At 36.7% G+C, this 72,089-nt stretch overlaps 1 protein-coding gene and 1 pseudogene across 1 annotated transcript; one reads left to right on the top strand and one right to left on the bottom strand.

Moving 5' to 3' along the window:
* Positions 1–13,016: 13,016 nt before the first annotated feature.
* Positions 13,017–14,204, bottom strand: LOC121986863 (proteasome subunit alpha type-5-like). Its single transcript, XM_042540793.1, has 4 exons — positions 14,188–14,204; positions 13,995–14,097; positions 13,767–13,832; positions 13,017–13,393 (listed from the first exon to the last, which is right to left on the bottom strand). Exons 1-4 carry the CDS (start codon positions 14,202–14,204, stop codon positions 13,301–13,303), a joined length of 279 nt encoding a protein of 92 aa, XP_042396727.1. The 3' UTR covers positions 13,017–13,300.
* A 24,362-nt stretch (positions 14,205–38,566) lies between these two features.
* On the top strand, positions 38,567–41,663 carry LOC121985147 (annotated as a pseudogene).
* Positions 41,664–72,089: the final 30,426 nt, after the last annotated feature.

Genomic DNA, 72,089 nt, shown 5'->3' with positions numbered 1-72,089 from the left:
TTTCTCCATTTCCTCAAGCTTTGCCTTCAAGGCTTGATTTTTCAACTCTAAGGTTTTAACCCTAGAGTCAATATGTCCACCTTGGACATCCCTAGACCTACCCACCTTCCTATGCATATGTATCCCTTTCTTGGGATTAATGCTTAGGTTTTCACCTACTTTCCTTCCCTTTGGAAAGGTAGTTTGGGTCTTATTAGGTCTACTCTTACTTGATTTAGCATGAATAGGTCTCATAGAGTTATCTCCTACATTAACCCTATTACTATCATTATATCTAAATCCATGATTATGCTTGGGTAAATAATAAAAATTATTTCTAGAATGCATGAAAGAATTTAAATTTGAACTTAAATTCATGTTAGGGTTTACCTCCCTTACCATTGAAGCTCTCTTCTTCTCCCACTTCTTCAAGTGCGCCAATTTCTTGAGCTCTCCTCTCCTTGAGCACTTCGTATGGTAGTGTCCCCACTCACCACATGTGAAACACCTAATGTGATTCTTCTCCTTGACTCCATCCTTACAATCCACGTTAGTTCTTAAAGCAACTTTACTGGGTTTAGGGATTACCTCCTTTACCTTTTAGAGCGATGGACACCTACTCTTATAGTGCCCCATCTTACCACACTCAAAGCATTTGATGTAATCCTTTGTGCTCTTCTTGGTAGTTGAGGTGGAGGGTTGAGCTTCCAAAATCTCCTCTTCCTTGGATTGCTCTTCTTCCTGTTCACTTGAAGATGTGGATGATTCCACTTCTTCTTCTCTTGAAGATGTGGATGATACCTCTGTTGGAGTGTATACTGAAAGCCTAAGCTTTGTAAACATTCATTATGAATAAAGAATCACATTTGGTCAAATTGTCTACATTTAGTTATAGTTGTTCAATTAATTTATACTGTAGATAACATAGTATGTGGTGCCACATGCAGAAGATGATATTATCAGTACCTTATAAATTATAAACAGTAGCTCACGACCAAAATGGAAAGGAACAAACCATTAGAAGGTCGTAGTGTAATTAGGTATCAGTTTATCTTGACTGTATAATTACACTAGTACACTTAGAGTGTATTGAGTAGGACCATTTGAGGTCGTTTCTTTTATACTGATTTTATAAAGAAACAAAGACCTCGGTTATTATGGAAGTGTGTGCTCTTAATCCTAATATAATAACAAGCACATATATTTGATATTTATTTCTTTAATTTATCAATGGGTGAGATTTAGTTCGATGAATCAATAAGCCCGATAAGTTGGGAAATGGTATCACTTATAGTGTGTGTTGTTGATTATAGAAGGAAACAGTGTCCTAGAGATACTAGGTTGATAATGTCCCCAAGAGGAGCTCATAAGGATTGTCATGTTAAACCCTGCAGGTGGACTTAGTCCGACATGACGATAAGGTTGAGTGGTACTACTCTTGGACTAAGATATTAATTAAATGAGTTGTCAGTAACTCACTTAATTAGTGGACATTCGATATCTTAAACACAGGGAGACTAACACACTCATAATAAGAAGGAGCCCAAAAATGTAATTTGGGATTGGTGCGGTAGTTCAATAATAGTTCTCTAGTGGAATGAATTATTATTGATAAAATTAAGTTGTGTGTTCGGGGCGAACACGGGATGCTTAATTTTATCGGGAGACCAAAACCAATTCCTCCTCTCGGTCCCTATCGTAGCCTCTTAATTATAGAGTACTATACCCACCTTCTTACCCATCCTATAGGGGTCGGCCAAGCTAGCTTGGAGACCAAGCTAAGGCCGGCCATGGGTATGTTCATGGGTGAATTCATGTGGCCGTCCCTATTAAAATAAAAAGGAATTTTAATTTTAAAATTTTTTCTTATGTGGATAATATAATTTAAAAGAGAGTTTAAAATTTTAAATCCTTCCTTTTATAAGATTCTACAAAAGATTAAGAGAAGAGTTAAAATCTCTTTCCTTATTTGTAGATTAAAAGGTTGATTTTAATTTTGGTAAAAACTTTCCTTTTAATTATATTCATGATTTAAAAGAAAGTTTAAAAATTAAAAATTCTCTTTTATTAGTTTCTACAAAAGATTAAGAAAAGATTTAATATCTTTCCTTATTTGTAGATTGAAAGGAGATTTTAATTTTAGAGATAACTTTCCTTTTGAAATTATCCACATGTTTAAAAGAAAGATTTTAATTTATAAAATTTCTTTTTATTAACCAATCATGAAGGGATTAAAATTATTGGAGAAATTTTTATAAATTTCTAGAAACAAATTAGGAAGTTTTAATTTTTGTTTTAATTGAAACTCTCCTTGTTTTGGGGAGAAGAGTGGGCGGCCATTATAATTTGAAAAGAGAAAATTATTTTAATTAAATAAATTTTCCTTTTCAATGGAAAAAGAATTAAGGAAGTTTTTATTAAATTTTCCTTATTTGCCAAGAGCAAGGATTATAAAAGAGGAGGTAGAGGAGGCTTTAAGGCTAACGACTCTATTCTATTTTTCCTCTCTTTTCTCCTTGGGTGTGGCCGGCCCTTTCTTTCCTCTCCTCTCCTTTGTGTGGCCGAAACCTTCTCATGGTGGAGATAGCTTTGGTGGCCGGATCTAAGAAGGAGAAGAAGGAGAAGCCTCTTTTCTAGCATCCCTTGGAGCATGGTGGTGGTGGCCGAACCTCTTCATCCTAGGAGAAGTTTTGATGGCCGAAACTTGTAAGGAAGAAGAAGGTGCTTGGTGGTTCTCATCTCGGAAGATCGTTGCCCACACAACGTCCGAGGTTAGAAGAGGAATACGGTAGAAGATCAAGAGGTCTTTCTAAAAGGTATAACTAGTAATTTTTGTTTCCGCATCATACTAGTTATTTTTGGAAATAATACTAAATACAAGAGGCTTACGATTCTAGAATTTCGAATATGTTTTTCGATGTTGTGTTCTTTTGTTTTATTTTTCCTTGTGATTTGATTGTTCTTTTCGGTTAACCTAAAGTTATTTTAGGAAATTAAATATTAGCTTTCTATAAAAGGTTTTGTCTAGTCGGTGGTGGTTGCTCCCATATCCAAGAAGGCCATGTGCCTCGCCACGTCAGTACTGGGAACCAATTATGGAAATTAATATTTAATGGAATTAATAACTTAAGGTGATTTGGGTCGAACGTGTTAAGTTCCGCAGGAGATCCAAGTCTAAACCTAAAAGAACAAATAGATTAAGTTTTGGATCAAACGTGTTAAGTTCCGCAGGCGATCCAAAATTTAATTTAAAAGAACACATGGTAGCTAGGAAAGGGTTCAGATCTTTGTACAAAATTTTTGTACAGTGGAACCTCTAGGTTTTCCGAGTAACAACCAACAACCTCTTCATCTTCATTATTTTCCTTGGATGTTGAACACATGTCAACATCCGATTGGTTCTTCTCCTCTTGGACCAATGAGTCATTCTCCTTGGGCTCCTCCACTACTTGGAGTTTTGTAGGATCCTCATGAAGCGCAATTACCTTTTTCCAAAGGTCACTTGCGTTCTTGTATTTACCTACATTCAATACCAAATTAAGAGGTAATAAATTAATCAAAATTCTAGTTACCTCCTTGTCCGCCTCTGATTGCTCCCTTTGCTCCTCAGTCCAATACCGAGGCCGGAGGCGCTTTCCCTTCTTGTCCGTTGGAGCTTTAAATGGTTCCTCCAACACAATCCATTGGTTCCAATCCATTTGGAACCAAGTCTCCTACCGCTTCCTCCAATACTCGAAATCATCTCGATCGTATGGAGGTGGGATTAGGATATCCCATCCTAGAGGGCCTTCGGTCTCCATCTTCCTACAGTGCTTTGCTCCCTCGGCGATTAGTCCATAGAAGAGCGACCCGACCTTGCAACCCCAACACAATCAAATTTCCACATTAGAAAGATTTGGTAAAGATCAAGGGGTTAAAAGGATGCATTATATCTCCATTGGCATGAGGCTTTTTGGGAGAGCCCAAGAGCAAAGTCATGAGGGTCTACGCCCAAAGTGGATAATATCATGCCATTGTGGAGATATGCGGATATTCTTTGGGCACAACACATAGAAGGTGCCTTCCGCGAGATACATTTTGGACCTCGTTGCAGATAAGGCATAGTGAAGTCAGGATAGAATTTGTCACATTGAAGGCGCTTTCAATGGCTATGGAAGGTGCCTTCCACACTCTTTATAAGGGGGACTTGACCAAGCTTCAAAATACAATACTCATACGATCATCTTCACTTCCGATTGGACTTTTGAAAGCTTCGGCATCTTGTTACAACTCTGCTGCCACGCTCATTTATTGCTAAGAAGCTGACCAAACACCGAACTCAAGCAGACCCTACTGAAAGAGTGTTTGGTAATCTTTTTCATTTGTGTATAGTACTTAATTACTGCAATGGAATAAGTGCAGTGTGTTGCACTTGTTTCGAATTCTTTTATATTCGACTCCCTCTTTTAGAGGTACCGAAAGAGGTACTTTAGTGGATTACCCATCGATAGGTCCACGGAACCTAGGTCTTAGAGTAAGAGTCACCAAAGGCTCCGAACTAAGTAAAACCGAACACGTGTTCTTTTACTTGCTTTTCTATTTTCGCTTTCTTAGTTTTCCGTTGTGCGCTATGTTCTTAAAAACGAAAAAGACTTGTTTTGTAAAATCACATGATTCACCCTCCCCCTCTCACATGCGTCTCGATCCAACAGTTCATTGTTGTATTTGATATGCATTGTGAGTATATAGAATACAGGTACAACAAGGAAAGTCCAAATGTGATCTTGGCAAAGGTAAAAGTCTAAGTGAGATCTTGGTAAAAGGAAAAGTCTAAGGGTGAGTCTTGGCGGTGTAAGTCCAAGTATATAGTCTTGGCAACGTAAGTCCAAGTGTGACTTGGCAAGGTTGAAATCCAGGAGCGAGGATCTCTTGGCAATGGAAGACCCGACAATAAGGACAAGGCCGATAGAAGCTCCTGATGGCAAAGCGTGAAGGATGGGGAGGCATCTGAGGGACGCGAGGCCAATAGAGGAGGCTAGAAGGCTAGTCTAGGTTGGTCGGGTAAGGACGAGTGCTGAGTGAATGTACTCAAAGGTCAAAACCATAGGGTTAGGATTTGACTAGTCGATTGGTGGTTGTACCAGTTGACTGTTACGAACTCAGTCGACTGGGAAATGAATAGAATGTCTCTGTTCACTCAACCCATATGGAGCAGTCGACTGATACTTGCACTAGTCGACTGGTACTTGCACTAGTAGACTGATATTGAGTCATTAGATTGCAACGATCAAATTCCACAGAGGACAGTCGACTTGTATACTTACAAGTCGACTGGTGGCGGGAAACACAGCTAAGTGTTTCCTCCCAAGTTCTATTATAGAGATCAGGGTGACCGGCCATGGTTGACGAAATAGAGATGGTTAACCCCTATTAGAGTCTTCTAAGCTCTTGTGTGATTAAGCATGCTTGTGCGAGGTTGTGGTGAGGTTTCTCCACCCACAATAAGTTACTTGAGTTAGTTGGAAGTTGTCCGGAGAATCATCCACCAAAGGATTAGGATCGTCCACCTTATGGATAGTCGTGGAGTAGGAGTAAGTGATCTCCGAACCATGTTACATGAACGTGTGAGGTTTGGTGTCTTTCTTGTTTATTGTAGTGCTTAGGGTTAGCTTTCTCTTGTTAGTGTTGTTTGTATTTCCATTGCATCCTAACAAGCGTATGAAGCGATGATTTGGGTAAGAAGCTATTCACCCCCCTCTAGCCAAGTATTAAGGTCCTAACAACAACTCCCTATTTGGACTTCCGATCCGACCATTAAATGTCCGGTCAACCGTGATCATTTAGACTTTTTTCTTGTCAACTATCTATTGGACTTCCGATCATTAAGTATTGTCTTGTCAACCGTGACCCACTTGGATTTTTTTTTTCTCATGTCAACTCCATATTGGACTTTCGATCATCAAGTGTCCGATCAACCGTGACTTACTTGGACTTTTCGTCTTTGTGCCAACTTCCTATTGATCTTCTGATAACCAGGTGTCCGGTAAATTGTGACCCACTTGGATTTCTCTTGCCAACTCCTTGTTGTACTTTTGACATCGTCAAGTTCCTGGTCAACCTTGACCTACTTGACTTCTCGTACCAACTCTCTGTTGGACTTCGAACATTATTAAATATCCGATAAACTTTAACCTACTTAACTTATACCAACTTCATGTTAGACTTCTGACATAGTTAAATATCCGATCAATCTTAACTTATTTAATATTACTCAAATATGATAAATCTTGACCAAAGATTGATTATACCAATATTCGTGTCCTATATGAGATAATGGTGACAAGCATGAAAGCTACAATGTCTAATATTGATCATCGTTATTTCTCACTTCGGTTAGTGTCAGAGGGTCTTACCAAAGTTCATTTTAACATCCCTTCTAATTTATTTTTGCAGTCCTCTCGGTCGTCATCACCAGGAGTCACTTTTGGAGTCCCTGTATAGCTCGTCCGACCAACTCAGTGATCGTCAGATCGGACAAGAGTCGATTTGACAAAAACCGATCAAAAAAAGAAGTTGACTTAATGTGCATTCGATCTTCTAAAAAATTTCGGTCCATCCCCTGATCTAAGATCGAATCAAAATCAATTTACTTTTTAAATGTTTCCTTTTTGAATGACATCGAACAGGGAGTGTGAAGGGATAGTCATGTAAAATTTATGGCAATATAAACACTGCGTCAGCTCTGTTCTGTACAAGCCATGCTTCACGGGTCTAATTCCAGATAAATCAAAGGGAAAAGTGGAAATATATGCCGAATAATTGGCAACTTATTGGCGCGCCACTCATCGTTATTGTCGTATTATGGAAATTCAGGCTCGTCACGGGCCGCGGGCCGCAGTCTGCTTATCTTATCCGACCATATCTGCTGATTGATGGGAGGCACGTCACGTGGTGCGGAGTCAGTCTTCTTACCTTATCCGTCCATATCTAGCGATCGATGAGCATGTGATGCTTTCTGTAGATATTCCCGACACAATCTAATAATTGCCCACGTGATGCGGATCGGGGGAACTCTTCCCGCGCGCGCGCACAATATTTTTTTAGAAAGTATTTCAAATTAATTAATGATTTTTTCCCAGAATATTAGAAGAGCATTTTTTAAAAAACATTAATAGAAGGTTAATTCAAAATAATTTATCATAAATGCTTTTAAGTTAACTGTTTTCGAAATTAGATTGTCTGTCAAAAATAATTACAATATGAGTTTATTTAGATGCACAATTTAGACTGGTTAATTTATTTTTTGATGAATATTTAAGCGTTCAAAGCAATTGAAACGTAATTTGACAGATTATAATATATTTTTGATGATAAATAAAAAAAAATACTTTTTTGATGAAACAATAATATATTTTTTTTTGAATTTTCTAAAATTATATTCATTAGCTTTTTTTTTAATAAAAAGAACGATTTGATGGCTGAAAAATATTATTCTTTAAAACTAAAAATATGAAATACCTTTTTATATATAATATCAAAAAGAAAATTTATTATTTTTTAAAAAAATAAAAGAACATCCTATTCAAAATATGATATTAGATATATTCTCAAATCAACTTATTAAAAACTTATTTTTTAAAAATAATATAACTTATTTAATTATTAATAAATAATTATATATTAATCTAGACAAAATTAAGATAAGCAGTAGTTTTTTTATCACAATTGATACGGAAATCGAAAGCGTTAAATTGATTAGATGGTGAATCTCATATTTTTAATGTTTTAAAAAGAACGCCCTTTGGTTAAAGTAAATTAGTTTGGATCTTCTTCTCCTATTTCTCATTGTTCCTGTGTCTCATTATCAATCAGATGGATCAAATTAAATTTTAAAATATCATGATATCTTTAAAATATGTACAGTATTTTAGTGATGTCTAAAGTATTCTTAAAATTTAATCTGATCCGTCCGATCGATAATGAGACACGAGGATAAAAAAAAATAGGGACGAAGGATCCGAACGGAAAGTAAACGCCATCAGCACTTCAACTTTTACCCAAATAAATCAATAAAAGCACATTTTTAGTCGGTTGGATAGATCATTAGATCTGCAATTAGTCAGTTTAAAAAATTAATAGGTAAATTATCAAAATATATTTTTTAACAAAAGGTGATTTTAAGTTTTAACTTTAAACTAGAGCTGTGAGCCGACCATCATAGGGCCAGCTGAGGGCGGGCTTACCGGCCAGCTTGTAAGGTGAGAAATTTCTAATCCAATCTAATAATTCAACGTACGCAATCCAAGGTGACTTGTATGTTAGGACAATCCAACTCATGATTTATCAAAAAAAAAAAAACTAATAAAAATTTTAAATTTAAGTTACATATTAAGCGGGTCAAGAGCTCATTGAGTTTCCATTTTATTTTTAATTTAAAAGTTTGTTTTTTCTTCTCAACTCATGATCCAACTTGAATCTGCCACGTACGAATCCACCTAGATTTGCAACCTGCATAAGATTTAGGTCCGCTTTTAAATGAATTGATAAATTTTAATTCAACCTACTTAAATTGTTCAGCGGTATGAATCAACCTTATGGATCCAAGAATTATGGAATTAAGAAATATGGAACTAACGTGAAGACGGAGAAACCTTTTACTTATTGTTCATCTCACAACATTAGAAATGTGGAATCAAGAAATGTAAAATTTCTTGAGAATGACTTGACTAGTTAGAGTGATCATTCTCAAAACATAGCTTTTGAGAAATATAGCATTAATGATCAACCACCTTATTCAAGTTATGGATGTGTTGTCATTCACACCTCTCAAGCACAAATGGGTGTTAGGCAACCAATTGAGGATTTTCCATAAAATATTAATGAAAATCTAATTGATCAAATTGTTAATGCGGAACAACAAGTAATTGTTCAACTGAATAAACAACAAGTTCCTCAAGAGGATAACTTAAGAAGATATACTAGAATAAGGAAATCAGCAATACCTAATAAATATGTTGTGTATCTAGAAGAATTGGATTTTAATGTTGGAGTCGAAAATGACCTTGAAACATCTTCACAAGCCATAAGTTGTAGTAAATCAAAATTTTAGCTTGATGTTATTAAATAAGAATTGAATTCTATTGCATCGAATAAAGTCTGGGATCTTGTCGAGTTGTCAAATAATGTAAAAACTATAAGATGTAAATGAGTCTTCAAAACAAAGGACTCATTGGACAACATTGAGAGATATAAAGCAAGACTCATGGCTAAATGATTCACTCAAAGAGAAGGAATCGACTACAAAGAGACATTTGCTCCTGTCTCTAAGAAAGATTTCTTTCATATTATTGTGGCATTGGTTGCATATTTTGACTTAGAATTGCAACAAATGGATATGAAAATTATATATATGTTTTAATGGAGATCTAGAGAAAGAGATTTATATGAAACAACCAGAAGATTTTTTTTCTCTAGTAATGGTGAGCACTTGGTATGCAAGATCAAGAAATCCATATATGAATTGAAATAAGCTTCCCATCAATAGTATTTGAAATTTCATGATGTCATCTTTTCATTTGGTTTCTTAGAGAATGTCATGGATCAATGTATATACCAGAAAGTTAGTAAGAGCAAGATTTGTTTCCTTATTCTCTATGTGGATGATATTTTACTTGCAACCAATGATAAGGGTTTATTATATGAGGTAAAACAATTTCTCTCTAAGAACTTTGATATGAAATATATAAGTGATACATCATATGTTATTGGCATTATGATACACAGAGACAGATTTCAAGGAATCTTAGGTTTATCTCAAGTAACTTATATCAACAAAGTTTTAAAGAGATTTCGTATGAAAAATTGTTCACCGAATATAGCTCTCATTGTGAAAGGTGACAAATTCAATATGGATCAATGTCTAAAAAATAACTTTGAAAGAGAATAAATGAAAAACATTCCTTATGCTTCTGTTGTCGAAAAAGCTTGATGTATGAGGTCTGCACTAGACCTGACATTGCATTTACTTTTGGTATGTTGGGAAGATATCAGAGGAATTCGGGTATAGACCACTAGAAAGCTGTAAAGGAGGTGATGAGATACTTTCAAGGGACTAAAGACTACACGCTTGCATTTAGATGAGCTGAGAATTTAGAAATGATTGACAACTCTGATTCAGACTACGCTAGCTTCATTGATTTATGAAAATCAAACTTCTGGATAAATTTTTATGCTAGCCAGTGGAGCTATGTCTTAGAGAAGTGTAAAGCAGACGGTGACTACCACTTCCACTATGAAGGCTGAGTTCGTGTCTTATTTTGAGGCAACCTCACATAGTGTTTGGATGAAGAGTTTTATTTCGGAACTTACAAATGTGGATTCTATTTCTAAGCCATTGAGGATATATTGTGACAATTCAAATGCTATTTTCATGGCTAAGAACAATAAAAGTGGGAGTCGAACTAAGCATATCGACATTAAATATCTAGCCATAAAAGAACATGTTAGAGATGAGACAGTGGTTATTGAACACATTAGCACTGAATTGATGATTGTTGATCCTTTGACTAAAGACATGCCACCGTTAAAATTTAGGGATCATGTAGAGAGAATGAGACTTGGTTCTCTTATGTAATTTTTGTTGTTAGAACAATTTGGTTATCAATGAAACTCAATTCACTACAAGAAAAAAACTAAACAACAACGCTTTTTTGGCGTTGTCGTATGTACTTAAAAAGTGATGTTGTAGATGGTGTTGTAGAAAGTCATATCAAAGACAACGCTTTAAAAGCGTTGTGGTTGGTCACAAAGACAACGCTTTTTAAGCGTTGTCTTTTCGTTCTTAAAAAGCGTTGTTATAGATGCTGTTGTAAAAATGCACATATCAAAGACAACGCTTTAAAAGCGTTGTGGTTGGTCACAAAGACAATGCTTTTTAAGCGTTGTCTATTCGTTCTTAAAAAGCGTTGTTAAAGATGCTGTTGTAAAAATGCACATATCAAAGACAACGCTTTAAAAGCGTTGTGGTTGGTCTCAAAGACATTGTTTTTTAAGCGTTGTCTTTTATTACTTAAAACGTTGTCTTTTAAAAATAGTGTTTTTTAAGCGTTGTCCAAATAGCAAAAATTATAAAAATACTCAAAATTTACATATAATTGAATATCCACAACCACAATCATTTTTATAATAAGACTATTTAACAAATAAATAAAACTTTATATTATACAAACAAAATGTATACATATTGATCCACAAATTAAATTTGTATCATACAAGTTATCCTTAACTTCATGACAATAATTTTTCAAACACACAAGTTTTACAAAACCTCATCATTGACTAACCACTGTTGTTGGTGTCCATCGCATGGAATTGCTTCTTTAAGTCCAGCAATCTCTTCTTCTGAAAGGCTTTCAGCTATCACTCTTAGAGCCATCTTCTTCAACTTGTCATCAGCACACCTGGGGTTGTAGGCAATCAAGAAATTTTGTATGAAAACTTTCATACATGTAAATCTCGTACTAAATAATATGTCAATGTTATATATACATGTAATTCATACCGTAAGTGTGTTTATATCGTAACTGACAAGTTTTCTTTAGGGCCAACTTCTACTCAAGCTCTTTAAACACTGCATCAAAATAAAAAAATTGGCATTAGTTCTGTGCTAAATGAAAATCATATTTAGAGGAAAAAGCGGGAGTGCTGTAGATGGATATATTAACCAAGCATATTAATGTTTGACCTGTCTTTACAAGTTCTAAGCATATATATTAACCAAGCATATAACCTAAGAGGAATAAGTTACAAAATGCTACTTGATGTTTGACCTGTCTTTATTGGATTTTGCGGCCCCGGTCTTCTTGTAGCCAGGCACAATGTAATACTTGATGTTGTTTTTTTTTATTCATTCTACATTTGTCGTAACCCTTTTGTTTATGCTACGACTAGTAGACTTCGCAGCCGAAGGAACAATGAGTCATTGCGTCTAGTAATTCGCATGAGATTGTAAAGTTGTCCAAATGTTACTTCGTGTGGAAGGCCTATAATGGCAATGACAAATGGGAAGCAAAAGGTTGTATGGCGTACCTCCACTTATCATTATCGATGTGTTGAGCAACACTCCTATTAAGTTGATTGCCCACATCAATGTGCTACTAACCGATCATTTTTTAATCGGTGAAAGAGCGCCTTTCTCCATTCCAATTCTACAAGCAAAATCTTCCTTAATTCTATACTCTGCTCGGTCCATAAGGATCGACAGAAACAGGAGTTTTCCAGATCTTGGGTTCAAAGGCTTCCTATAGGACCCTAGAAGCTGGAAAGCTAAAAGTCCATTTGCCATTCCATAAATATTTGGAACAAAGCCTACGTGATGGAACCCATGAGCAGTTGCTCAAATCTCTAGTATCCCAGCCTCATTTGAAGTATCTTAGATGAAGTACAAATTCAACTTAGCATGAGCTTTTCCGTCTATATCTACCTTCGCCATCACATCCTTGCATCTCATTTCAGTCAGCTGAAGAAGTGCACAGCTCTTAGACCAAGATAATATCATCTTGTATGCAGTATTGCATAGATTAATTATTAATGGGCATAATTTCGGCAATAGTTTCAGGTTGTTCTTTCTGTAGTATAATAATTTAATAGATAGATTCATAGAATATTCGCATAACACAATCAACAACCTAACATAACCCTAAACCCTAATACCCTCAACCTCTTTGAGGTATGAGAACCAAAAAGGGCTAGTTAAACAGTCCACTTCCTCATTCACAATGTTCTCCGCATAAACTGGACTAGCAATTCTCCAACAATATCCAACAATACCGCATTTAAATGTGACATTGACTTGAACACTTGTAGTATTTCTTCTCCAAGTCTCCTGTTACATTGGTTACATTGGTGAAAATTGAAAAACATCCAGTAAATGAGGTAAAATATTAGCAAAGGCCCCCAAGAAAGTTGTCCATATCAAATTTCTTTAAAAAACAATAAAAATGTGAACTACCCTGAGAGCAAAATTCTGGAACCAGTCAAAGTACAAGACACTTGCAAACTAAAATTCAACCTTCAGCTATTTTTTGTGAGCTATTAATTGTTTCACTGCGAATGTGAAAAATGAGAGATGACATATTATAATTTCACAGCATAGACTCCAAGGGAATAAAACTTTTAGAGAAATTGCAGATGACATTACTAAACTTCTTTGAACGGAATATGGTTCAGTGGATAAGCAACCAGAACACAATAAGGTCACAGCATCCAGCACAATTAAACAGCAATCTAGCAAGTAGTATGAAGTACGAAGAAACGCAGATAACAAGATAAATGGCCTTGCCGATCAAAGGCGAGAAATGACATCTTTAACCTCGGCAGGTGTATATAGATGGTAAGTAGGAGCCACCTTTGCAATGTCAACATTATTAGGGGTTACTTGTTAATGCAAATGAGTAATTAGCAATGTAAAAGTTGCAATACTCTGCAATTTATGTAAAACAAAATGAAACCCTAGAACTGGATCCTTAAGCATCAGTCCAATTTACCCGTCTAATACAAAAGTACCCAAAACATACATTCAGGTCAGCTGGTACCAGATTGAATAGTGTATTCTCTCTTTATCATATTTAAATGCCGTGTTTATATGATTTAGAAGTAAACATCTAAGCACACCCGATTAGTTTATCCAAATAGACCAAGTAATAATTCATTAACCAGGAGCCTGAATGAACCTAATCCAGGTTTGATAACAGGGATGCTTTATCTATCTTCTAAAGCAGGTAGATACAGAAAAACCACAAGAAATATACCTTTTCTTCCATGACTTGTTTCAGGATGGAAAGAGCTATAGTTTCAGCTTCCAGAAGGGACAGGTCCTGGATAAACAAGCGCCCTCATGAAATTATTCTCATCACCGCCACCACAATACCACAAACAGAAAATTACTATAGATCTAAGTAGCCACAATAGAGAAGGTTGCCGTCAAAGCAAATTTGCCTTGCACAGCCATGTATATCTAAAATTGCCATAGTAGCTACCTTGTTGTATTGCTCTTGAAGAGAACTATCAGCTCCTTCGGATCCAGATCCTATTGCTTTTGCATTGCATTGCCAGAATGTGCCAGATGGATCGGTATAGTACCTGCAATTTATAGCATGTAACATTTGAAGCAAAACATTGAAATACAGGACTACATAGCAGAGACTGTGTAGGAGAGACTTCAGATTTTACCAGATAACTTCTGACATTTGTAATATCGAGCAGAAACATTAACATACGAAAAGGTCCAGCACAATAATACATATGCACTAGAATATTTGTATCTCCTAAAGAGTGATCTCTGGGAAGAATCGTTTAGGACACAAGAAGATTATGTTAATAGTAGTAAACAACCCACTAGGACAATAAAATCAGTTCCCTAATAGGAGGGTTTAACGTGAAAATTTTATACATTTTAGCACTTCAGACACTGTAGCTTATTGAGGAAATAAAATATTATCAAAAGGATTGTGTCCACCCATCCTTGTTCATCAGCTTGGAACCTTTGAAATGAAAGCTGCATTGGGTACATGGAAAAATCAACAAAAAGGGAGGATAAATGATAGCCACCAACCTAATTGTTCACAAATATCTGTATAAGTTATTAAGGGTGTTCATAGAAGTTGATCCTTTAGCCGTGTCTGTTAGATGGTCAAATCTAGGCGCCAACTCAAAAATGTTGGCGTCCAAGTGTTAGTGTTCAACTACTTCTGATTTTCTTCATCTTTGAATTGTTAAATACATAGGGTATTTATAGGGAATACTCAAGATGTATCTAAATAAATACATGAACCAATATTAAATGACATACATTCATCATCCGAAGAGTCATTCATGAATCCTCCAATATTCATGCTCCAGATGACCATACATTAGATTATAAGTCCAATTAATTTGATTGCAAGGTTGTAAACAGTCCTTGAGGGCTATTGATAGTGATTCCAGTACGTCTTGGAAAATAATGGAACAAACCTATGAAACAACTATCAAGGGATTCACTTCAACTTTCCTAAACCAAAGAAGAAAGCAGATGGATTACAAAAGAAAACAATTTGCACCATCAAACTGAAACTTATAATAAGCCTTAATAAATTAATGAAAAAAGAATTGTTTAGAAGTTCACTGAGAAACATATGAAAATACAACAAATGCAACTGCAAAAAAAAAAATAAAAAACTAGTATCCAATTAACTTTTTTTTATACTTTCAGATCAAAAGGTCAAATTTATATACTTTGGTTCATGTTCAAGCAAGAGGATAACAATCTCATCGACAGTTAGTATTTCCTTTTAATATAGAACACTAAAAAGAAGGAATATCAATGATGAAACAAACCTGAAAATGCGAGCTACTGAGGCAGCGAGCAATCTACTTGAACAAGGTAATCATGCAGCGTTGGAACTCTGTCGTGAGCATCAAAGACCAAATATTACCAAATATTAAGATCATCGACAAACCAAATAATACCTTATTTGTAACACTATCTAGAGGATCTGGCTTTTGACTTGAAGCTGGTTCAAAGAAGACAAATCAAATATACAAATACTAAGATGAAAGCATAATGAAGTAGTTATCTTTTTCTACTTTACCTGATTATAAGATCTACAGCTTCTTGCTCAATATTTTGTTGCACGAGTAATTATTAGAAAAACAAACCCAATAGTGGAACAAAAGCTAGATAAAGAAACTAGATAATTTACATTGACAGAACTTTACATAATAACATATAATACAGTGCTTTGTACTTGCATATTAATCCAAAAAACATCCTTTCACCTAAGTGACAATTTTTCCAAAACATCATCATTCACAAAACATCATCATTCACTAAAAATTTTCACAAGTTTTTAAACTTCAGTGACAACTTTTCTTTGGGGTCAACTGCTCAAGGTCGATCTGGTAACTATGCACTGCATCAAAAAAATTGGCATTAACTATGATTCCACCAAAAACCACCATTCCATGAACTTAAATCTAAATAGAATTATGGCAACTATCATTCCATACCTATTCATAAATATGATCTTGTATGCACTCCGCCAACTCGGACCGAACCTCATCAATTTATTCACGAGAGTACCCTATTTTTGTGAACTGTGAGCATACACAATTTATGTTAATGGAAAAAATAATCAACACTGATCACTTTGCAATTTTAAATAGTTTATGTCAAATAATTTGAGATAAGCTAAATAATGTTACTATTGATTGCAGCGAATCTCTCTCAATAGTCTCAACTTCTTCAATAATTTCTCTCATAAAGCGCATCACAAAAAAACCACATTGTTTCGCATCCGGTTGTTGAGGAGCCTATATATAGTAATTAGAGTCAAATTGTTAATGAAAATTATACACATTACAATATATGTTAAACAAAAGTACACATACCTTAACTACTTCCCACTTAACATTTTTCCTACCTTTCCTTCCCTTGGTTGAATTAAACAATTTTAAGGCCCTTCATACGTTAAGAATATTTGTTAAAAAGATTTTTATTATAATAAATATTTACTAAAAGAAATCTGAACTCACATTTCCATTACGTATTTTGAATCATCATCGCGAATGCGGCAACTTAGGGAATCCAGCAGGTAAATAGCATCCTTGTAAGGTTCAATAACACTAAGATTCCAATGGAAACTAGGCAAATACATAGGATTAGATCATAAAATTGAATAAATTATCGAAAGGAAGCAATTGAAAGTGATGTTTTACTTCTTGCTTACCCGACATTACATGGCACTAACACTAGTTGATCTGTTGATGCACTTGTCAGCTTATCTGCTAAAAGAGTTGCCCTTTGATTCAGGGTTTCAAGCTTAACTGATTTGTCTTGTGCCGTTTTTGCCAGATATGGGAGTTTGTGAGGATTCATAAATCTGAATTTCTTTGTCTTGGTATCTTTCACCATCTTTTTATACAGACACCTATCATTGCAAAGAAAAAAAAATATTTAGATACTAAATAATAAAATTTAGATACAAAACACTCATAATAAGTTGGAAAAAATAATGATCACTCATAACACTAAGTTATGGCTGATGATAGTAACATCCATACATGAGAACTTACTATGAACAGTCTTGCATATTAAACATACCAGAAATGTATACATGCAAATTCTTTTATTTCTTGAGGACAAGCACATTTAAGATACTTAAAAATATACAAGAAAAAAGATATGAGCAAAGTACTTCCTGTCTAGAAGAACAAATGGCAGAAGGCAAACATTAAAGGCCGGTTGAAAATGAATGAGCTATATTTATGTAAAGTGTACCACATCAATTGATATTAGTAAACCTCTCAATAGAAATGATGAACTATTAACTTAATGAGAATAACATGGTATGAGAAAATTACTAGAAGTTGAATTTTCAAGAGTAAACTTGTTCACACAACAATATTAGTAAACTTCTTGCAGTTCAAATCAGGGATTTTCTGTCTTGCTAGATATTAGAATTTCCCAGCAAACATAAAGCAATGCAGTAATTTCCCAGCATAAGTAAAGCAATGCAGTTGCAACTGAGAAAATAATATTTAGATACTAAATAATAAAATTTACTAACAAAACAATCATGTGGATTAAAAAATAATGATCACTCATAATAAGTTGGTGAAATTGTAACAATAAACCATAATAAGTTGCTAAAATTGGGAAGCAAACATGTGATGAAAAAGTTGCTGAAATTGCTTAAATAAACTTACTTACCATATGTAGGCAACGATCAAATTTCCTGAAATTGCCTCCAAATGATACAAAGAATTGATGTCCTCAAGGTCAAGAAAAAGTTCACAATCTTCATCAAACACTTCATTATCTAAGCACATTGATATACATTTTCCTCCATCTAGAGCATGCTTACTGTAACAATATAACATATGTAATGCTCTTGGGACACTTGTTGACAAAGTAGGTTTTGATTTTTTTCGTTCAAACTTCTTCCTTCTAGGCTTCTAATAATTTCAAATATAAACAAGTTAGATAGCTAGGTTGAATAATAATAAAGTGGCAATATAATTAGAAATATAATAATAAAGTGACAATATAATTAGAAATATAATATCTCATATACCTCATCTTGCTTCACAATCTGCTGTTCAGGCCAAGCCACAACAGTTCCTATGGCATCACCAATTACTTCACATTCACTTGGAATTGGATATGGCAAAGGAGCGGATTTGTCCACTGCTTGATCAATGGAGACTCGAATGCAATTCTTGGGAAATGGAATACCATGAAGCATTTTTTCCATGCCATTGAAACAAACAATTGTACCATATGCAACAATATTTGAGCAAGATTCCAATGTCAATGCAACCGATTGACCCTAAAATATTAAAAAAAACATGTTGATTATATTTAGTTTATAATGCTATAATAATAATGAATATCACTATAACTTGTATTTTACCTGTAAAACTTCGTCTTTACCCACAATCTGTACGTCATCTTCTTCAATATTCTTCTGATGAAACTTCACCGAGCAACTGCCTTTGTCATCAATTGAATTGTCCCATGCACCCCTTTTATGCATTAATGCTTCAAGTTTTTGGATGCGTACATCTTGTTCTAAAATTTGCATCTTCGCCTCCTTCAACTCCCTTTTATGCTCAGCGATTATATCTAGGGTAACATCATATTTCTTCCTTGTTCTACCAACATTGAAATAGATTGTTGGGTTGATATGACCTCGATACCCCGGACACGCCCAGAATATTCCTGAGTTTCAAGTGCCTTGGTAAGAATATCCTCTTTTGCTCCTTCGCATTGCAGCTTACCCTCCCTCTTTTGCTGTATATATTCATCCTGTAATGCAACATTAAAAAGAATTATCAGTACTTTACCAAGGATAATTACCAAGGATATGCAATATGGGTTTAAAAAATACTGATGTCCAGGCCGGTTCTTCCCGTGATAGCTCAAGTCAAGTGCTTAGTAAGTCATATTGAACAAATATGAAGTTGACTTTGAAATATTTTTTCCTTTTTTAGCATTCAATCATATATTTACTTCTGCACAGTTCTAAAAAAGGCACATATTTGATTGAGCAATTGACTACAAGTTTAATAAAATGACAAAATTTTAATAAATTTTCACTACACAAACCCATAAAGAGAGGACCACCACATAATTGAAGCTAATTGTCTGGAGTTGCAGGAAAGAATAATCAAAAGTAAAGTTGTTCCCAACCTCTCAAGTTCCGAATCATGAATCTTATGCTTTAATTCAAACTAAAACAGCACAAAGAGAATGCTCAAGGAGACAAGGAGCTTTATTTGTCACCAATCAAGTGGGAAAACATAATAGAAGCTTCAGAGCAGTGGTCTGGGGAACAACTTTACTGGCCCTTGGGTTACTTAAGCTTACAAATTGCTTACTGCCAAGAACGTTTCAAACCTGGTTGATTTATCTGCATCTGTTCTATAGAAACTCTAGCTATCACCTCTAAGTTCTCAGTGCATTCACCATTAATTGATTGCAGCAAAAGGAAACCACTGCATGTAATAGACTTTTCGACTTGATCTCTTCTCCAAGTAAGAACATTTCAAACCTAGATACCTAGTAAATCCACATCTGTTCTATATAAACCCGTCACCTCTAAGCTCTCAATGCATTCATTCACCATTTACTTCCTCAATACATGCTCTAGTACTGAGAATTCAAGCTATGCAAGGAATGGCTGTTAAACTCCTCATTGCACTGCTTGCCTTGGCTTCCTCACGCAAAGGGTATGCATGCATGCAACTTTACTCTCGAAAACTAGAAGATATATTGAATCATTATCAGAAGAACATGAAAATTTACTTACAATCTTGTGTACTGTGTCCACCAAATCTTCACCTTCAAACTCTCCTCCTTTGTTGGCGCGTCCTTTCTTCCACATAATAGCTCTATTGATGTCATTATCATCACATAATTCAGTCCCCTACAACAAAGAAAAATCAAATAACAAATGTGAAATAATTTAATGTGAATCAATTAGAGGGTTCTTAGAGGAAATATATTTTAAAAATACTTACAATATATTTTAAAAATACTTACAATTTCTTCAGCAAAGCGTGCATACCCTTTGCGTGAGAGTCGATGAGGATATCTATTTTTTTTCCTTCGCTCTTTTTGTTGATCACTGAGTTTCTAGTTATTTCAAACAGGCGACATATCAAATTTGAATAATACATAATGAATTATGATCGAATAGTTTCAAAAGAAAAAATTTAGAATCTTACAATGAAATCTTCAGAAATGCGACTAATGACAAACGCACGCCAATCTTCTCTTGTAATTTCAAAGCCAACAGGTGGCTCATTCAACTCCTCAGGTTTGTCACGCCTGCTTAAAATAAATTTTTGGGTGAGATGGGTCTTGTATTGCCTCCACTTATTTGCAGACCGCAAACATCCCTTTTTCCACTTTGAGTCAACATTATAAATCAACTGTACATCAAATAAGTGGAAAACATTAATAAGATTAATTAAGACAAACATAAAATATATCTATCATTAGTAGTGAAATATTATAATTGTTAAAACATGCTAACTTGCTTACATTGACTGATTCCCATATTAATTCTTTGACAGCAATTGGGACTTGCTTCCATGTCTTGTATTTAATATTAACCTTTTGTCGAGCCAAGACACCAATGTAACTTTGCATGGCTACAGAAATTGGTCCTATCGGTTGTCCAAAATTATTGAATGACACCTCATTTCTAATACCTTGCATTCTTTGCTTTGTAATCTTATCCAACTGTGTGCGACCTCTAGAAGTTCTTGAGGAGATAGTGTCTTTGGAATCCAACACTTTATCACCCTCGCAACTCTCTTCACGGGCAGCTGTAATGACTTCTTTACCCTTGTCCAACTTTGCAAGTTGCCCTATTCTCTTACTCTTTCTAGTAGAATCCATTGATCTGTAGCAACTTAGACTGATCAACATAAGTTTAGTTAGAAACATGCATAAACTCACAGCAAGATGATATATTTACACCAACAAATTCACAACAGTATGAAAAAAAAATAAAAGATAAAAGCAGAAACTTGCAGCAACATCACAACATATCTGATTCGAATTAAAGTGAGGAATATAACATATTAATATTGTCCACAAATTCATCCTCATAGGTAAATTGTTTACACACTTATATTCAAAAGCAAAAATTCAGCAATTAAATATTGTCAATCCAACTTCCATCACAGTCTTCACGAATACATGGTGGTTCATTATCATCTTCTCCGTCAATATCCATTGATGGTAACCCCTACTAAAACATTGATAGTGGATAGCAGTGTCCTCTAACTCTTCGCCCTTTAGGTATTCAAAGTAGTCTCTGTTTGGTGTTGCAAGTACAACACTCCATAAAGCATCTTCGGGATCTTCAATGTAAAATACTTGCTTTGCTTGGCTTGCCAGGATAAAAGCGTCAGATTTGAATCCAAGTCTATTGAGGTTTACCAATGTGAAACCAAGATCATCTACTTTAATGTCGTTATTATGCTCCACCCAATTACATTTAAACATTGGAAGTTGAAATTTATGGTAATCAACTACCCATATTTCTTCTATAACTCCATAAAAAACCATATCTGACACAATAGGATTTTTATCCTTTGCACTTGCAACTTGCATTGTCTTTGCAACTAAGCTGACTCCGGAGTTTTGAACAACTCGTATAGCATCACGCTCTTTTGTAGCATAAGTAACCCCATCAATCAAATAGCTAGAGTATTTTAGTACTTGCTTGTTAGGCCCGCGAGCTATCCACATCAATCTTTCTGAAACTTGATGAGTGGAATGGTCAACTACATCAGCAACCTAAATTTTTTATGCAATAAATTTTTAATTATGCATAAATATGAAAATGAATGTATGCCAATATGTAATACTAAAGAAACTTACACGATCACGCAACCAAGTAATAAACGTTCGATTATGCTTATCTTGTAACCACTTCTTGGACTTAGCCTTACGAGGAAATCTTGCATTCAAATACGTCATGTGTTCCTTAATCAAATTATTTGGTATAAATAAACCAACAGAATGTAAGCAAACCACATTAAAATATTAATAAGTTAGATACATTACTCGATATAGAGATCAATCTCAGCATCATTTGCCAATACATAACGATGTGCTTGCGTCAACTCATCGTGAGTAGTGGAGTAGACTACTGCACCTGATAAAGGCTTAGTAAGTTCTATTTGTCGATGACTTGATGGGATCCCAATTGTGTGCACACTAGACAGATAGTCTGAGCAAAATTCAACAGCCTCTTCAGCAATATAAGATTCAGCCATACACCCTTCAGGTCGATTGTGATTTCGCACATAACCTTTCAAAATCTTCATGTATCTTTCAAATGGATACATATACCTATACCAAACCGGTCCACACAGTTTCACCTCCCGCACAAGATGAACACTTAAATGAATCATTATATCAAAAAATGAAGGGGGAAATACTTTTCAAGTAAACACAATATTGTCACAATCTCTCTTTGCATATCATCCATCCTTGAAACATCTATCACTTTATTACATAACACATTGAAGAAGAAACACAAGCGAGTGATAGTGTCTCTAACATGTTTGGGCAAAACACCACGTATCGCCACAGGAAGCAATTGTTGCATTAAAGCGTGGTAGTCGTGTGACTTAAGGCCAATAAGTTTTAAGTCCTTCAACGACACGAGGTTTTTAACATTAGATGAGTAACATGATGGAAGTTGTATTCCAAACAAAGAATTCAAAATTTTCCTTTTCTCATCCTTACTAAGTGTATAACAGGCTGCTGGCAAAAATATTTTCTTCTCCCCCATCCTTGGTGCCAAATCTGTCCTGACATTCATTTCCAAAAGGTCTAATCTCGCTGCTACTCCATCCTTTGTTTTTCCTGGAATATCAAGTAACGTTCCGATAAGACTTTCACAAATATTCTTTTCAATGTGCATCACATCAAGAACATGTCGAATGTATAGATGTTTCCAATACTGAAGTTCAAAGAAACTTGATTTTTTTTTCCAGCATGATTTTACATCATCATTCGACTGAGACTTTCTACTCATTTTTCCCCAATGACAATTAATTCTTTCAACTCTTTCAAAAACTTCATCGCCACTTAATGGTTTTGGAGCAGGGTTAAATTCTTGGTTCCCATTAAATGCCTTCCGTTGCCTTCGATAAGGATGAGTTGCAGGTAGAAACCTTCTATGACCTGTATAAGACATTTTCCTACTATGCTTCAACCTTGTTGAATAGGTATCTTCACCACAAATAGGACATGCATGATATCCTTTCACAATGCATCCTGACATGTTCCCATATGCAGGAAAATCATTGATCGTCCATAATAAGATAGCCCTAAGCATAAAAGTTTCTTGGCGATATGCATCATATGCTTTGACACCTATATCCCATAAGCATTTTAAGTCATCAATTAGAGGTGCTAAGTAAACATCAATATCATTTCCTGGCTGTTTGGGACCAGAAATTAACAATGTGAGCATCATAAATTTTCTCTTCATACACAACCATGGAGGAAGATTATAAGTAATCATTAAAACTGGCCAACAACTATATGCAGAACTCATTAAACCATGAGGATTCATCCCATCAGCTGATATAGCCAATCTGAGATTTCTTGCCTCAATACCAAAATCTGGCCATTTGCGATCAACTATTTTCCAAGAAGGTGTATCAGCTGGATGGCGTAAATATCCATCACAAAGTCTTTTTTCGGCATGCCAAGTCAACTCCTTAGATATCTCTTTATTCCGAAACATTCTTTGAAATCTTGGAATAGGGGGGAAGTACCACAAAACCTTGGCAGGAATTCCTTCATTTATCATATTTTTTTTCCCAACTTCCACCTTGACATCCCGCAAGTAGGGCAATTAGTTAAATCCTCATACTCCTTCCGGTATAAGATACAATCATTAGGACAAGCGTGAATTTTTACATAATCCATCCCTAATGCAGATAAGCTTTTCTTTGCATCATACAGAGATAAAGGCAATTTATTGTCATCTGGAAGTATTTCTCCTAACAAACCGAGTAGGTCGGTGAAACTTTTATCACTCCAACTATATTTGGCCTTCAAGTTGAATAATTTCACAATTGCAGATAACCTTGTAAATTTAGTGCATCCCGGATATAAAGGTGTCTCGGCATCTTCAAGAAGCTTATTGAATTGGGTTGGATTCTCAAGATAACTATCATATGCATCATGAACCATATTTATTGGTTCCTCACGAACATATTCATTTGGCCCTACTTGGTCACTTTCATTTTGTGAAATCCCTATCGTAGATCTTTCGCCGTGCCATATCCATGTATGATATGTCATATCTATACCGTTACAATACAGATGTGCCCTGATAGTTTGTATATTTTTCTTCTTTAGATTGCCACATTTTGCACATGGGCAAGATATTCCCATATTCGGATCATTAGTGTTTTCCATTGCAAATTGCAAGAAAGACTCAACTCCATTCTCATATTCACGTGATAGTCTATCCTTTGACATCCAATCTTTGTCCATTCTTTATAACTAATCAATCAACAATGAGCTAATACCTAAAAATATTAACACAAACAATAGTGTGAAACTATAACAAAATATTTAAACAATTAATCAAAATTGTATTTCTACCTGAAAATTTTTGACCATACAGGTTTCTCATCAAAATGCAATCCCAATAGCAATTTTCTCACTTGGGGAGATAACCTAGTTATCTATATTATCCATATGTACATGTTTGTTAGAGTCTACGTATAGGTAGTTAGGTACTTTTGCCTTGGTATAAATTGTAGAGTCATATAATATTGGAGCATTCACCAAAACATATTCTCTATTGAAACATGTTAACCTTTAGTTGAAAAATGAAACCATTCCAGGAAAATGCTTGAATTATAACTTATAATAAGCAACTTTGTTTCTTTAGCACTTGAGAATCTGCAACTTCCTCAAAGGGACATCAACATAAGCAACTCAATGCAATAGTGCATGATGTATTAAATCATACTTAAGCCATTAAGCTCTTAGAAGGCAAGTGACATAAATATAACAATAGTAGTTGATATAAATTCAACAAACTGAGTAGGCACAAGTCATTGCCCAGAATTAAGATGAGATAATGCAGAACACAAGTTTTATATACAATAAAAATGAGAGATATTCTCTGCGCATTAAGGGTACACAATAAAAATAATAGTAGAATAACACTAGAGATTGATTAATTTCAAGCTGCACATTATACCTGACGACAAAGAAAGGCTGGAATGTGAATAATATCTGCAACTTGGCCAACAGCTTCACACTGAATTTGAGAAAAAAGGATAGCATGTTATATGCTTCATGCTATTTTTAAGGATTAATACCTACTGCCAAAGTCTATAGCTAAACGTTTAAAAATTCCAGATTAAATCATGAGAAAATACAATCAGGGGAGGGGGAAAATTGATGCAGTATGAATCCGGCAAAATGGCTAGTTCGGAAAATAATCAAAAATAAACAAAATCTTATTCTAGAGGGATGGAAGAAATTTTACCTTTCTTTCTTCCGTTCCTCCTACTCTCGAATCTGCTCTGCGAGGAAGGAACTAAGATCGAAGGGTTCAGAGGAGTTGAGGAGCCGTGAGAAGATTAGGAAGGGTAAGCTGACTTTGATTGAGGAGATGGGGAAATGCAAGATTAGGGATCTCGACTTGGAGGAGTTGGGCCGGCGTGAGGAGTTTTGCGTGAGGAGTTTGGGTCGAGATTAGGGTTCAGAGGAGATCACGCGGCAAGGAGAGGAGAAGGCGCTCGTGGAGAGGAGAAGGCGCTCGTGGAGAGGAGTGGAGAGGAGAAGGCGCTCGTGGAGAGGAGAAGGAGAGGAGAAGGCACTCGTGGAGAGGAGAAGGAGAGGAGAAGGCGCGCACTCGTGGAGAGGAGTGGAGAGGAGAACTCGTGGAGAGGAGTGGTGAGGAGAAGGCGCGCGCGCGTTGAGGGTTTAGAGTTTAGCAAAGCGAGGGCTGCGAATTTATTTTAAGTGAGTTTAGGGGAAACATACACAACACTTTAAAAAACGTTTTTTAAAAAAATGTTGTCTTTGACCATAAACAACAACACTAAAGACAACACTTCATTAAAAACCGTTGTCTTTAGTAAAAAGTAAATACCATAGACAACGCTTTTCACTAAAAGCGTTGTAAAACAAAGAACGACAACGTTTTTATTAAAAAGCGTTGTCTATTGGGTGTTGTTGAATGCAAAAATTCTTGTAGTGATTGCAATATTTTCTTATATTTGTGTACACATTAATTAATTTGAGAAATATCACTAAGGTTGTATCTGTTGGATCGTGAAACGTCGATAGAGGGGGGGGTGAATATCAATTCGAAAAACAACGTTGAAAAAGAGTTAAGCGCAGCGGAATGTAAAAGAACAGACACAGTATTTTTTTACTTCGTTCGGTGCCTGTGACGACTCCTACTCGAAGGCCCGTACTGTTGGAGTGTATACTGAAAGCCTAAGCTTTTGTAAACATTTGTTTTGAATAAAAAATCACATTTGGTCAAATTATCTACATTTGTTTGTAGTTGTTCATATAATTTATATTGTAGATAACATAGTATGTGGTGTCACATGCAGAAGATGATGTTATCAGTACCTTATAAATTATAAACAGTTGCTCACGACTAAAATGGAAAGGAACAAACCATTAGAAGGTCGTAGTGTAATTAGGTATTAGTTTATCTTGACTATATAATTACACTAGTACACTCAGAGTGTATTGAGTAGGACCATTTGAGGTCGTTTCTTTTATACTGACTTTATAAAGGAACAAAGACCTCAGTTATTATGGAAGTGTGTGCTCTTAATCCTAATATAATAACAAGCACATATATTTGATATTTATTTCTTTAATTTATCAATGGGTGAGATTTAGTTCGATGAATCAATAAACCCGATAAGTTGGGAAATGGTATCACTTATAGTGTGTGTTGTTGATTATAGAAGGAAACTGTGTCCTAGAGATACTAGGTTGATAATGTTCTCAAGAGGAGCTCATAAAGATTGTCATGTTAAACCCTGCAGGTGGACTTAGTCCGACATGATAATAAGGTTGAGTGGTACTACTCTTGGACTTAGATATTAATTAAATGAGTTGTCAGTAACTCACTTAATTAGTGGACATTCGATATCTTAAACACAGGGAGACTAACACACTCATAATAAGAAGGAGCCCAAAAATGTAATTTGAGATTGGTGCGGTAGTTCAATGATAGTTCTCTAGTGGAATGAACTATCATTGATAAAATTAAGTTGTGTGTTCGGGGCGAACACGGGATGCTTAATTTTATCGGGAGACCAAAACCAATTCCTCCTCTCGGTCCCTATCGTAGCCTCTTATTTGTAGAGTTCTATACCCACCTATACCCACCTTCTATACCCACCCAATAGGGGCCGGCCAAGCTAGCTTGGGAAACAAGCTAGGGCCGGCCTAGGTATAAGATTGGGTGGCCGGCCCTAGCTTGAACCCAAGCTAGTGGGGCCGGCCAAAATAAATTAAAAAGAATTTTAATTTTAATTTTTATTATGTGGAAGAAATAATTTATTAAAGAGAATTAAAATTAAATTATCTCTCTTGTTAAATTTACAAAAGATTAAAGGAAGATATTAGATCTCTTTCCTTATTTGTAGATTGGTGAGATATTTTATTTTCTCTTTAAAAATTATTCACATGTTGATAAAATTAAAATTATAGAAATTTCTTTTATTAACCATGTAGAGATTTTTAAAGAGAAATTTTATTTTTTTTTAAAATTTCCGGAAACAAATTAGGAAGTTTTAATTGTTGATTGAAACTTGTCCAATTTGTTCTCCAATGATGTGGCCGGCCAATGTAGATTTAATTGAGAAATTTTATTTTATTTTTCTCAATTAAATCATGTCAAAGAAATTGAGGAAATTTTATTGTAATTAAATTTCCTAATTTGCCTAGGACAAGGAATATAAAAGAAGGGGTGAGGGTGCCTTCATGAGACATAACATCTATTATTTCTCTCCCTCTTTTGTTCCTTGGTGTGGCCGGCCATCCTCTCCCTCTCTTCCTCTTGTGGTGGCCGAATCTCCCTCTTCTATTGGAGCTCTTGTGGTGGCCGGATACTACTCGGAGAAGAAGAAGAAGAAGGAGAGAAAGCTAGCATCTCTTGGAGCTTGGTTAGTGTTTTAATTTTCTTCCTTGGTGAAGCTTTTCCTTTGTGGCCGAACCTATCTAGAAGGAGAAGGTGGTTGGTGGTTTCTCATCTCGGAAGATCGTTGCCCACACAACGTCCGAGGTTAGAAGAGGAATACGGTAGAAGATCAAGAGGTTTTTCTACAAGGTATAACTAGTAATTTTTCTTTCCGCATCATGCTAGTTATTTATGGAAATAATACCAAATACAAGAGGCTTACGTTCTAGAATTTCGAATATATTTTTCGATGTTGTGTTCTTTTGTTTTTTTTTCCTTGTGATTTGATTGTTCTCTTTGGTTAACCTAAAGTTATTTTAGGAAATTAAATATTAGATTTCTATAAAAGGTTTTGTCTAGTCGGTGGTGGTTGCTTCCATATTCAAGAAGGCCATGTGCCTCGCCACGTCAGTACTGGGAACCAATTATGGAAATTAATATTTAATGGAATTAATAACTTAAGGAGACTTGGGTCGAATGTGTTAAGTTCCGCAGGAGATCCAAGTCAAAACCTAAAAGAACAAATAGATTAAGTTTTGGATCAAACGTGTTAAGTTCCGCAGGCGATCCAAAATATAATTTAAAAGAACACATGGTAGCTAGGAAAAGGTTCAGACCTTTGTACAAAATTTTTGTACAGTGGAACCTATAGGTTTTCCGAGTAGCAACCAACACGTACTCCGTGAGTACTTTCGTTGGGCAATTTACTAGCATTTCGAAATGATAATTACAGAGGTAGTACAAGATATGCTAATAAACAGTAAAACAAAGTTATACCGACAGAAGGAAAGCTACAAGAAAAAGGGCGCGTTGTCGGAGCTTCGTTATCGTCGTTGGAGCGCAGAGTAGCAGAGCAAGCAGTCTAAGAATTCTGAGTTGATTCTGAAGCTCCACCCCTCGGGCTTCTTTTATATGTTGCTCCGGGCGCCTGGATCCCTTCCGGGCGTCCTGGTGCGACGTGGCAAGTCTAATCAGTGAACTCCACGTGGCAACGACTCGGCTTAGATAAAATTCACCTCCGGGCGCCCGGATCCCTTCCGGTCAGGGCGCCCGGACCCCTCTTCTCCAGAAAGTCCTTCTCCTGTAAGAAAAGGTTAGTCCGAGGCAAATATACCCTGCAACAAAGATTGTTAGCACAGTTTTATAGATAAGCAAATTGAGTATAAATTAGCAAAATAGAGTATGACTTAGATTCCGTCTTTCCGAGACCGGAATCTAGTCACGATCTCAACTTAGATATCCGAAATGGATCTAAGCCGGATCGACGCCTAATGTTCCCTTCCCGGGAACGCGTCCTCACAGTCACTCCCCTCCAGTGACTTACCTTACTTACCTGCCAGACGTCCGGTCAGCTCTTCGACCCGTCTGGACTTCTCGCCAAGCGTCCGGTCAGCCCATCGACCCGCTTGGACTTCTCGCCAACTATCCGGTCAACCCGTCGACCTAGCTGGACTTCTCGCCAAGCGTCCGGTCAGCCCGTCGACCCGCTTGGACTTCGTGCCAGACATTCGGTCAGCCCGTCGACCTGTCTGGACTTCTCCTACACACTCGATCAAAGTGTTAGACAACAACAAACTAACTTAACCTGATTTGTCATTCATCAAAACCTGGGTTAAATCGTTAGTGCTAACCGCACCAACAATCTCCCCCTTTTTGATGGAATGACAACCTGGTTAAGTTAGTGAAAACATATGCAAGGAAAAAACAAGCATTTAAAGGGTTTTTAAGTTAGTTTTTGTATTTTCAATTTTGGTTTAGCTAACTTAACCACCTAACCCTCCCCCTTTGTCATTCATCAAAAGAACTAATGTCAAGTAAGTATAAATACAGACTTTAGACAAAGTAAGAAATTGTAAGAAATGATGTCAAGTCAACTTGGGGGAGTTTAAACTTTTGAAAACTTGTTTAAAGCATTAGCTTTTAACTTTTAGAAAAATAGCTAAGTTTCAAACATAAGTGTATAAGTTCTAAATTTTAAGATCAAGTTTAAATTTTCAAAACAAGTTTCAACATTGAAACGCTTTTCAAACATAAGTTTTCAAAATCAAAATTCCAAAACTAAGTTTGAAAAATCTATTTTTCAAAACTGAATCTTTTACAAACAAGGAAAATAATTTTGAGAAGCTTAGTTTGTAAACTTAAGTTTTGAAAAATCTAATTTCCATAATTTTCAATAACAACGCAATTTTTAAAACTAATTTTTGTAAAATTTTAACTTTCAAATTAAATTGTCAAAATTAAGTAAAATCAAATTTAAGAACTAGATTCAGGACAATTTTCAAAGTGAAATTAAATTAAACTTAAACTTTACTTTTAGTTTTCAAAGGAGTTTGGTAAAAGTAAGACGTGTTGGGGTTCCGAACACAAACCTAAAAAAGTGTGTCGGGGTTCCGATGCTCATGTTGAACAAGGTTGTATGGCCGAGCGGGTAGCCCGCTCGGCCGAAGGCATAAAGTAATAATATTGCGAACAGTCTCCACAGAGCACACAACCGGGAATCTCCCGAGCGGACTAGCACATACGACCGGCCGGACGTGAGGGGACTGCTGACCGGCCGGACGCTCGGAATGGGGTAAGAAGAGACAAAAGGACAAGGGAACATCTTCTGACATCGTGTATGTTCAACGACCAGGCCATACGCAGGATCTTACGACAGAGGGTTCCGCTGTCCCATCAAAGATGTGCTCAGACTGTAGCAGTATGGTGTCAGGTAAGCTTTTCTGACAAGCCCATACTGAGGTATGGTTAGAGGACACGTATTCACCTCGGTATGTGTGCGTGAGCCTCTTCACAGCTCTATATAAGGAGCCTCCCACTTCGCCGGAGGTACGGGATTTGATACATTCGAAGCCACCTCTTAGTTTCCTCTTGCCTGACTTGAGCGTCGGAGGGTCGTCGCCGGGAACCCCTTCCCGGCCCGACTTCCTTGCAGGTTCGCCGGAGTCCATACGATCGGTCGGAGATCTACGTCAGCAATTTGGAGAGCGCCACGTGCCCAGCGTCCGTTGATTCAATGTTCGGACAGGATCAAATGGTTTTGAAGATTTTATCTCTTCTGTTAGGATCATTTTTATCTTTTTATATTTTAAGATTTTAAATCTATTTAAATAATTATTTAGTCGATGATGTTTGAGAATTGTTTTTTATATTGAATCAATTTATTTCAATTAAACTTATAGACAACTTCACGTTTGATAATTTCTAATCTCTTTGTAATTCCTCTCTAAACTTTGCCTCCAGAATAGATGCCATTCAGCTCGGTAAAAAGGCAAATAGAAGATGAAAATCTTGTGATTCACAATTCATCTAGTCATATTAATTCGATCGGAACAATTGAATCTGTCTAATCTTTTACGTTGGAAAATTAGTTGAAAATGACCTAACAGTGAACATTTCTTCCTCTACCTGTAATGTGCAAAATTCTCACAAGGAAGACAGTGTTGTTGCTACTATGTTGGAAGTTGGAACACTATTATGTGTTGGGGCAATTGAAGTTCTACAAGCGCCGTTGCCTTTTCCCTTTCAAAACTCAGCACATTTTTCTCTTTGCAAATATCTGTTCTTTTTAATTATCGATCCTCAAGATAGACGGTCTTCTTTTGATTTATCGAGAAAATTTATAACACAATTTATAACATAAGGTATATTAATTAATGATCCCTAAGATTTTTTTTTTTCAAATTCATTAAAATGGTAGCTATGAAAATAATATTCATGTAAAATTTTATATTTTTTTATTATGGATCTAAAATACACTATAATAATATTTACAACAATTTAATAGTAGCTATAATATCTAATTTTACAACACTTTAAAACCATACATATAAAATAATATTTTTTATATAAAACTATTTTAAAATTCATGATGAAGATGACTCTAGACAAGTTTTAAAATATGCAGAATTAGTTCCATTTTTTATTTTATTTTAATTTCGGCATCCCCGTTGGTCAAGTCGATTAATGTTGATGATCCTGCAAAAACTTCCTATCAATCACCATATTAAATATGGAAACACACACTTCTACTTAGACCTGACTCCGATTTAGAACTATCGGTTTGATAGTTCCTACGAAGTCGACCCTTAACTTTAACCGTCTAAAATAGTTACGGTTCAAAACCATCGGTCAAAATTCATGCACGATTCACATACAGTTCATGCACGATTTCTCATGATTCACCACAATTCAAGCTTATTATATTATATTATATATATATATATATATATATATTTGTTAAAATAAAAGTTTTGTACTTATTTAAGTTGTCTACGTATCCAAGGGCGGAGCCACATTGTTGGCTACCCAGGCAGTAGCCCGGGGGCCAACAACGGTGGATTTCTTTAAGGAGAAAAGGAAAAAAATGGGAAAAAAAAAAATAGAAGGCCAGCCCGGCTGATGTCGGCGCCGACGTCCGCACTAGTGGCCCATAGCCTGGGTAGATCACCCAGGCTGGCTCTCCTAGTGTATGTATCCCCTTAGGGTACAAGGGAATCAAACATCATGTAGTTCTCTTACTTTTTTACCTTATGAAGTGGTGTTGTCACTCATTAATCGTTGAGTAATGCTTGGACTTCCAGTGAGTCAGTAGACAAAGTCAATCGTTGTTCATCCAAAATGTTACCGTTGTACTAAACATTTATTCCACAACAACTGTTGATACTAGACAAGAAAAAATTTCTTTGGTAATTATGGAAAGGATGAGAAAACTTTGAGTTTTCTACAACCACTTTTGGACATCTAAATCTACTTTCTTATCTGTTTCATTAAAATCAAAAGAAGTCATAAAATAATTCTTAAATTCCTCATTGACATTTCATCCATTCTTTTAATACAATTTATACTTTTGTAAGTTTACTAGTATTTTTGTGTTTTAGAAATATTAGATTGTATTTCATATTTTATACTATACTCTTTATAAATATCATATAAATAATTTCTAATATTATATACAATATCATTAGGATCAAAGAAGAATAATCTCTAAATAAAATTAAAGCGTCATAATATAAACATAGCATTTTTTATAAAACTTCTAATTTATATCTAGTGTTTAAAGAAAATGCAACTAAATAAATTTCAAGGATATAAAATAAATATTTTTCCCATTTTATTTTCATTGTAAATACAGATAAAATTCATTGGTACTAGTTTCATTTAAAGCTAATACTATATTGTAAAAATTTTCTAAAATTAAATGAGAAGTAGGATATTATTAAATACTTTTAAAATTTTACAAATACTGCTATAAATATTCTAAAAACTAAATATATATTAGAATTATTAATATTTTGTGTAAAAAATAAACATAATAATTATCTATATTTAAATGGATATGTTAAATTGGATACGGGCATAAATAGGAAATAACATTTCTAATTAGTTCAATATGATTTGCTAAAATTCTTAATCTACTTTGAACACATAAATTTAAAACATGATATACGTAATAGCAGTATTAGAACTAGCATTATCAAATCATATTAAAAATATTTTATGAATTAATCCATATTCTTCTAAAATTAAATATAATAATTATTAGATGTTGTGAGCATTATGTGAATTTATCAAAAACTCTATAAGCTAACTAATGCGGTGATAAAGAGGGGTCTACTAAGTGAGGGTCAAAGGATGGAGATAGCAATCGACGTGGAGGTCAAAGTAAAGGTAGTCAACACTAGGATGTCAAAGGGCTCACCAATGGTGCCCGAGCGGAGGTCAATTATAATGGCCGATCGGTGTGGGCAGTGTCTGATCGACAAGAGGCTTGTCCGAGTCGAAGCCCATCCAGCTCGGAACAATAGGGAAAGATCGCCAGACCCTCACTACAGATCGACAGAATGTTAAGGTCACCGAAGCGCTTGTCCGAGCAGAAGGAGACAAGCTACTATACCCAATCACCACAAGGAAGAATAGCCTGGCCGACAGAGCAGAGGAGTCCTAACCGAGCGGATACCTCACTCGGCCTAACAGCGGGATCATTGTTGTATCTCTCAATATTCTTCTGGGAGATAGTGTCGCTGACACAGGGCATGGTCAATGGACGGATCGTACGACTGAAGCTTCGACTTTCTTGTCAGGGATATGCATGCAATGTTAAAGTATGGTATCAGAGGTACTTTCCTGACATATCCTTTCATAGGATAAATTGAAGAATGTGTCCATGACCAATTGGAGAACTTGCCCACGTCTCGAGAGAAGTGCGCATGTTGCACACCAAGACACTATATAAAGGAGGTCCATACACCAGTGGAGATATACGCATTATTCACTATTCACACATGTGTCTACTGTTGTTCCGTCTTTTCCTCTTTCTGGTCACTGACTTGAGCGTTGGAGGACCAACACCGAGGACCTCTTCCTTGGCTCGACATTGACATTTCTTGTGTTGTAGAGTGAAGTGGAGTCTACTTCTAGTCAACGTAGTAGCCACATACCCAGCTTGTCATCTCCACAATTTTCGGACAAGATTAGTAACAATCTTTTTTGGATATTTCAAGAGTTATCGATCCCATGAGAAGTCATATTTATATACAAATGTGTTTACCAATGATCACTCTAAATATCGAAAACATAAAGAAATTTTAGTATTTAATTTACTAAATTCTTCAAATAAAATTTTCCCTTATTTTACTAATTTTTTAATTATATAAGTAAGTGTAGTTATAGGAACATCTTTAGCAGGTGGATTAAATGATTCTTTACAAAAAATTTTAAAAATGCATTTAAATCTAAAACTAAATAAAAAATATTTTACAGAAATAAATCTAGCTAATGATTCTTTTAATTTATTATCAGAAATAAAAATAAACTAGAATCACTACTTGCGCTAGTGAAAAATCTAAATAATTATGCTTGAACATGGTCAATTCCAAATTCTGTTGGGTGCTTCACTTTTATGTATCGTTTTAACGACGCATAGCCGTCGTCAACTTGGAATTTATAGAAAGCATTGCAATGCTTATATTTTACACGCAATTCTTCCAACAGAAGAATAACCTTATCAAAATATTTAGTAAAAATAAATTTTTTTAAAAGAGACACTTTCTAAATCTTAGAAGTAATTACATCAGTACTTCTTTATGTTTCGAGTGTTGCAGTCAGATTCAAAAGTTATTCAGTCTCATTATCGGTGGATTGAATGTTTGGACTCGCTATTTCCTTGTCCCTTCGAGATCGAGATGATGATGATCCTTCTCACCCTCGTCCTCCTTCTTGCTCTCTATCTCCTTCCATTGTAGTCAGAACTCGAAAGAGAAAGTCGAAAGTGTGTAGAATTAGAGTCGAAAGCATGTAAAGATTGCGGAATTGAGAATGAGATCATGAGAATAGAGAAAATATGAATGAAAATAATGAAATGAGCGCTATTTATTTATAGATTTTAGAGAATAACAAATACTAAATCATAGTCATTGATAAAAAAATAATTAAATGATCTCAACCATTGAACAAAATATAAAAAAAAATCTCTCTTTTTTTCATCCCAATGGCTAGAACCTAACCGACAACTCCAACAATTAGAACCCTGACAACAATCCAATATAAAAACAAAAAAAAACAAAAACCTAAACTGTATGTTTGATCATTTTTGGAGGAGTTGAACTGTAACTGGTCCGGTACCCGACCAGATTGATTACAATTATAGATTTTGAACCGCATCCAAATCGGATCTGGCCCAGCGTCAATCCTACTTCTAGACCAGATATAGTCTCATATTTGATGCTATTCTAAGGCAAGAGTCGAAATAACTTGATTTACTCATGTCCTTTGAATTAAAAAACTCTTCCATTAAAATATTAAATTCTGAGTGTAAAAAGGACACTGAACAATCATGAACTCTGCATCCAAATCACGTGTGTATATATATATTTCACAAAAATTAATTACACTTGTCCGTATCTCTGTGCTTCGTCCTTGGTCATTTTGTCCTTGTTCTCCATCAGACTCTTATAACAGAGCGGGAGATCAATTTCTACCGAATATATATATCCTAGAAAAAAAAAAATCCTCCATTTCCTAATAATCTTTACTATCTGTAATGAATGGGCCAAAAACGAGAAGGGTCTCGTTTTTGTTGGAATAATCGTGTCCTCTAATTTTTTTATAAAAAAATAAAAAATCTCGTTCCACCCATCTTTTATAAAATTATATAATTACTCTCAACTGTATTCTTCAATCGATTTTAAATTTTTATAAGTAGATTTCAAATTTAAATCTTATAATATGAATATTATTGAGTAGAATAATTTTGTATTACAGCTCATAATTATTACAATGTAAATATTAAATGGGATTAAGTTCGGATTGTAACCGTTATAATTTTGTAACTGTTACCATATAAATTTTAAGCATTACGAAATTAGAATTATTATAATATAAATATTATTGAATAAATTGAGTCCGTCCAACCGATTAAGAGTACAAATTTAAAATCAACTTATCAAAAAATCAAAATCGGCTGAACACCACTATATTTAAGGTTATGTAATTTTATAAATGGACCGATAAGATGGAGTGTCTTTTTTATTATGTTTTATGTCATGAGTACGAATAAGGGGAGACGGTTCATCGCTAAAATTAATCAGATTTATTATAATATTTATAATAGATACGATTTCATAATTATTACTAATCCTATCTAAAAATTAGAGAGATGACGTACTAGGCAGATATCCGCTCTGTTGACCGTGTGAAAACTTTGAATTAGAGAAAAATGACTTCTTTCTCTCTGCACACATCAAAGAAAGCATACAGGACGTCAGTGCTAAAAATCAAGAGAGGAGTACCTGACGTAGGCTCTCGATCCGATACTCAAGTCAGTATGCTAGCCCAGCGGAAATAAGAACAGTAGATAGCTAAGAGTAATTGAGAAGCATAATTGAGAGTAACTTGATGTGATTTCACTTACTCCGCTAATAGAGAAGACCTCTCCTTTATATACCACCTTTCATAACCTTCGGAATCATGAGGTGACAGAAAATGTCGGGTGTCAAAAGTTGTTGAGTAAGGGAATATATATAACTTGGGAGGCGTATAGTCACCATCCGAGGAATCTTCCGTAACTTGTGTGCATCCCTTTTGTAACTTATGTCATTAATGAGGCGGTTGAAGAAATATACTGCTATAAGTTGTCGGCTGATGGAAAGTGTAATCATCTTCGAGAAATGTTTTAGTGAATGCGCACATTACAATAAGGGAATATTCTCTGACAAAATGGTTGTTATTCTGACAGGTTATTATAATTCTCTGATCATGCTATCTGCTTAGTGTATCCTCAACCGGATCTTTAAACTGATCGACTGTATAATCGTCTTTTGTTTGGTTATGCATTAAGTGTTGTTGGAAATATGCTCTGAAAGTAATCTAAAGCTAAGTCCTCTAGGTCTGTTGGTCTTTAGCCGATCGATATATGTCAAGATACTTGCCTCTGAGGAATGGGGAACTGAATCCCGAAAGATTCAATCGATACTTTAAATCAATCGTCTATATAAGAGAAGACATGTCTTTAGAGTGAAAACCTGAGATCTGGAAATCCGATCGGGTTTATAAGTGGAACTACTTTTCTGTATGTATGAGCGGCGAGCATACTGAGCTGTATAAATCTGACCGGAATTATTACAGACTGACTATATTAAGGAAGATTGGAATGCTAGAAAATTCATAAGGTCGACCAGCAGTGGAGTCGACCGGTCATATGCTGAAAGATTTATACTAAGTGGGAAGCTGAGTTCCCTTACTCCGACTGAACGTATGACCGACTGGATCTATGATAGGTCAGACATCCCTTAAACTCGGTCAGTTATCAAATGATCGGATATATGATAGATGTCTTGACACAGGAATGGAGTACTAGGCCGGCTGTTCTCGTACTAAAGGTCTTAGCGTTGGACGAACAATAAAACCTCATGGAAAATGATACGCTAGTTGTCACCTCCCTTTAACTTTAACTATCACTTTATCTTAACTTTAGCTATCACATCATACTTAGATCCACCCATAATATCCAGGTATCAATTAACACAGATTTACTTTATTCCTATGAATCGATTTAGATTAATTACATATTCTAGGTTATAATAATACGAGGATTATCATTTAACAATGGGCTGATTGGATGAGAAATTTTTTTAATAAAAAAAATAAAAGAGAAACGTTCATTGGTTAAAAAAAAAAGGCGCTTGTTTGATTTTTTGACTTGATAAGACTTTACGTGACTGTTGGAAGCTTCTACAGCTTGTTCAAATTTCTGTCGATATTTCACGATAAGATTTGAGTGGACATTAACTCCTGTTCTTGGCCTCCTGCTCTATATAAAAACACGACGTCAGTCTAACGCTGCTTCCAGTGCTGAGTAATGCTTGAGATGAGAGACTTGGGCGCACCAATCAACCCCCTCGCCCTAATTGTGGCTCTCTTCCTCACACTCTCCAGTACTACTACTCTCGTCGTCGGAGGATTCACCGGCTTCGGCTCCGCCGCCGGCCCTTCAGTCATCATCGTCGGCGCCGGAATGTCTGGTCGACCCACCGACCCCTACTTTCTACCATATCCTTCACGCGCACGAAACCCATAAATTAAATGCTCTACCATTTATAAATTATATATTACAGGGATCTCTGCCGGGAAGACTCTGTCGGACGCCGGGATCAAGAACCTGCTGATACTCGAGGCGACCGACCGCATAGGCGGGCGGATGCGGAAGACAAACTTTGCGGGGATAAACGTGGAGATGGGAGCGAACTGGGTGGAGGGCGTCAATGGCGACACTGTCAATCCCATCTGGACCATGGCCAACAAGCTCAACCTCAGAAAGTTCCGCTCCGACTTTCGATGGCCTCTCCTCTAACGCCTACCAAGAAAAGTAATTAATATTATTACTTCCTAGCTATATATATATATATATATATATATATATATATATATATATATATACACACTCTTCTGATGAATATATATTTATAATTTTATACAGTGGTGGTCTTTATGAGAGCTCGGTAGTGGAGGGGGTGATCGATGAGTTCGACAAGGTGGACGAGGCGGCGAGCAAGTACTCCAAAGCGTTGCCTCCCAGCGGATCCAAGGACATCTCCGTGCTCACCTCTCAGCGGCTCCAAGACCAGTAATTAATATAATTAACTAGTTAAACCTGTCTAATTAACTACGTTAATTAAGTCTGTCTTAAATATTATATTAGTTATTAATTCGTTCATGCATGGATATATATATATGTACACAGCGTTCCTACGACGGCGTTGGAAATGGCGGTGGACTACTTCAACTACGACTACGAGTTCGCGGAGCCGCCGAGGGTGACGAGCCTGCAGAACACCGTGCCTTTAGCTACCTTCGCCGACTTCGGCGAAGACGTCTACTTCGTCGCCGACCAGCGAGGTTACGCGAGCGTCGTCTACGACTTGGCCAGCCAGTACCTTCGAACCAGCAGCAACGGCTCCATCATCGACCCTCGCCTTTCCCTTAACAAGGCATATGAAAACATTTTTAAACATTAATAATTAATAATTGCACATAAAATTATATTATTATTATTTCTTATTTATTTATTTTTCTAATTGAAATATTTATTAATCATCTAACTATATAATATATTTGTATCATCTTAACTACTGAAGTATTTCTTATTTTTTTTTTCAGATTTTCTTTTTAATATTTTTATTTCTTATCTTATATATTAATTTTCACACATCCATTTTTAACATCACCTCGTAACATAATAAATTTAATCATCATTTTATAAAATTTTAAAATTAAAATAAACATCTGACGTTTTTTTTTTCAACGACTCTTGTAAAAAAACAAATAAATTACAGGTGGTTAGACGTATCCAATATGGCCCTGGCGGCGTCACTGTTTCCACAGAGGATGGATCTGTTTACAAAGCGAACTATGTGTTGGTTTCAGTCAGTATTGGAGTTTTGCAAACAAAACTCATCAAGTTTGAGCCAGTCTTGCCTGTAATTATTAATTGACTTCGAACTAGCACACACTTTAATTTAGTTTAATTAGTTCATGAATTAATGGATATATATATATATATATATATATATATGCTCTGATTTGTAGGATTGGAAGATCCTCGCAATATATCAGTTCGATATGGCAGTGTACACCAAGATCTTCCTCAAGTTTCCTTCCACGTTTTGGCCTCAAGGAAATGGAACTGAGTTCTTCATCTATGCTAGTGAGAGAAGAGGATACTACCCAATTTGGCAGGTGTGTATATATATATATACTAACTACATATAACCATCTTTAGATGTCAATTATACTGATGAACAAAGTTGTCATTGTAGCAATTTGAAAAGCAATACCCGGGAGCTAATGTTCTATTAGTCACCGTCACGGATGAAGAATCGAGAAGGATCGAGCAACAACCAGACTCGCACACGAAGGCGGAATGCATGGAGGTGTTGAGGAACATGTTCGGAAAAGATATACCGGAAGCAACCGATATACTTGTTCCAAGATGGTGGTCGGATAGGCTCTTCAAAGGCACATTTTCGAATTGGCCGTTGGGAGTCAATCGATTTGAGTACGATCAAATTAGGGTAATTGTTTTTACCCTAACATGATCTACATCTAATTATTGCTCTTCCATATTAGTTCATACCCTAGAACCTAATAACTATACTTAATTAATCGCTTTATACGAGTTATCAATTATCCACTGCTTAAATAAGACTTTAACATCAAGGTATAGAACTTCTTGGTACGAGGAGAAGTACTGATTAATTGTGAACACTTTCCTTGTTGTGAAGGCACCGATTGGGAGGGTTTACTTCACCGGTGAGCACACGAGTACCCATTACAATGGCTATGTGCATGGTGCTTATCTTGCAGGTCTGAGTTTGTGGTTATTTTTCTCTACTTTCTAATTCGCCATAGCCGATGATATTTTGGATTCGAATGACTATTTCTACCGACTAAAGGTTTGATTATGATGTTAACTTCTCAGGGATCGATTCGGCAAATATAATGATCAGTTGCATCAAGAAAGGATTGTGCAAGTATGAAATCAAGCCAAAGGAATCGTAGATCAAGAAGGTACGTAATACTATGACTTTTTTTTTTCAAAAATATAAGAAAAATAATAATCCAAGACTTCTAGTCATTTGTAATTAAAAACCTAAAAGAACACCCAAAAGTTGAATAGATTTGTAAGAACATGTAGTTTTTTTTATGCTAATATGCAAGCTAAGTAACAATTATATTGATCTCAATTGCTTTTTGCCATACAGGTTGATCACAAATAAGGCAGCCATAATTCTTGAACGAGGATGTAAAATCATCATTTTAATTTGCTTATCGATCAAGTAGGTTATGTAGAAATAAGGCGTGCCATGGTTAGATCTATGATTAATTTGGTTCTCCTATGTAGTAAGTGTACCATTTGTGGATGTGTTAATGCATTAGGTCAAATCCAATTTGCTTTCAAAATGCATCTACTTTTTTGAATTTCGCTTAGAAGCGATTGTGAGCCACAAATATCTCCCCCTATATATCACTAAACTATGATTGAGAGATATGGAATAAAACTCAAGTGAATGCAACTATAAATTCTTTTTCGCCCCTAACCTAAGAGTTAGGATAGTTTGTGGAATGATTTGAAAGACTTATATTGAAGTGTTAATTTAGAGGGTGAGCCACTAACCACCTCTAAAGGTATTCATAGAATTTAATCTACTATTATGTTCAAAATCCAAAATGTTGGGACCCATGTGAGCTCGAGGGGTGAATAGCTTCGATTACTTCTCATCTTCACTTTGTGTTCGTCATTGAATGTGTAACGAAAACATCAAGCAACCTCATTCTTGGAAACGTCTCATACACAACACCTTGGTTTTACTTGGTATCTACCTTCTTTAAGTGACTAATCCAAAGGTCCACTCCTAACGATCTTCTTCCACTATAAACTCCTTCATTCTTAGAAATTTTCCGGAGGCGAAGAAGCCTCTTACAAGCTTGATTGCAGAAGAACACAACAAGATGAACAAATGCAAATACAATTGAAAACAAAAATAACTTTACAATAAAACCTCACTTTGCTTGCTATCTTGTTGCTTGAAAATATCCCTTGTTGACTCAGAAATGCATCAGCACTTCATCTCAGAATCTCCAAGAACTAGTGACTTAAAATCTCCACGAAACCACCTTTTCTAGGAAGCTTTCGAGCTAGAATACGCTTCCCAATCAATTAGCCTTACCCCAATCAATTATCAGTCGGATCCGATTGTTCAAACCTGTAGAACAACTCTTTTTTACCCAACTAATCGATTGGTAAGTCACACCAATCGATTGTTGGATGTCAATCGATTCTGCATCCTTCTTTCGAACAATCGATTGCAACAATTGATTGATTACTGCCAATCGATTCCGAGTCATTCTGTGCTCTCGAAATAAACTCTCAATCAATTGCATTGGGCCAATTGATTGCCCAGCCCTAAACCCCGAGTTTGGGTTTAGGGTTTACCAATCGATTGCCACCTCTCATCAATCTATTGGTAACCCTAAATTCAGCTATTCAACTCAGAATTCGTGTCTTGTCTGGTATCTGTTGACTTCAACCTATCAAAACTTTCTCTTTCCAACATCCAGTCATCCATGATATGTTGGGACTTCCCATTGTCCAATATCCGATCAATCCTGATCTATCGGGACTTTCTTACCAAGTGTCCAGTCAATCTTTGCCCCACTTAGACTTTTCTCTCGATAACTTTCCATTAGACTTTCAATCACCAAGTATCCAGTTAACCTTTGATCCACTTGGACTTTCCTCTTACCTACTTCTCATTGGACTTCGACATCGTCAAGAATCTGGTCAATCTTGACATACTTGACTTCTCCCTCATATATTGATCAAACATAGAAACTCAAACTCGAGTTAACTTGAACTTTGTCAACATGGCCAACCTTGACCCGAGATCGATTACATCAACAATCTCTCTCTTTTGATGTTTGACAATATATTAAGTTAGGCTAACTCATTAGTCTAACTTTCTTCTTCTCATGCCAAAGCATGAATGAGAGTTTCCTAATTCTTAAATCCTACATTCTCCCCCTTTGACACACATCAAAAATCTCTTCCAAAATTTCATTCATTTTAACTATTCAGCATCCCAATAGAGGTTGTCTACCTCCTATTGTTTCTAATGCTCCACCTTGACCACTCAACCATTATCCTTCAAATTTTCTCCTTTCTTATCCAAATTATGTCTTTAAGGTGGACCTCCGCTCAAAGCATCTTTTAATTTTTATTATTGCACCAATAATGATTTAAAGTTCCTAAACCTTCATGAAATCCTAAGAATTTAAGTCATGAGGTTGAAAACCTAACCTTGAGTCTAAACTTTCTCCTTAAATCCTCATCTTCCCTTTTTTAACATCCCTTTCTCATTTTTATCAATAAAATCACCTTTGAACGATTATCCAAGAATAACAGAGGGTTAGGGATAGTTACAATACCTTAATGTGAACCAACTAAAATAAACTCATTTTAGTCAAAATATACAACTACCAATTGATTGGTATCAGTTAACAATTGATTGGTACTTGAGTTAATCGATTGGTGTCAGCTCCCAATCAATTTCCGTATGTATCAATTGTTAGAGCAATCTAAGTACCCTAGGTTTTGATATTTGAGAAAAGGTTTAAGTTAGATTTATTATTATATTTTATATGCATTGTGAGTCTGCAGGATACAGGTACAACAAGGAAAGTCCAAGTATGAGCTTGGCAAAAGAGAAAAGTCCAAGAGGAGTCTTGGCGGTGTAAGTCTAAGTATGTAGTCTTGGCAACATAAGTCTAAGTGTGACTTGGTAATGTACTCAGGGGTCAAATCCTAGGGTTAGAGTTTGACCAGTTGACTGGGGCAGGGCATAGAATATTTCTACGCCTGATGGTTACGAAAATAGTGGTTTAGTACTATAGCAGTTAATCGTTTCTGTAGCAATCAACAGTTACTGTAATAGTTATTGTAGCAGTGGATTGTTACTATAACAATCATTGGTACACTGTAGCAGTCGACTGATACACTGTAATAGTCAACTGGTATCGAGTCGTTGGCCTATAACGATCAAATTCCACTTAGAACTAGTCAACTGCTATCTTTACCAGTCAACTGATGGCGGAAAAATAGCTTGGTGTTTTTCTCCCGAGCTCTATTTAATAGATCTCGGGGTGCTTGGGCATGGTTGACGAAGTTAGTGGTGGTTAACTCTAATTAGAGTCTACAAGTACTCAAGTGATCTAGTGTGGTCTTGTGCGAGTTGTGGTGAGGTTTCTCCACCCACAAGGAGCTATGCGAGCTAGCCGGCATTTGTCAGGGATTGATCCATCGACGGATTGAGGTCGCCCACCTTACGGACATGCCGTGGAGTAGGATCCCTAATCTCCGAATCACGTTAAATGAACGTGTATTGGTTTGCTTTCTTGTTTATTATTTTCTAGAGTTAACTTTCTTTTTGTTTGTTAGTATTTTTGCTTCCGCTGTGCCTAACAATTGTAGGAAGCTATTCACCCCCTTCTCCTCTAGCGAGTGTCAAGGTTCTAGCAAGTGGTATTAGAGCTTGGTTGCTCTTTGTTGGACTAATCACCAAAGGAGCAACCGCTAGAGAAGAAGATGGAGTTGGAGGGTCCTCTTGAATGGGACATCTAGATCCTACCTCCATATGAGTACGAAGACTTCAACTATTGGAAGTTGCGCTTGGAGACGTGATTCCAAATGGATTGGAACTATCGGATGACATTGGAGGAGTCATTCAAGACTCCAACCGACAAGAAGGGAAAATACCTCCTCCCTTAGTATTGGAACGAGGAGCAAAGGGAGCAATTGAAGGAAGACAAGGAGGTAACTAGAATTTTAATTAATTTATTACCTCATAATGTGATATTAAATGTAGGTGAGTACAAGAGTGTTCATGAGCTTTGGAGCAAGGTGATTGCGCTCCATAAAGATACTGCACAACTCCAAGGAGTGGAGGAACCCAAGAAGAAGGGTCCATTGGTCCAACGGAAGGACCAATCGGATGTTGACACATGCTTAACATCCGAGAAGGAGAAGGAAGATGAGGAGGTATCATCCACATTTTCAAGGGAGGAAGAAGTGGAACCATCCACATTTTCAAGTGAAGAGGAAGAAGAGCAATCCAAGGAAGAGAAATCTTGGAAGCTCAACCGTCCACCTTGACTACCAAGAAGAGCACAAATGACCACATCAAATGCTTTGAGTGTGGTAAAATAGGGCACTACAAGAGTAGGTGTCATTCACTCAAAAAGATAAAGGAGGTAATCCCTAAACCTGGTAAAGTTACTTTAAGAACTAACATGAGTTGTAGGGATAGAGTCAAGGAGAAGAAGCACATTAGGTGTTTTAGATGTAGTGAGTGGGGACACTATCACACGAAGTGTCCAAGGAGAGGAGAGCTCAAGAAATTGACGCACTTGAAGAAATGGAAAAGAAGATAAGCTCAAGTCAAGTAGGAGATTCAAAGATAAAAGGGAAGGCAATCCCTATTTTAAAGTTTAATCCAAGTTCAAATTCCTTCATGCTTGTTAGGAATATTAAAAATTATGTATCCATGCATAATTATGGATTTAGGTACAATGATAGGAATAGGGTTAACACGGTAGATAACTATAGGAAATTATGTAAGATTAGACCTAACAAGAAATAACATACCTTACCTAAGGAGAGGAAGGTGGTTGAAAACCTAGGCATTAATCCCAAGAAGGAGAGACATATGCCTAGAAAGGTGAGTAGGTCTAGGAATGTCCAAGGTGGACAAGTTGACTCTAGGGTTAGAACCCTAGAGTTGAAAAATCAAGCCTTGAAGTCAAGGTTTGAGAAAATGGAGAAAGTCCTAAATAGGTTCATTATTGAACCTAAAGAACTTGACATGTGTTTGGGTGGTCAAAGACTCAAAAATATCAAATTGGGTCCTTCCATGCCCAAGAGGAGGTCAAGTGATAGGATGACACATGAAAATGGCAAGGGAGGAGTGACCAAAGGCAAGGGAGAATCATCTAAGGCCAATGAAAAGAAATGTACTAGGGTAGTATATAATTATGGAAAAGATGAGTTGTCCAAGGTTAAGGACAAGAAAAAATTAACCAAAGATAAGATGTCTAAGGTTAAAAAAGTTAAGTTTGTAGGGCAAGTGTCATCCGAGGTGGACCGAAGTGGCCTAGATGTAGTGGATGAGTCACCTAGGGAGGTGGCTAAGGATAAGAGCTCTAGGGGGAGCTCAAAGAGTCTTTGGGACATATGATAAATGAATCGTAAGTGGACCATATTTGGGACTCAAGATGGGTCATCAAATGTGCCAAAGTGATTTGGAGACGGATTTGAGTCTCAAATCAAGAAATTGACACAATGGGGGTTGAGTTTCATGCATGAAAATATGATTTGGGTTCATATTGTATAAAAATTAGTTTTTGATGTATAGATATCATATAAACTAATGATAGGGATGCATTATGGTTTAGTATAGGAAAATACATTAAGAGGAAACCAAAACTAGGACTTTAGGTCAAGGTTCAATTGAACCATTTAGATAGTTTTGAGTTTTATGTTAATCTTGGGATCCATGATAAACATATTTTTGTATATATTTTTTCAAAGTAGACATTGGTAAAATAAACCTCTCCACAAATTTAAAAATTTTTAGAGGTCTATGGAATTTCTGGTATATTTCTAAAGTTAGGTCAGAAATACTATTTTTGGCTAAAATAATATACCAGTCAACTAACACAGTCACTAGTTGACTGATAACATTGTTTACGAGCACAGAATGTCTTTGTAAGCTCATTTTGAACAGGACAGTGTAGGATCGAAAAGAATTTAGATATCTTCACAATGGTATGATATTGTCCACTTTAGGTCTAAGCCCTCATGGTTTTACTCTTGGGCTCTCCCCAAAAGACCTCATGCCAATGGAGATATCTTTTTCTTATAAATCCATGATCTTTCCCATGTGTTTTTAATGTGGAACTATATTTGCAACTTTACAACCCCAACAATCCCCCCTCAAACAAAGGACCATAGAGTCCCCCTCGAGCATCGGGTCACTTTTGACCTGCTCAGGGCCTCCCCTCAAGCGTCGGGTCACTCTTTACCTGCTCAGGGCCTCCCCTCAAATATCGAGTCACTCTTGACCTGCTCAGGGCTTCTCCTACTTTATTCAAGGTTTCACTCACATGGTTTAATCTTAGATCATGACTATAGCTCGTGTTTCTTCCGGCGGTTAGTTCGGTGAAGAGTGACCTCGCTCTGATTTTGCTTAAGGCAAGCGACCAGCTCTACCTTCTTCTCCTCCTCCAAGTCGACGGCGATAGAGGTTGTTGCCTCCGCTCGGTTGAGGTAGATCTGGACCTCCTCCTTTCCTTCATTCATTAAGGTAGGGGGTTTTTCAGTGATCGTGTTTAACTCCAGTCGCGCAGTCTTCCGAGCATTTCTCACCTCAGATATGACCATCTCAACGTAGCGTCGCTGAGTGGCCACCTGATCGCCCTTGACTTCGCCCACCCGGTCGTCTACCGGGAATTTGATTTTTTGGCAGAAGTAGATACTACCGCCCGGAACTCGTTGAGGGCTGGTCGGCCCAGGATGACATTGTAGGCCGATGGCGCGTCCACCATAATGAAGTTGGTGGTCCTGGTTCTCCTCAGTGGCTCCTCCCCGAGTGAGATGGCTAGTCGGGCTTATCCGAGCGGTAACACTTCATTGCCCATGAAGCCGTAGAGAGGGGCCGTCATGGGCAGCAGCTCGCTTCGATCAATTTGTAATTGATTGAACGCCTTCTTGAAGTTGATATTCACCAAACTCCCTGTATCAACAAAAGTTCGATGAATAGTGTAATTAGCGATTATCGCTCGGATGATTAGCGCGTCATCGTGAGAGATCTCTACTCCCTCCAAGTCGTTGGGGGCGAAGCTGATCTAGGGCCCTTCAGCCTTCTCTTTGCTACATCCCACGGCATGAATCTCCAACCACCGAGCGTACGACTTCATGGCTCTGTTGGAGTCGCCGCCGGTCGACCCTCTGGCTCTCATGCCTATCTCTCCTCGGGAAGCATTGTTTCTGTTTTCTTCTTCCCGAGCGGATGGTCTATTTCGCTCGGCCGGGACTCGGGAGGGATCCGTGTCATCCCTCTGCTGATGTTGATGGTGCCGCTCGAGCGCCCTTCTACCGTCCTCATGCCGCTCCGCAGAGCGATGTCTCTATCGTCGATCGGGAGAAGGTGATCGACAGCGGTATCCTCTTGGGGTCGATCAGCTGACGATTGACGTCAGTTCACGACAATCCTGCGTGTTGTGAGTCGTTGATTGATGAAGTGAACAAAACATCGGCGGCCATACCTTGCCCTTTGATGCCTTCGGCCGACCGGAAGCCACATGCTACATGGCATGTGTCCTGATCTCTTGGTGTGGCTGCACTCCTTCGGTCCTCGACCCCTTGGGTGGTTAATGGCTGCTTGACAGTCGGCGCTCAGTCGACATCGAATGTTCAGTCGGCGCCTCCTTTCTTCTGGCTGTCTGGACTTCTTCCACATTGATATATTCGTTGGCCTTCTTGAGCATGTGGTCGAAGTCCCTAGGCGGCTTCCTGATGAGTGATCAGAAAAAATCTCCTTCAGCGAGCCCCTAGGTGAAGGTGTTCATCATTATCTCGAACGAGACCGAGGGGATGTTCATGGCTACTTGGTTGAATCGCTAGATATACGCTTGGAGCGCTTCCTTGGGCCCTTGCTTTAGGGCAAAGAGGCTGACACTCGTCTTCTGGTAGCGTTGGCTGCTGGCGAAATGATGTTGGAATGCGACTCGGAAATCTTTGAAGCTTCGTATCGAGCCGTCCGGTAGTCTTTGGAACCAGTGCTGCACCGATCCGGAGAGCGTAGTGAGAAAGATTCTGCACTTCACCCCGTCTATATATTAGTGCAGCGTGGCCTCGTTGTCGAACCGGTCCAGATGATCATCTGGATTGGTCGATCCTTTGTATGTCCCGATCGCCAGCGGGGTGTAGTGTCTGGGCAGAGGGTCTTATAAGATCTCCTCTGAGAACTGCCGGTTGATCCGTTCGGGCGACGCGTTGTTTCAAGGCGCCTTGCCTTTTCGTGCGTCCCGGATGGGATCATCATCCGAAGACGATCCCCACTCTTGATGCGCCTAGGCTATCTCCGAAGGAGTTTGGAACAAAGCGTGATGGAAGGGGATTGACGCGGGCGGTGCTTCACCCTATGTGTCGGTCGGCCTTCGGTTCTGCCCCCATAGGGAGATTTGTGTTGGAGCAATCTGGGTACCCTAAGTTTTGATGTTTGGGCAAATGTTTAAGTTAGGATTATTGTAGTATTTGATATGCATTGTGAGTGTGCAGGATACAGGTACAACAAGGAAAGTCCAAGTGTGATCTTGGCAAAGGAGGAAAGTCCAAGGATGAGTCTTGGCGGTGTAAGTCCAAGCATGTAGTCTTGGCAATGTAAGTCCAAGTGTGACTTGGCAATGGATGAAGTCCCGGAGGCGCGACCTCTTGTCAAAGGAAGACCCGACAATAATGACAAGACCGATAGAAGCTTCAGAAGGCAAGACGTGAAGGATGGGGAGGCATCCGAGGGACGCAAGGCTGATAAAGGAGGCTAGAAGGCTAGGTCTAGGGTGGTCGGGCGAGAACGAGTGCTGAGCGAATGTACTCGGGGTAAAACCCTAGAATTAGGGTTTACTATAGCAGCACTGTAACGTTACTGTAGCAGCACTGTAGCGTTACTGTAACAACACTGTAGCAGTACTGTAGCAGTCGACTGGTGGTTTCATCAGTCGACTGATGCAGTCGACTGGGAGCGAACAGAGAGTTGGTATCGAGCCGTTGGGCTGCAACGGTCGAATTTCCACGAAGGGCAGTCGACTGCATGTTTTGGAAGTCGACTGGTAGGCGGGGTTTTCTAACTTGTGGCCTATATAACCAAGCATTGGAAGCTTGGTTAAGGTTGACGAAATAGAGGTGGTTAACCCCTATTAGTAGTCTACCAGTGCCCTAGCCTCTCAAGAGTCCTTGGTGAGAATTTGTGGCCAGGTTTCTCCACCCACAAGGAGCTACACGAGCTAGCCGGAGGTTTTCCGGGGAGTCATCCATCGACGGATCGAGATCGTCCACCTTACGGACAACCGTGGAGTAGGAGCTTCATCTCCGAACCACATTAAACAACGTGTCATTGAGTTTGCTTCTTGTTTATTGTTTTCTAGGGTTAGCTTTGCTTTTGTTTGTTAGTATTTTTGTTTCCGCTATGCACTAACAAGCGTAGGAAGCGACGATTTGGGTGAGACGCTATTCACCCCCCTCTAGCGAACGTCAAGGTCCTAACAATTTGCTCCGCTCGATCTTCCCGCCCCGCTCATCTTCCGATCGTCGATGTTGCAGGTTGTGGCGCTTGCCAATCGGTTAACGCCTGTTGTTATTGTTGCTCGATCATCTTTGCTGCTCGGGCTTGAACGAGCATCTCAAGCTCCTCCTAGGTGAGCGTCACAGTGGTGAGTCGCCCAACACCCTCCATCTTCTTGACTCGGATGTAGGCTACGTTCCCACAAACGGCGTCAAATATGATCCTGTCTGAAAGTCGAAGAGACGGAAAGCTGGGGATGTGGCGCTCACGCTGACCTCATGTGGACTGCTCGCGGACCTGCAACACAGACTACGTCATTGTCGTGACAGGGAAGGGCTCCCTGGCATTGGCTCTCCAACGCTCAAGTCAATTATCAGCGATGAAGTGGAAAGCGAAGCAACAAGAAGACTACTGTTGCACAAACAGTGAATATCGCACGCCTCCACTGATACTTGGAACCCCCCCCCCCCTTTTATATATAACTTCGGTAGTGCACGTGCATGCTTCCCAAGACAAGCACGCTTCCCAAGGCGAGCACGCTTCTCAAAGCTTTTCCTGAAAAGAAGTGTCAGTAAAGTGTCTCTGACATAGTACATTAATAGGCCGAGCATATATCTGGAGTGATAGTGGAAGCTTTCGTCGTACAATCTTCTGACAGTCCATGCCCGGTGTTGACGGCACCAACTCCCAAAAGGATATTATTGGATATCAGGAGTGTACTGTTAGGCCGAGCGGGTTAGCCGCTCGGTCGAGATTCCGCCGCACTGGTGCCTCGTTTGGTCGACCAAAACCTCTCTGTCCTCCGTGTGTGTCTGCTCGGCCGAATGCCCACTTTGTTATTGCCGAAGCTGATATCGAGCCGAGCGGGGTAGCCGCTCGACCGAAGTTGAATTCTGCACCTTAAACTTTGTTGTTTGGCCTAGCGGAGTAGTCGCTCAGCTCGGCTTCTGCACATTGTTTGAGCTTCAGTTGTTTCCTGTTGCCAGGCCGAACAGGGTAGCCGCTTGGCCGCAATTGAACTCTGCACCTCAAGCTCTGCTGTTTGGCCGAGCGAGGTAGCCGCTCGGCTCAGCATCTGCACATTGTCTCTCTTGAGCGCCCGTCATTTGATTGCTCCTCGTGTCGAAGGCGACGTCAGGTCAGAGCCTTATCCCTAGTCGGAGCATACTTCGCTCGACCGGCCAATATTATCTATGCATTGACCGCTGTGACTTTCACTTCTTTTAATCTTCACCATGATAATAAAGTGAGACTCTTCATCATTACCACATCAATGTACTAGGAGGCCAAGACTAATAAGTCAAGTACCCCACCCACGCATGAAGATAAAGTGATGACATTATAAATATCTAAATGGATCCTTTTCCTTAATAGCTTGAGTTTTGGGGATAGATGATTTAGCCAATCAACTTTAATTAAAGGATGTTTTTCCTATCGTTGACACAACATGACACCTCTCGATTATTAGATTTGTTATAATCTTCCCAACATATAAAACAAATCAGGCAAATCCATAATAAATAGGTTATAATTCAAGAAGTCAAATGAAACAAACAGGTCTTTTATAAAATAAATATGCTGGATTTACCTTAGAAGACTTCACCTGGTGGCATCTCTCAAACTGATGAAATTCAGCCATGGGAGACTTTGACACATCAATTACTTCTTTGTTATCTTGAGAAACCATCAACTAATCACAACCGCAGAGATGTTCTTCATTACTTGATTTTTTTCGACAATCCTGCAGGGTAAATACAGTTAATATTGCTTTGAACTGTTAAAATTTTGTGGCATCACACTTTTGTTTTCACTATCTAGATGATAAGACCAAAAAGCTGAATTTAAATCTCTATTTGCTGAGAGACAAGCAACTCCTTTTTTTGTCAATGCAAAATAGATTTGCAAACCTTTAGCTTAAAGAAGCATGACAAAGCCTGACCCGCCAGTAATGTTTGCACAGGGTAGATATAAAGAGTGGCAGGCAAAGCTGATATATCCCACCTATTGCCAACACTTGACAACTGATGGAGAGAGAGAGAATCTGATTTTGTCTTGTTCACTATGTCCATCTGGACAAAGAATTCATGCAAGCTTGATTTGCATGGGGTGATATTGAATGGTACCATCTATAGATGGCAATATCTGCAACAGTTTGAAAAAGGATTATTTATCTGCAGCACATCAGCATGAAACACTGACAGCAGTAAAAAAAAAAATTCTGAATATATTCATTCAAGAGAAAGTTAGACAGATACTAGGCTTATAGAACAAAGGGTACCACTGTACAAAGCATGTTCACAAGAAAACTACATGAAACTTGATGATTTAACCACCAAACTCTTTACTTTAATAATGGATGGGTAAAATCAACTAGAAATGTAGCCAAAAGTCAGGGAAGCGTTTTCAATGAACTGAGTTACTTGTAATACTAATTAATTGTGTAGAGATCTCCAAAAAGATCTATGGTCAAAACAATAAACTGCAGTTCGTCCTTTCCTAGTAATACAAGTACAAACTAGGTACAATTTAGCTACATAGATAGCACTTGGGCCCTTAGAAACAGGTCTTGGAGTAGCACTCAATGTCATTAGTGATGAAAGATCATGAGACTGTTAGTGCATTCAAGAAGTTTTTTGCAATTATCAAGCAATATGACATAAATTCTGGTTCAAAATTTACAAAATTAAACACGTGAAACCTGTTAAATATATTGCCTATTTCAATTTTTAGTTACATCAGATAGTTATGGTGGTTAAATATTGAAGGATAACCCACATTTTTCCTGAACTTAATGTATCCATAATGCACATAAAGGCTTTGGATTTGAGGAAAATAATTGAAAGGTTGGTATCATCAAATTGTTTCCCCAAGTTATTTAAGAACAACATACGAACCATATCTCTCCACTGAGTTCTACAAAGCTAGCAATATTTTCTTTCGTCTCCCTCTGCTCGTTGCACTTCCCATTTTAATAGATTCAATTTACCTCGTTATAGGATCTATTAGCTTTTGAATATTTTTATACCATTTCATTGCACTTCCCATTCTCACAGATTCAATTTACCTAGTTATAGAATCTATTAGTTTTTGAATATTTGTATACCATCTCAAACTTATTTTATCATCTGTTAGATTCGCATCTAATCTCAAATATTAGTATGTTCTATTATCCTTTATAGTAACCACACATCAATCTTACAATTCTCTTCTCTACAATATTAACTTTTTTTAATAGCCCAACACTTTGATCCTTGAAATATACATGTTGTACTAGTCTTAAATTATTACTCTCAACCTATGCAGAACAGGATGATCACATGACTTCAAAAGCTCCTTTTCCTCATTAAAAAAGTTTCCATCAACATCCCCTAGTTAAATCATAGATTCAAAATATCTGGGCCGGCCATGCTGGGCCACCCGGGGTAAACATTATCATCTTTTGCTTCAATAAATCCAAAATATTTAAAATTCTTAATTGCAAAGATTTCATATGCATCTTTTTAACCATTCCATTGATTCTTCTCTTGCTACAAAAACTACAACAACAACCAAACCTTATCCCACTAAGTGGGATCGATTAAACCCGTTCTACTTATCTTAAACCCATTAGTTTTAAAAGTTTCCCTCCAAAAAAAAAAGTTTGAAGTTTAGTGATAACATTATCATACATATCCATCAATATAATTTCTAGATATTGATTTCTTATCCAAAACCTACCAAAATTAGTTTCCTTGGGATTTATTCATAAGTTTTTTTCTAACCAATAAAAGCATGTGCAAATCCCTCTTTTCTTCATATATATTTTTTCATTAGCTATCATTTTAGCAACTAAATGTCATCAATGGTGGAGACCTTCTAGAGAACTGAATTAGCTTTCAAAATGGTTTTCTTATATTAAAATGCTTTTAGTGTTAAAAGAACTCTTTGGTGGAACTACAAGAATAATGATGCTAGGACTCTCCAAAGATAAAACAAAGAAAAAAAGGAGGTTTAGAACTAAGAGTTCAATATTTTTGATGGCACATGGACTTTGATGATAAACAAAATCATAGAAGGATGAAATTATAGACCATATAAAAGAATAAATATACTGTCAATAGATTTAAAGATGGTTGAATGAAAAGGCTATTTAAAATTAGAGGCAGAAAAGTTTTGAAGTATAGCAATGTTTAAAGAATATGATATGTTCTATAATTTTAGAACTACCAGGGCAGAAAATGATATTTATTGGAGTGTTAAAAAGATTCAACTAAGTCATTTGCTTGCCCACCTGATTCACCAATCTCATTCAACCCACTCAATTCTCTCAACTTACTCAATTCTCTAACTCGTTTCACCTACTTAGCTTGTTCAAATCATCTAGTTGACCCATCTAACCCTTATGTCACACAAAGCCTTTTGACCTACCGACTCATCTTACTTAGTGCACTAGACTTAGTTTGCTTGACCAATTCAATTCAATCAGTTCATTTGTCTCTTACCTAGTCCAATTTTAGGCTTTGAAATTAAGCATATATAATGTTTTGTAAATGTGGAAGGTCTTATTTCCAATCTTTGGAATGAATGGAATATTTAAATTTTTATTAAAACTGAAATGACCATTCTGCCTTAAATTTGTCCATTCAAGTGCTGAGATGGAATCGCACATTGAATGATCCATTCTATTCAAACCTACCAAACATAACCTAAATTCTTAATTCAGTTAACATCTAAATGCTAGAATTTAACTTCATGTGACAGAAATTAGTTGAGAGCTTGACAGCTTAGCAAATTATGAGGAAGACATTTAACTCTAAGACATTCTCATGTCAAATTTAGACCCACTGTAATACTATGCTTTGAGAATGACATTTGCTGGTGCCTCCTTAATTACATCACTTTCAGGATTTTCAGAGTATTTAGGAAAATCCATGTTTAGTTCTTCTATGTTTCCAGGATTGAGGTACCTTTGATGACTGATTTTCATTTTAATGTTCTGCACAATTCGAAGATGTTGCAGGCAGTAATTTAAATAATCCATCATTTCCAGATTGCTTCCTTCTCCAAAGTAACAGCTTTCTTAACAGAAATCTATGCATTGCCCATAAATTGGAATTTATCCGTTAGTGCAACATAAACTGATATAAGATTGGCAAGGCTTGAAGAAAATTTGACCATAATAAAAGAAATCTAATGAATCAACCTTCACAGAAAATTCTGATTGGTTCCGAAGCTCAAGTAGTAGAGGCCTTAGGTCCCCAGTAAATATTTTCTTTGGTAAGTGCTGAATGCATGCCTCAAGTTTCGGCAAGCCCTGATTACAAAGAAGAAAAATGAGCTATTTTTGTCACTCCTTGGTGAAGTAGAAGAGAAGGATGCAAACCTTAATCACTAAAAACTCCAGGTTAGTGCTTAAATCTCTTCTTCCTTTTTTCTGCTTGCCCTTCATATCAAACTCAAAGTGCCGATAACCAATCACAGTATCTGATAGAGTCCACCTCACTCCAGTTATTTTTAATAAACCTTCCATCTTCGGACAAACTTCAAGTTGTATCTATGATGTAAAAAAAGTGAGGGGCGTTTGATTCTTTCTTAGAAATAGAAATCGGAATGAGAATCATAGTATTGTGAAATCGGAATGGTTATAAACATGGATATCACTTTTAAAAATAATGTTTGGTTAGTTGAATATTTTCTATCGGAATAAATTAAAATTTCCTTTTTTACCCTTAAATGAAAATAAGAGGAAAAAATTAGATGTAAGAAAAAGTTGAATGTGAGAGAATGATGAGAGAGAAAGAATGAAGAGAGAGAAAGTACGAAAAAAGAAAATGAGGAAAGAGAGTGTGATGGGAGAGAGCATGATAATAAAAGATGAGAGAGAAAATATGATGAGAGAGGATGAAAAGAGAAAGTGTAATGAGAAAAATTGAGGAGAGAGAGAGTGATGAGAGATATTGAGGAGAGAGAAAGTATGATAAGAGAAAAAATGTGATGAGAAAAAATAGGAAGACGAATGTGATGGAAGAGATTGAGGAGAGAGAAAGTATAATGAGAGCAAGTGTGTTAAGAAAAAAAAGGGAGAGAATGTAATGAGAGAGATTGAGGAGAGAGAAAGTGTGATGAGATAAAAAGCATGATGAGATTGAAAATGTAATGAGAAGAAAGCGAAAAGATAGTGTGATGTGAGAGATTAAGGAGAGAGAAAGTATGATGAGAGAGGAAGTATGATGAGAGAGAAAGTGTGATGAGAAATAAAAGAGGGAAGAGAGTGTGATAGAAGATATTAAAGAGAGAGAAAGTGTGATGAGAGAAAAAGTGTAATGAGAAAAAAAAGGAAAGAAAATGTGATGAGAAAGATTAAGGAGAGAGAAAGTAGGTGATAAAATGAGGAGAGAGAATATATGATGAGAGAGAAAGTGATATGAAAGAAAAATTAAATAAATATATTTTGATATTTGATATTAAAGGGAGAAATTTTAGTTTTAGGTCAAGGATATTTTTGAAATAAGGGAATATTTTGATTGTTGAAAATAGAGTAATGACTCATTGAAAGGAGGAGACGTGAGAATGAGTCATCACCTAATTATAAGGATTGATTCCTTTATTTATATTTCTATTCCTATAATCCAAACATCAATAATGATAATCAATGATTGCTATTCTCATTTCTCACTCTTATTCTCCTAAATCAAACGCCTCCTGAAACAAATATTCAAACATATTATCTATCAACAAGTTAACATATCAATTTAGAACAGATGTGATCCAATGTAAAAATAGGTTCACTGATGAAGTTCCTAATAATTAGAAAATACTATCATATTCCATATTCCCATGTAGCAATCGAGTAAAAGAATATAAATTGTAGGTATACTAAAAAGTGGAGAAATGATAATAATAATAGAAATAGATGGTTTATTACAAATTACAGTAGCCCTAACTTCAGATGTTCTTTTAACTACAGTACCATACTTTTGAAACAGCACCAAATTACACAAAAGGTCAAAAGGAAATTATTAGGACTCTGCTGTTTTACCTACCCTCTTTGTCTCATCAGTTTCTAAAATAACATAAAGGACGAATCACTATTGCATTGGCGCCTGAAATGATGAACACCATTTAACAATAACATAAATGGAACAAAATAATAACATAAGCCTATCATTTGGAAAAGACAGTAATCTTTTTCAAGAATATAGCCACATCTAAAACTAGGAGATGTTTACATACTCAAAATCCCCTTCGAGTGGTGGTGTGTTTAATGCATTACTACCTGCATAATTTTCATGGAACCAGATTAACCTACTTTAGACATAAAGTTACAATATGGAATAATATGCAATATGAATTGGATATTGCCTGTCTCTGTTCCCTCAGATTTTGCAGTGAGCTCACATATAAGAGAAATTTCAGAGATAGGAACTGCAACCTGAAGAGGGCTCTGGAATTCAAGTTCCACAACAACTGCTTCTGCAATTATTAAATTTTCAAAACATCAAAAAGCAAATTCTATTGGTTTGATATTTATTTTAACAATACACTACAAAGCATACCTCCAACCACACATACAGCTGAATCATTGTCTCTTCTTGAAGAGGATTTCATTTGTGAATCCAGCCAGTTTGATCTGCTCGTGGTTACTGAAGGTACCAGTTCTTCCTCCAACGACTGCCACAAATTTTCACTTACATGGACCTGCGAATTTTGTGAATCCATGTCAAATTGAGTCATATGAATTTCATATTTATACTAAAGCCAGAAAAAACTGAGTCAATGTTTGGGCATCACGAGATAGAGGAGAGATAAGGTGGTGTGAACAAAGGAGGTAACTAGTGCTGAAATATAATCACCATGCTTTGTCTCTAATACCAATTGACATAGCACAGTGGACAAACAACAAAGCGAACCCTCACCTAGAGGGAAAACTTCAGGAATACCATGCTTCAACTTCTTTTATAATTTTGACTTACAACAAACGCGAAAAGTTACAATATTCTAAATAAGGAAAATACATGATTTTAATTGGGATTATAATTATCATTGTTTATTACCAAAATAACAAAGAATAATTAACTATAAATTACTAGATGACCAAATCAAATTTAAAATTTATTGCAGGTGCGTTAATCTCAAATAATTCGTTAATTTCTTTCCTAATCTGCATGTATTTCCCTATTTGCACTAAGAATAGAGTAAAAAGAACTTTGCATCATTAAACTGATTTCTGACCAAGAAAGAGATGGAAAGAAGGAAGAGGATTAAAACCATAAATGGCAGGGACATGGGGACAGAGAGGTTTTGGGAAAGTATTGTTGTTGTTGTTGTAGTAGTTGAATGATTTCTAAATCCAGTAAGACCATCTTGGTGTACAAGAGTCAACTTAATTCAATGTAATTCGGACCCTGAATTTACACCCTCTTATGCATCCACGCGTGAAAGAGAGTCTCTCCTCATGCATTTGTTCACATTTTTAATGTATGTGAATCAATATAAACCAACTAAAATGCCTTGAAACTTTCAATGTGGGACTAAAGTTCCATTCACAATGGAACCTCTTTCCTCTTTCATTTCTTTTCCATTCACTTATATTTAACAGTAGTGAACATGATTAGATATATAACTCCAGCCATTTTTTCTTTAAACGAAGAGTGCATTCCTGTAAGCACAAATCACATGATGTTTCTACATTTTACAGAATGAATGTTTTACAATTAGCACATAAAGCTTTGAACATGCTTTAAATATCTGAGACACAAGTTTCAATATGAAGATGAATTTGACATGCAATCGAGTACCTGATCAGAAATGTAGTAACGGTTTCCAGACAGAACAAGATGAAAATCATACTTGCGTAACATTGGTGGGATGGAAACCAAATAGCAGTATGATGCTTGTTCAAGCATCATAGCTGCATGCAGAGAAGCTCCTGATGAAATATGTACATTAGCTGCACGCTTAAACACTCAAGTTTAGTCATTTTATTTACACGCTTAGCATTACCTCATTAGAAATGCGAAAATATATATTTGCGGCATCCTTGAACTGCCCCCTGGCCTTGAGTATTTCTGCCCACCATATACCCCACCTTGAGGCATTTCTTTGACTAGATGACCCAATTTTCTGAATAAGAAATTAAAAACATCATAGATCTAGCAAATAAATAAGAAAAACAATCAGGTTGTATAATTTTACTGAAAAACATTCACAAGAGATATGAAGTACAATAAATGTGTAAAGATCTATACACAACACAAACATGTAACAAAAAAACCTAGTTTAGATTATTCTACAGTATAGTATAGCATAAACATGATATTTAATCTTTTTGTATAGAGCACAGTGATGAGGATAGAAATTTGATACTCAAAATACTTTCCAAGCACATCGATATTGTCATCATCCCAACATTCATTGCTAAGTAGGGACTAATCCTTTATCTTATTGCAAGATGTATAACCATCGATGTCTTCCAAGGTACCACCAGGATTATTGATTTTGAGAGAAACTTTATTCAGATCATAACATGCTTGTATATACTTTGCATGGTCATATGATTTCAAAGGAAATACAAGAATATTTAAAAAAAAACATCAAGGGATAATCTCAGCCATAGGATCTGATAAGGACTCGATGTCACAAATTTAATTAGAAAGCTGGACCAAAATAGGAAAATGCCCTGACGTTAAACCATATCAAAGCAAAGGATGATCTGCAATCATACAACTACTATTCACAATCAACTCCATCTTGCAACTATCAACTACATTGGCATCAACTACAGTTAGGTTTGGAACCTTTGGATAGTTGCTCAGGTAAAGGTGTTTGAGCCCTTATTTGTGATTATTCAAATACAATATCTGAATATTTCAAATTTTGAACTGATAATATCATCTGCACTTTTATAGATTTCCCTGCAGGTTTATATGAGACCTTCACCTTGTATTTTAGGTGCTGTTTTGCTCCAGTATTGGTCATCAAAATGTATTGCTACTAAGATTAATTTCCATATAGATTTGATACAATCCAATTAACCGTACTGGCATGGCATTTGCATGCGATTATCATAGAATAGCATGACACACACACAAAAGAGAGAATATGAAGGTTAAAGGACAAAATGGGCAACATTGCCACAGATTGATCTTCAACTAAATAACATTCCAAGCAACAAATAGAATTAACATTAATATTGAAATATAGAAATCCTTATTACCTTCAAGGCTTCAACCAAAATCATCAGAGCAATGGCTAGAGAAACATGAATTTCTCCCGTACAGACATTCACATTAATTTGGAGTGTGGTCAAACCAAAGACATAAAGCTAACAAATGTAACCAAGCATCTAAGTACCATAATCATTAGGGATGTAAATGAGTCAAGCCGCTCGTGAGCTATTGAAAAATAAAAATTCATTTGAGCTCGTTTAATGAGGCTCGTTAAGATAAACAAACCAAGCTCAAGCTTCACAATATTCAGCTCGTTAGCTCGTGAACATATTTGTTAAGCTCATAAATCAACTTTTAAATAAAAAAATAATAGTTTTGATATTGAATTTATAGATTTTATACTCTACTTATGAAAAACATAGACAAATATATTAAATTTATTTATTAGAATGAAATTATAAATTTTAACAAGAATATTATATATTTTTTAAAATATATAATTTAGTTTTTAATGAATATTTAAATTTATAATTTATATTTATTAAACTCGTTTAGGCTCAACAAAAGCTCGAATAAGCTCGTGAGCTATAAATATATATTCGTTAAATAAAGATCGAGTTCGGCTCGATTATAAACGAGTCAAACTCAAACATCCAAGAGTTCGGCTCGGCTCGGCTCGATTACACCCCTAATAATCATGCCTATTAAAATAACAAAGTGCATTTTGTAGAAATCATATGCAACAAAAACAGGTGGTAAAATGATAGATGTCATAGTAAGTTTCCACTTCGAAATAACCAGTGAAGAATCATGTGATTAATATATATATATATACTGATCCAACATAAAGGAACAAAGGCCAGTCATTTCCTGCATGGATAGCGTAAAATTCCAAGAATGCATTAGAATATGTGACAAACTAAAAGAAGTCAAGGAAGTTATCCAATACAACAAAATTCTGAATATAAGTAGGCAGATTTGGAAGAACAGACACAACAAATGAACATTATTCTTGGGGAAAATTATCAGTATTTGAAGCCCTCTGTCACCTAAGATATACAGCGTCTATGTTTCACTTAATTTATAGTAAAATTTTATTCCCCTCTGGTCAGATACCCAATACTATGATAGCATTGTCAATTGTAATTCTACATGAACTGACAAGGTTTCGGTGGTACCAACTGACACCATGCTTGTCTTGGTCGATGTCATCCAGAACCACTTGAGAAGACAAGCTCTTCACTTGTCTTGTCCATCAATTTCATTTGTGGGTCATGGAGTACCAGCATGTTGGTCCAAGATTTGTTCATAGATCTATACCTTATCCGGTTCCAATTCTACAAGTTCAAGTCAAATGAATAATGATTCATTGAGATATGCTTATGGACATGTGAAGAAACTAATTTCAATATTAGATGTTCTGAGAGGATTATTTGATTGGGATTTTAAAGGTTGAACAGAGCAGAAAAATTTTTAATCACGTTGAGAGCTAGAGTTGGCTATATTCAACGTGAACTAGACATCTATGAATGACTTGGACTAATAAGTGTTATCATATTCATATAAAGATAGCAATGCAGGTGTAACCAATGGTGATAGAAGTCATGACATAGTATAGTCGGCTTTGTTGGATAGGTGATAAAAAAGAAAATAATTGAAAAAATAAATTAACTACTATCAGATTTGGTACAAAAGGCATCTTCGCTTCACAACTGCTTCACCTTCCCACTTGACAAAGTCAAGTTCTCTTCAATAGAAGAGAATAATACAGTCAAAATTTAATTCTATTTAGAATTATTGAAAGTTATCCAAGTCATTAATTTTTTATAATTTATTAAAACTTTTAAAAAGTTAATTTATTTCTTTTTAAAGAGTCAGTCAAGTTTTATTAGCATAATTGGGGTTTTATTATAAAATTATTCAAGTCTTTAATTTTTCTAATTTGTTGGAACTTTTAAAAAGTTGTTTTATTTCTTTTTGAAAGAGTCAATCAAGTTTTATTATAATAATTAGTATTTTATTAGAAAAGGTCTTTTATTTTATAAAGAATAGGTCACATAATCAAATTATAAAAAGGAGTTAGGATCCCATGTAATGGATAAATTTTGGAATTAATACGATTTGCAATTTCCTGTTCTCTGGATGAGAATTGATAATTTTACTCTAGGTTGTATTTTTATCCTTATGTTGTGAAGCGCCAGGGGACTAATAGCTGCTCATCAATTTTCATGTTTTGATTGTATTCATCTCTATGATTTGTTAGTGAGCAGCAGAAACAAATAAAATAACAAGCACAAAGACACAAAAACACACCATCTTTACGTAGTTTAGATCCTCTAATTCCTACTTCATAGCTTATGATTCATCGGTGGATCACTCTTGAAATACAACTATCCTTTCTCTTCCTCGTATACCTTCTAGAGGCAGAGAGAGATTACTCACAAGGGCCTTAGAATAGCAACACTCTCCTTGGAATCTGTTGGGTTATTTTTCTCTTTATAGTGTTAGTCTTCGTACTTGGAATCTATTGGTCAATCAACTACTTTGTCCATCAATTGATTGGTTGCCTACTCATCAATCAATTGGTGCCCTCTAGTGGATAGCTCAGAATTCTACTATTGTCATGACTTTATGTTATGAACCGTAAGTGCACGGTTACGTCATCAGTAATATAAAAGATATCGAACCCACAGGGACTGTTGATTAAGTACAGTTAACTTCACATGATGAATTATCTAGACAATTGAAAGACGGTTACAAAAGAGAGAGTAAGAGAAAGACTAAGGAGAAAGAGAGAGAGAAGGAGTAAGAGATGATCTTGGAATGGGATGGATGATAGATGCTAGGATTTCGGTTTCGTTATGATACTAGTTAATGTTCCTATACATTGTTCATCTTCCTAACTCCATGCTTATACTCGTGTAGGGCTTTTAACTAGAGTCTGGTACAATCCCGCGAAAGTCACACCGGAGAGTTTACCCAAGTTCTAACGTCATTAAGTAAAAAAGTAACTCTAGAAAGTCTGGTTAAAGGGTTACCTTCTGTCACAGGCTCAGTCATACAATCGCTAGAGTTATCTAATATACTTCCTAACGGTAGTACTGGAGTATCCACTCCAATTAGAATATCCTAACAAGGATTAATCCCTATGTTAAGATCTTTTGATTCTAGAAAGTGGATAAGTATCGATGTCCTCTGGCACTAAGGGCATATATGTCTGGTTGAATGGGTATCCTCTGTCACTAAGGACCCCCCCGGTTATCCAGTCTAATAGTAATCTTAACATAGAGACAAATCCCTCATATTTACATGAATACCTCACACACATTTCGTCAAACACATATAAGGCACAATACATATAGAACATGATATAAACACTTCATAGCACAAGAAAATGTCTAAATACATAGTTCATACATCACATCACATCATAAATACTTCCTATATCCTAAATCTAGAGAATCTACTCTATTATAAGAGATTACAATCTAAAGACAAAGAATGAAGCAAACTACAATTCAATACTTGGAGATAGAGAGAAGATATGCTTATCTTTAAAGTGTAGCGTCCTTGGAAGCGCTTCCTTGCTCCGGAGATGGACGGATTTTGAAGGAATGGAAGTGGATGAAGCCGTAGGGTTTCCCCCTAAGAGGAGAACCCTTCCCCTAGGAGAGGGACAATGTCCTCAATCTCAAGATTCCCACAAAGGGGAGAAAAACCCCTTAAATAGGGTTGGGCACGGGCCTGACACGATCAGTGCCACAGCTGCGTGGATCCACAAGGCCACAGTCTGGTCCAGTGGTATGACTGTGTGGATTCACATGGCCATAGTCTTCTTGTCCACTGGAAATCTCACATGGTCATGTGGAATAACACGACCATGCTCTTCTTGCTCTCTCGAAAGTCCACACGGTCATGGTCTTCTTCTCTTATGGAGTGTGGAACGGTCGTGTGAGTTTACACGGCCGAAACTTGCTTTGCCATGGGCAAGACCACACGACCTGAGCTTGATTTCTTCTAGGGTTGCTCTCATGTGCATTTTTGCTCTAAATAACACCCTGACAATAAAAGTATGCAAAGAATAGATCTCTGAACAAAATATAATAGAGGTACAACATTATAATGAAATATGGTGCAATAAACATAGATTATACTAATAAAATAAAAGTAGATGTACATCAAAGTATGTATAAAAGTGTATATAATCTACACACATCACACCCCCAGACTTAAACCTTTGTTTGTCCTCAAGCAAAACTTACAATCTAGATTTATGTGCATAGATGACATGTAATAATCCCTAGTGAATCAATATAAACTTATCATATAGTTTCATTGATGAGCATGATACAAAAATTATTTAAGTGTGGCCTAAGTAGAAGTTCTCCATGCTAAGTGTGATGAGTGGCTTAACTTTCTCAAGTATCAATCTCTAAGCCTAGTCAATTTTTCACTTAACCGTGTTCCTTATACTTCCGGCAATAAGCACTTACCTGCCACACACAAGGTTTGTCCCTCACAAAAAATGTTATGCACCGTCTACACAAGGTCTCAAAGGAATATTCAGTATCAAGAGAAATATAGCATTTATTTCCCCAGTAACCTAACTCGGTTTCAAAGAGGTGAATTACTAGTTTCCACTCATGATAACTATTTTTTATCCCATATTATTTTTTTTTCTGAATGTTTGCAAAATATCAAACTTGAACAAACTTTATATAATTTTTTTAGGGATTGATTTTTTTCAAATGAGCTTGCATGATCTGAGTTTATCTAATAACTAAAATGTAGTTGAGAGGTCACTATAGAAGCAAGAGTGATAGTCTGGTTCTATGAATCATGACTATTTTCAAAAATATCTACCATCAAAGTCAAGCATAATGTGAAGAGATCCTAAAACTAAGCCAACAATCAAATTCTTCTAGTAATAATAATGCTCACTTTATGCTATTATGGATAGAAAAACATAGATTAATAGGCATACTAGAATACCGAATCACACAACATAAATATCTAGATGAAATGTGCTAGCATTTTACTATGAGGAACAAACCACAATTACGTAATCAGTAATGCAACTAGAAAAAATTTATTATAAAAAAAGAAATAAGCAAAAACTAAGAAATATGACAAACACTAAACTAAACTCAAGCATCCTCCCAGACTTAAACTTTTCATTGTCCCAATGAAAACTAGAAATGAAATATGGCGAAGATTTTTAAAGTTAGAGAAGTTACCAAGTGATGAACTCCAAGTGGTTGACATTCATGTGCTTGAAGATACTCCTATATCTAATGCTTACATTCCTTCACAACTTTGAATTCTATAAAAATAAGATAGACAAGAAAAATTAAGTAGAAGATATGAGTTATTATGAATAATGAAAAGACTAGAAAGAAATTAAAAACATAAATGAAAACAAGATTGAACTTGGGTTGCCTCCCAAGAAGCGCTTGTTTAAGGTCATTATCTCAACCTTTTATTTGGTTTGCTTAAATCATGATCTTGCCGAAGTGAGATACCTCCGGACTTTCCGGCTAATGGCCCATAATGCAGAGGGAGCTTTCATCGTGGAAAACACAACTTAAGGAATTACTCTCTCCTTCTTCTTCTCCTCAAAGGTTCTTCTTGATGGTTGGAGAAGGTTCACTTGAAGTACTCAAGCCAAGATCACAGTTATCACAATTGATGTTGAGACCTTGTTATGATGAAAATAAAGTATAGGCAAAGGTGGGAGTGTCCAGCCTTGGGGTCTCCGGCTTTCCACCACTTCCCACTTGGAGGACTGCACATAAATATTAACATTTGCCTCATCTATGATCCCATCATCACTCGAGCATATAGTATTAGAAGTTGCAGCAAGATCAACATCAAGACTGGTTGAAGATGCATCCATGGTCCTATCAGTGTCCGGAGTATCATCAAATACATCATCACCATGCAAAGCGGTAGAGGAATCCTGTAGAGCTGCAGAATCATGATCACAGTCGCCTTTAGCTTTACATTCCATCCCCTCCAAATTATCCTTCAACCGAGGCTCTGAATTTGGACTTAACACATTATCTTGCTGTAGGGATCAAAGAAACAAGATCTCCTCTTGCATCAAGAGCTCTTCTAATTCTTGTATTTTGGTCTTCATCTAACTGGGAGCAAGAATATCTTAGTCATGAGAGTCATCCCAAGCAGTTGGCTCATCTGGTTGCAATTATTGTGGTCCATCTAATAGTGAATCATCCTGAGATTTTGATGGACTCTGATTTGTTTGAAAAGACTGCTCAACACTTTAAATGTTGTTGTACTCAAAATTATGATAATCCATCCCATCTTGATTGTAGTATTGAGGTAGGTTAAAGATAAGTTGTAGTGATTGTAACTGCTGATTCTTCTTAAAAATGTGTTGGGGCTAAAAATTCTGAGTCTGATGATCTCCCCAGTCATAGCTAGAAATACTAGGAACTGAATCATATCTGTCTTGATGTACAAGTTGGAATAGATTCTGAAGTTCCATGGAAGAGATAATAGCATTTTGGAATAAGTAACATATAGTAGCTGGATGGGATGAGCTACCACAAACCGTGCAGATATCATCAGTTGGTTCTGTGGAAAGGCTAGCTTCATTTTGGAAGATGTGGCATATGGAAGACGGATGGATTTGACTACTACATACTGTGCAGATGTTTAGCATTTGCTCATCATCCAAATTATACTTTGCATTTAAATCTCCTGATTGCCAAGAATACCAATCCATGTCTAAAGAAAATTTTGTCTCACCTGAAACAATAACACTGAACTCACAAGATACGATGAGTAATCATCACATAACACATGGATATAAAAGATATAAAATAATCAAGGCACTCAACCATTTTTTTTTTATTTTAAAAATAAATAAATATATAATTTAAAGACAAGAAATAAAATGCATAATGAATATAAGAAAGAGAATGCAAAAGGAAAAAAAGAAAAATGTCTAAAATAACTCATATGCTAATCAACTAATGTTAATTGAAAATAGTCCCCGGTAATAGCGCCAAAACTTGTTACGAACCTCAAGTACACGGTCACGTCATCAGTAATACAAAAGATATCAAACCCACAGAGACCGTTGATTAAGCACTAGTTAACTTTACACGGTGAATTATCTAGACAATTGAAAGATGGTTGGAAAAGAAAGAGTAAGAGAAAGACTAAGGAGAAAGAGAGAGAGAAGAAGTAAAAGATGATCTTAGAATGGGATGGATGATAGATGCTAGGATTTCAGTTTCGTTATGATGCTAGTTAATATTCCTATGCATTGTTTATCTTCCTAACTTCATACTTATACTCGTGTAGGGCTTTTAATTAGAGTCTGGTACAACCCCACAAAAGTCACATCGAAGTGTTTACCCAAGTTCTAATGTCATTAAGTAAAGAAGCAACTCTAGAAAGTCTGGTTAAAGGGTTATCCTCTGTCACAAGCCCAGTCATACAATCGCTAGAGTTATCTAATGTACTTCCCAACGGTAGCACTAGAGTATCCACTCCAATTAGAATATCCTAACAAAGATCAATCCATATGTTAAGATCTTTCAACTCTAGAAAGTGGGTAAGTATTAATGTCCTCTGTCACTAAGGGCATATATGTCCGGTTGAATGTGTTGGAACCCCAAGGTGTTTTGATGTAATCAAATGAGTTAAGTTAGGTCATGTTTTTTTTTTAACCCTTGTGTCTAAGTGTGCAGGAGCTTAGGAGCACAAGAAGTCGAGAGGAAGACGTGGCTAGCGAGAAGGACGACACGGGGAGAGAGCTGACGGGCTCGGTGTGTCCGAGGGACAAGGTGCCGCGGAAGAGTACACCGGTGGATGAGAAGAACATACGCGACGTTCGAGGGATGAGAAACCGGGGAGGAAGACTGCTCAAGGAGAAGGTCGGAAGTTGGGTTCGGGTGAGCCCTATTCCGGATGGGCGAGATCACCCAAGCTAGCAGAACCGGAGCAGAAGACCCGGACCGAGACGAGCTGAACCGGAGCAGAGGAACGAGACCGTAAAAAGTCAACACTGTTGACTTATGTGATCCGAGCGCCCGGAGCCTTCTTTTGAGTCCGGGCGCCCGGAACCCAAATTTTATCTGCGATGATGTGGACGCTGATTGCCACGTCGGGGATAAAATTCTATCCCTCACAGGGCGCCCGGAACCCTTCCAGGCGCCCCGAACAGTGCTATAAATATAGCACTGATTTTCACAGTTAGATTAATTCATTTGTAATCCATTTCTCTGTGTTATACTTTCTTCTATGTTGTTAACGCTGTAAGAGGCTACTCCACCTGAAGGAGATCTTCAGATAGTGCGTCATATTCTCCTTGGATTAGCAATCTTCTGATTGCAAACCAAGTAACTCCTTTGTGTCTGCTTTCTTTTAATTAGTCTCTTTCTTTTTTAGTACAAGTGTTATTTATTTAGTTGATAGTCCGAGAAAGGTTTGGTTTATTTGTCTTAGGGCAATTCACCCCTCCCCTCTAGCCGACCTCCAAAAGGGACCAACAAGTGGTATCAGAGCGAGGACGCTTCAGAAGGACTAACCGTCGACCGAAGCAAAGCAACCAATGGCCGAACCAAGCATTGTTCCACCAAAATTCGAGGGAGACTCCGCACACTGGAAACATCATATGGAGGTATTTCTGAGAACCGATTTTGAAATTCGTTTAATAATAAAATATGATTTTGTAGCTCCTACGAATCAAAATGGAGAGGAAAAAGAAGAGAGTCTTTGGACCAAGAAAATGATTCAGTAGCGAACAATTGAGCGGAGTATCACTTGCTGAGCGTGCTGCCGCCTTAAGAAGTCAACCGCATCGAAAGTTACTCGTCGGACAAAGAACTCTGGGAAAAATTCTTGGAACTCCATGAAGCCACATCCGAAGTCAAGCTCGCAAGAAGAGATATACTTCGGAACAAACTAACGAACATTCATCTGGAAAAAGGTGAGAAAGTAGTTGATCTACACGCAAAGGTAAAAGAGTTAATTATCGGACTCGAGAACCTCGGTGAAACGGTAACCAATCGGGACACCATACGTTACGCACTCAACGCCTTTCCCAGAACTCCAGAATGGACCTCAATCATCGACGCCTACTACATCTCAAAGGACCTGGAGGTAAGTATCTTAGAGGATTTATTTTCTACTCTTGAATTATATGAAACCAGATGTGCAGGGACATCAAAAGACTCAAGCCAGATTATGGCGCTAAATGCAACCAAGAAGGATGAACCCGAGTCTGATTCAGAAGAAGATCAAGAAGCTTATATGGTAAGAAATTTTAAAAAGTTCTTTAGATCTAATAAATTTAAAGAAATGCAGAATAAGAAAAATCCAAGAAATAGAAGAAGGGTTCGTTGCTACCAGTGTCAAAAGGAAGGACACTTAAAAGAGGATTGCCCAGAACTCAAGAAGGATAAAGTCAAAATACTCAAGAAGCACAAGAACCTAAAAGCTACTTGGGACGACACTTCATCATCTGAATCCGAAATACAAGAATATGCCAGACTAGCGCTGTTGGAGAGCTATGAAGGGTAAAGTACATTAGAAGCCATCATCGATGAAGGGGGAGAGACTTCAGATGAATGCAGCGAAGTAGGGGGAGAGTCAGGCTTCAAGTCTGATATGGTAAGTGAGCTATATCTCTTACCTCTTAATCAGCTTTATTTTGGCATTAAGTCTATGGCAAAATCCATGTACAAATTTAAAAGTAAAAATAATAAATTTAAAAATAAAAACTTAGAAATAAAAAGAATTTAGCAAAATCATGTTTGATAGAAGATTTTGATAAAGTAAAACTTGAAAAATGATAAATTAAAAGAAGAAATATAAACCTTAAAAAATTCTACTTGTTCAAATATTTCTGCTTTTAGAAATTATAGAGGATTAAAATGGTACTATAGGTTTCACAAAAGTCAGATCAGAAAAATATCAAAAGCTTATGTACCTAGAAAATACCTGATTAACCCTGTAGGTACGAGTCTCTATTAGGTTCCGAAAACTTGTTTATTTTAAAAGGAAAATTAGACTAAGCACTTTCAGCGAGAAAATTAAACATTTAATTTCTTTATGAGACTTTGTCTAGAAAGTGGTTGTTGCTCCAATAACCAAGAAGGCCTAGTGTCTCACCATTGCTTGGAAGTCAAGTATCAAAATAAAAGTTTAATTGACTAACTGAAAAAGTATTAAATTAAAATTAAATTATGCTTTAAAGGGTTACTCAATTTGTTTTATAAAACTCTCAAAAATACTTGTGCTTACAAAAACTTAGAAAAATTTCTCAATTTTCTTTTAACTTAGAAGTATTTTATTAACATTTTCTTAGAAATTCTTGCAAATACCTAACACTTTCTAAAATTATTATTAAAATTTCATTTAGAAAAATTTGATATCTAAAATTATTTCTGTTAAAAAAAATTGTTATTCCATTGCAAAAAATTTTATTTTTAACTTAGAAAATTTAATTTGCAAAATCTTTAAGAGTTAACCTTAGACTTGGAACCCCATTTTTTATGTGATCAAAGGGGGAGAAGAATGTTAAGTCTAGGGGGAGGTGTATTCAATGAAAAAAATTTTACACTTATTTGCAATTTACATTATGTTTGCTTTACCCTAGTTTAACTTAGGTTGCTCACATCAAAAATGGTGAGATTGTTGGAACCCCAAGGTGTTTTGATGTGATCAAACAAGTTAAGTTAGGTCCTATTTTGTTTAACCCTTGTGTCTAAGTGTGCAAGAGCTTAGGAGCACAAGAAGTCGAGCGGAAGACGTGGCTAGCGAGAAGGACGACACGGGGAGAGAGCCGACGGTCTCGGTGCGTCCGAGGGACGAGGTGCCGTGGAAGAGTACACTAGTGGACGAGAAGAACGTACGTGACGTTCGAGGGACAAGAAACCAGGGAGGAAGGCTGCTCGAGGAGAAGGCCGGAAGTTAGGTTCGGGTGAGCCCTATTTGTTGGTGCGGGTAGCACTAACGGTCTAACCCAGGTTTTGATGAATGATAAATAGGTTAAGTTAGTTGTGTTGTTGTCTGACACTTTGATCGAGTGTGCAGGAGAAGTCCAGATAGGTCGACGGGCTGACCAGATGTCTGGCACGAAGTCCAGCTAGGTCGACGGGCTGACCGGATAGCTGGCGAGAAGTCCAAGCGGGTCGACGGGCTGACCGGACGCTTGGCGAGAAGTCCAGCTAGGTCGACGGGCTGACCGGATAGCTGGCGAGAAGTCCAAGCGGGTCGACGGGCTGACCGGACGCTTGGCAAGAAGTCCAGACGGGTCGACGGGCTGACCGGACGTCTGGCAGGTAAGTAAGGTAAGTCACTGGAGGGGA

The sequence above is a fragment of the Zingiber officinale genome, chromosome 5B (genome assembly GCF_018446385.1).
Source record: "Zingiber officinale cultivar Zhangliang chromosome 5B, Zo_v1.1, whole genome shotgun sequence".
Taxonomy (NCBI): Eukaryota; Viridiplantae; Streptophyta; class Magnoliopsida; order Zingiberales; family Zingiberaceae; genus Zingiber; species Zingiber officinale.
The sequence above is the reverse complement of the archived record's forward strand: the minus strand, read 5'-3'. Positions and strand labels throughout refer to the sequence as shown.

What these genes read in the sequence shown, in the direction of transcription:
- LOC121986863 (XM_042540793.1), bottom strand. An exon ending in TTCAAGAGCAATACAACAAG is followed by an intron (nt 13,833 to 13,994) that starts GTAGCTACTATG and finishes TTGTTTATCCAG; the next exon opens with GACCTGTCCCTTCTGGAAGC. An exon ending in AACAAGTCATGGAAGAAAAG is followed by an intron (nt 13,394 to 13,766) that starts GTATATTTCTTG and finishes TTGCATTAACAA; the next exon opens with GTAACCCCTAATAATGTTGA.